Source organism: Symphodus melops (assembly GCF_947650265.1).
Source record: "Symphodus melops genome assembly, chromosome: 2".
Classification (NCBI taxonomy): Eukaryota; Metazoa; Chordata; class Actinopteri; order Labriformes; family Labridae; genus Symphodus; species Symphodus melops.
The window spans coordinates 15,319,122-15,391,210 of NC_136692.1; the positions used below are offsets into that span (position 1 = coordinate 15,319,122).

The 72,089-nt window shown below is 38.4% G+C and overlaps 3 protein-coding genes across 5 annotated transcripts; all 3 read left to right on the forward strand.

The window, feature by feature from the left end:
* Window positions 1-5,035: 5,035 nt before the first annotated feature.
* On the forward strand, window positions 5,036-7,522 carry LOC306819833 (uncharacterized protein). The gene is made up of 4 exons (XM_079337410.1): window positions 5,036-5,170; window positions 5,471-5,564; window positions 5,666-5,744; window positions 6,476-7,522. Exons 3-4 carry the CDS (start codon window positions 5,673-5,675, stop codon window positions 7,436-7,438), a joined length of 1,035 nt encoding a protein of 344 aa, XP_079193536.1. The 5' UTR covers window positions 5,036-5,170; window positions 5,471-5,564; window positions 5,666-5,672; the 3' UTR covers window positions 7,439-7,522.
* Window positions 7,523-13,460: 5,938 nt separating this feature from the next.
* On the forward strand, window positions 13,461-30,669 carry tmprss6 (transmembrane serine protease 6; the record flags this gene model as incomplete). Its single annotated transcript, XM_079337402.1, has 18 exons — window positions 13,461-13,535; window positions 14,825-14,975; window positions 16,305-16,447; window positions 17,062-17,129; window positions 17,978-18,165; window positions 18,282-18,323; window positions 18,528-18,732; window positions 18,846-18,982; window positions 19,490-19,602; window positions 20,263-20,372; window positions 21,210-21,352; window positions 21,451-21,549; window positions 21,743-21,856; window positions 22,163-22,279; window positions 22,548-22,716; window positions 23,120-23,382; window positions 25,056-25,192; window positions 30,283-30,669. 18 exons carry the CDS (start codon window positions 13,461-13,463, stop codon window positions 30,445-30,447), a joined length of 2,439 nt encoding a protein of 812 aa, XP_079193528.1. The 3' UTR covers window positions 30,448-30,669.
* Window positions 30,670-39,944: 9,275 nt separating this feature from the next.
* On the forward strand, window positions 39,945-53,890 carry c1qtnf6b (C1q and TNF related 6b). 3 transcript variants are annotated; one of them, XM_079338201.1, is made up of 3 exons: window positions 39,945-39,977; window positions 49,288-49,480; window positions 52,899-53,890. In XM_079338201.1, exons 2-3 carry the CDS (start codon window positions 49,300-49,302, stop codon window positions 53,444-53,446), a joined length of 729 nt encoding a protein of 242 aa, XP_079194327.1. In that variant the 5' UTR covers window positions 39,945-39,977; window positions 49,288-49,299; the 3' UTR covers window positions 53,447-53,890. The 3 variants fall into 3 exon arrangements, with proteins under 3 accessions (XP_079194327.1, XP_079194326.1, XP_079194328.1); XM_079338200.1 differs by lacking the exon at window positions 39,945-39,977 and adding an exon at window positions 45,924-45,997; XM_079338202.1 differs by lacking the exon at window positions 39,945-39,977 and adding an exon at window positions 46,452-46,574.
* Window positions 53,891-72,089: the final 18,199 nt, after the last annotated feature.

The window sequence follows — 72,089 nt, forward strand, 5'->3', positions numbered from 1 at the left end:
CTCTCTAATACAAAAAAAGTATTATCTTGACTTTAAATAGCAACATAGCATCAGTGAAAATGACGTTATTGTGTGGTGACATCGCCTTGCGGGTGAGGTTGTTGGTACATCAAATTTGCATCCACTTTGCAGGTTTTGTTTTGACTGTTTTCTTCAGGGACGGGAGTGTTGTGGTTCACTTCTGGATAATAATGTCAGTGCCAGGCAGCCATGTTGAGAGGATCACACTGGGAATGGTCACCAATAGCCTAGAGACGGGCTTGAAGTGGTACAGAGGGTCAAAGGAGGAGGACACAGCCAGATGTGATGGATACCTCCTCCACCTTCCTTCACTGTCTGTCAGTGGTGAGAGCAGTGTGTTGGTGTTACAAAGAAATGAAATGAAAAATTAACGAGCATCTGAAAAGTGTTTCAATTATTTTATTTTTTTCTCTTGTTTTTTTGTTTTGCTCTCTACAGAAACCGACTCCAGAGTTATTGATCTTTTAAAAGCTTGGATTCTTATGGCTTATGGTGATAGGTTTCTTTAAGTGTAACACCATACACCTAGTACAGGCACAAAAATGATACTTTCCCAGGTCAGGTAGATCTTTTTGAGACATTTTATAAGAATGATCTTTTTCATGCAGGTCGTCTAATAATATAACATACTTTAGAATATAAATACAATATTTATTGCAACACAACAACTGAAATCAATCAATAGCAACCTGCTCTGTTGTTTTAATATTGGGTTGAAATCTGTTAAACGCTTAACCCCTTATTATTAAAGATCATATTTAAGCGCCTCAGTTTTATCGCTGGTTTTCTAGTTTAATTTAATAACTCCTTTAAGTCGAGTGTGTTTGTCTGAATTTGTTTTACTCTCATTTAGATTCTCAGAAATAAAACCTCTGACCTTTATATAATAAAACCACAGAAACAGGTGACCCAGCTACAGCAAGATTGTTTGCACTCCCCTGAAAACAGAAATGGAAAAATAGATTGTCAGCACAGAGACTCTAACGTTACACAAGAAGTTTGGTGTTTTCAATTTTTACGTTTAATTTTAAACTGCTACTAATATCCTGAAGACTATCACATGTCATGTTTAAATGTGAAGTGGTTGAAGTGATGGCTAGGGAAATTTAGGAAAAAGAGAAGAAGAATTTGAGGTTTATATTACTATAATCTACTTGTTGATATGTAACATTGTGGGCTAAAGTAAAATAGATTTAAAAATAAACTTTTAGAAGGGATACAAATTATAGAATAAATAGTTAATAACCAGTATCAAACTGAGTCTTAGACTTGTTTAAATTGTTGTTTTAAATTCCTGTAACGGGTCTACAAAAAGTATCAACATTAGAATAAGTCCATTTTTCATTGCGTAAAAATACAACAGAAAACCCCCCTTTATCAGCACCATCACACAAGCAAAAAAAAATACACACGCACCCAAAAACTTGGTGTGCAGGTAGGTTCATACTGAGAGAAGCAAGCAAAAAACCAAACGCACGCACACATGTACACACACACACACACACACACACACACACACACACACACACACACACACACACACACACACACACACACACACACACACACACACACACATGCACACTCAAACAAGTGAGGGTGGGTTCATACTGACAGACGGTCTTACTGTTGATTTAAGATTATACCTCTAGAAGAAGTATAAATAGTGGCAGCTTAATCTTCTGTCATTCCTCTCTTGGAGGTTGATTATTTGCAGCTTTCTTTATGATATAATTAATTTTCTGATGTTCCTGTTTAGGAAGATGATATGAGCTCTACATCCTAGGCAGCAGAACAAACAGGTAGGACATTTATCTCTGAAATGAGTTTATGTTAAAGTTTATGATTACAACGTTAGAGCGGGCACAAAAGTAATCTGATCAGTTATTGGATAGAAAAATTAAACAAAGCAAAATTTGATTAGATCAGGTAACCAGGTATTTACAGTACCATTGGGGTTGTGGAATACAAATGCTCAGACCCTATTACACCAAATTTCTGTTAATATCAAACTTGAAATATATAATTTAATGACTGATTGAAACATTTTACTTTGGCACCCCCCTGTGGCAAAGTATGTACTACGAAGTCCTATTTAAAACATGGGGATCTTTATATTTACAGTTTATTTTCTTAACGTATAATCTCTATAGAGGGTCAGGATTTTTATCATGAAAAGTGTTCTGGTTTGTGTTTGCTGCGTTCCTCTACTATAACAACCCGCTCCCTGTACATTATCCCGTAAAGAATACTGGATAGCTACCACTTGTTGCTGAATAAATCTTGCATATATATGCATAAATATGTAAATTATTATACACCTACACAATATTCAAAATTCAAGATTACTTTATTTAGTCCCGAAGGAAATTTACCTAGGATGTACAGGCTGCTGCATTATGACCGATTAATTTTAAATGGATGCTACTGCAATGACATATGATTTGAGTATTTTCATATCTGGGAAAAATCGGGCAGGTTAAAAATTAAGTAGCAGACAGTATCTTGTCATCTTTACAGAATGAAGAGAAGAACGAAGCAGTCACTTTGAGCCTGAATCAAGACCTATCCACCTATTATCAAGCTTTGGGAACCAATAAACAGAAGGTTGACGATTAGCTACACTAAATGGAGAGAAAGAAGGACACCACCCTTTTTCTTTTTCTTGCCATGCTTTATGTCTGCACTTCCAAAGAAAATGATTGTTCCCGCTATCCTGTTACAAGTAAGTTAAGTTTTAATATCTTTTTTTTTTCACTATCTTGCATAACAGGTTTCACCCATTCACTATCGTCTTCTCTCCATTATTTCTTACAGATCTCCTCTGCTACAATAACGACTATAATACCATCACTTGTGAGTGGAACAGCACACAACAGTCTGACACTGTGTGCACAATATACGCCAAAAAGATCAACAGGTATATGCCACAGACACAAAATCAAATTCATATTTGGAGTAAATGCAAATGAATATTGACTGTGTAATATTTGCTGTGCAATATTTAGGTTTTAAAAGAAATAAATATAATGGCTGAACCAAGCTGATCTTTTCAGTGCCAGTACAATTCAAGCGCTTGATTAAAACAGAGCTTAAAATACCAGATATAAATTTAACAATCATGCTAAAAAAGGCTTTAAAATTAAATGAATAAATCCTGTGTTATAAATGCAGCAACCCATTTGTCACAAACAGAACGTTCTAGTGCAAATTTTTTATGATAACACACTGTCTTGATATACTGCACCACTGAAGCAAATTAAAGGTTAAAGATGCACTCAGTTTTGGTAGAGAAATGTGAAAGGTGGAGAGCTGTACGGATTATGTGATACACAAACTGTCCTCACAGGGACATTTGGTCCCTGGAAAACTGTTTGAAGAAAAAATGCTGTGAAAGAAGTTGTAGTTGGGGGCCTGCAACCCTGAAAACCTGGATCAGTGCATTTCTAGACAACTAAAATGTTTGGGGGTTTTTTTCCAGTAGAAGTAAAGGCAACGACTCTTGTGAGCTGAAATCTGTTGATGTCTCGAGACCAGCACTGAAGAAATGCTCAATGATCTTCGAAAAGAAGAGAATTGTGAGTGAAAACCCTTTAACCTAAAATGATTGTTACAATTGCTGCTAAAACCAGACAGGATCCTTTGCAAAGCAAATGCCTAGAATTTAATATAATAAGTGTAATATATTTATACGTTTTTTACAGGATCACATGGCTATATTCGATAACTGTGTGCATAATATACACAGACAGTCTGTATACAAGATATAAAACTTGAAGTAAAATAACATCTAGTTATGATTCTTTCTGTCTGACAAAATGATTGGATATCTTTAAATACTTTGATTATGGCCTGTTGTTTTGAAAAGTTCAATCCTGCCAGTTGTATAACTCTGCAGGAAATATAATGAGTAATTTACAAACTATTATAGTAAAGTAAGAACTATCACAGGTATACAGCAGGTCTACTTCAATTACACATAAGTTGAAATGTTTTAAGAAATGGCTGAAGAGACAGGCTGTTGTTTGATACATTAATTAATAGATGAGCGATATTGATTTGCTCGTCTAACAGTTGACAAGAAAGATAAAAAGCTTTTAAAACGTTTGAACTTGAATTTTAAGCTTCAACATAATCTGTTTTTATTTACACTATGTTATCTGCTTATTGAGCAAATGTATGTATGTGATCTAAAGTGTCCTCTTATCTCATCATATATTTCTTAGTTTCAGAGCTCCACTGTGTTCTCCATTGACCTGATCTGTGATCCTGCGAAGCAGATTCTCACCAACATTACCTACAAGTCATCTTGTCACAGTGAGTGCAATATCTAATACCGTGCCTCCTTGCAATTACATGTTGAGCTATTTCATATGACTTTCAACAAGTCATGTGTGTATATGCGTGTGTCACTGCAGTTAAGTTGGACCCTCCACAAAAACCAGACATCAACTTTACCACTGTGTCCTGGATTTCACGTGAACTTTCACATCTTGATCTTCATCTTCAGTGGAAACATGAAGACCAGTCATGGAAGGTGTGTTTGCATTTTTTGGCTAGTTAGTACTTTTAATGTGAGATGTCTTCAAATAGAATTTAAAATGCATGCACTTGAACATTTTTCTACCACCTCATTTCTTGTACATAGAGAAAGAATCAATGAATTTAAAAAATCCCCAATTTTTTTTACGGGAAAATACACTTGAACATACTCAGAATTATAATGCTGGCAAACATTTTATAGTACAATCATTAAAACTTGGGGGAAATGAAATTAAGATCATGTTGAACATTGATAACCAATGGTGTCATTACCACTGACCCTGAGGGCTCACATTATTGTAACATGTTACAGAAAATACAATAAAGACTGTTCGTAAGTATGGTCATTAATTTGACCCTGTAGAACAATAAACCATATTTTTCCTTTCTTAGGAGGCTTCAGAGCAGAGAACACAATATCACGAAAAGGGATGTCTTAATATATGCTCCTATAAGCTTGACCAGGATTTGCTGATACCAGACAAGAGGTACGAGGTGCGTGTTCGAATAAAGAGCGTTGACGATGATGTCTACCGTTCAGTTTGGAGTGACTGGAGCCCTTCTGCATCATGGGTGTCACCTAGCAGACCAACAAATCCACCATCAGGTAAAGTCGCCAATACAAAAGCATCTATCTAAATGAAAATGTGTTTTAATTTCTCAAATGGCGATTTTGCTTCATTGTAATTTGTAATAAGACCTGTCAGTTTTTGACATTTCCAGTCTATCCCATCTTATACTGCAGAGCTAGTGCATATATGTCTTATGTTAATTTTATGTTGACATAATGAAATTATTGTCACATATACTTTTTTTTATTTTTTTATCTTATCTCTATCTTTATTTGGGGTTTATACCTTGTGTCTACCTGTTTACTGATTTAAGATGCTCTGTACTTTGTTTATAGATGGCTCTGGGGTTATCATTAGCATTGTTGCATGCTCAGTAGTGACTGCTTTGCTCCTGGCTGTCATATATTTGAAACGTAACAAAACCATCTGGTGAGCAGAATTTGTGTCACACGTGATGACAAATATTACATTTGAGGCCAAATATTTTCATTTCACTGACTTTTCTGAAACTCTATGTATTTTTCTTACAGGATCTATATGGTCACAAAAATCAAAGGTCAGCCCATACCAAACCCAGAGAAATCCTTCCTAAAAGATGTACATTTTCAAGTAAGTCCATTAAGTCTTCTTTTTTTGATGTTTAAAGTCTTAAGAGTGGAATGGTTGATTGCAGAATTTTAATTGTTGCCCCCACATAAACATCACAAAACTCAAGTCTGCGAGAGCAAACTCAAAACACATGAGCTATTTTGACTCAGCAAACATTGAGAATACTTTCATACTTAAACATCGTACTCATGTCCAGACAGGAGACATCAGAGCATCAGTACCTCATCTATTAGGTCCCTTTCAGGTTATCAAGCCTATATGTCTGCTTTAGCTACAGTAGTCATCTTTCTGATTCAGAGAGTTTTTTTAGTGAACTTTTCAAAGACAACATCAGAATGTCAGTGCAAAACCATAGAGCAAGATTTATACCTTTTGTAGGCTGGGTAATTACTTACAAGAAAACATGTTCATTATTCAAAAGATTTACCATCTCTGAACTCCTCAAACTCAACCTACCAGCATAATTGTTTTATTGAGTTATACATTCTGCAGGCATCCTCTTGTCACTTGATATTTTCATGCATTCATATATTTCTATGTTTTATGTACTGGTGTCTGTATGCCTGCATTGTGTTTGTTTTTTAAGCAAGAGAGGAACAAAGAACAAAAAAACTTGGGTTGATGTGCAGTTTATGTAGTTTTCACGATCCTCTATGGCAGATTTAATTTTGTGTGTTATTTTAACCTTTTCAATCATTTCTGTCTCTCCCTCCCCTTCGACTCTCCAACAGAATCATCTGAGCACTCACGTCCCCATCTTCTTTAATCCCCTGAAAATCGCAACTTTAGAGATCACCTCCCCTGTTAATGTTGTCGCACACTGCAGGCCAGAGGTGGAACTTCCTGAGAAAAGGAGCAGCAAAAGTAGCAATGAGTTATCCAGTTCCAATTTCTCCAACCCGAGTTATGCCCATTTGTGTCCTCCTTCTGCTCCTTCTGCCTCCTTGCTTACTACTGGGAATCTGGAGCCCTGTGCTGCTGATACACCTTATGGGCCAGTTTGTAGCAAAAATGAGGTCAAAGACACAGAACGGGAAAAGGTGAACAAGGTGGCGATCTTAGAATTGCTCTCAAAAGGTAGCAACGAAAAAGGTCTTGTGCCGGTAATGTCTGACTACGAGAAAATAGAGAAACTCCAGGTTGAGCGCTCAAGGTTACAGAGCCTAGATTCAGGTGTGTGCAGCAGCGAGGAGGTCAGTCAGGAAAGCCTTGAAGCAGATAGTATCAATGTGACTGAAAATAATGATGGACAAGTACAGAGGGAGACGGGAAAAGCAAAGGAACATATTTTTCAGGAGCTGTTTGGAGGAGCTGGAGATATTTTTAGAAAAGGCTCCATTCAGGTTTGTTCTGATTATGAGCCTGCTCAAAATCTACAACTTGCCAGCCCTGAGCTCCAAAGCCTTGATCTGGGTGTTAGCGAGGGCGATGGGCAGTTTAGTCATGGAGAGAGCTTCGAGAATGCTGACAAACCCACTGAATCAACCAACCTCTTGTTTCCGCTTTCGTCTAGTATCTTATCATGCGACTCATCCATCACGCCTCTGTCATTGAACTCGGCTGGACAAGCTTTGAGTCCTGCCCTGCAACCTCTGCAATGCAATATACTTCAGAGACTTGCTTTAATGTCAACCAGCAGGTCTGCAGAGCCCTCTGGTGATGGATACAGGCCAGTAGGACAAGAACAGAGCTAAAAATGAATAATGGGTAGGTCTTTCTCCCTGAGGAAGCTTTCTCGTGAATGTTAGATTATTATATGTTATGTGAACTCATGATTGCTGGACAGTCAAAGGGATAGATCAGCCGTTAGCATTAAGCTTTGTATTATTAGAAACCTGGTTGTTCCTCCCAACTTGAAAGGGAATGATCCTTTACCCAAAGGACTGGACTCCACTCAAACGTTTCTGTTTAGTTCCTTTATTTTGAAGTTTAGTCTAGCCTTCAGCCACTTCAATTCAGGCTCAATTTAGGTTTGGTTTTGGTGAAAACCTTGGAAACAAAAGAAAATACAAACAAATGTTTGTATGACATTAAACGAACACAACTTCCACATTTCAAATGAAGCACATGCTAGACTAATTTGAACAGTTTAATATTCTATTTATCAGTTTTTATCACACCTGTGCAAAGTAAAGGAAACCTCTTTATTAACGTCACCCGTGACAACAATATCAAATCATTAATCAATCAGTTAACTTAGTCCGTCATTTACCCTGCATGCTTCAGCAACAGTTTACAAACAGCGCTTTCTAAATGAAATTGATATCACAGTAAAGCATAAACAAACTGTCTTTCAAAGCGCTTATCGTCTTCCTCTTTGGTATCTTTCATCACAATTTTTTAAACGGACAAAACTCCAATTTGAATTGCCACTGGTTGTGGGTTTGAGTGGTCATGCATCCTGCCCTCATTTTCCCCAGAGACAGGAAAGCGCTGTAATTCTTTTCTAACAAGGAGCCTCCGGTGACGCAAAAGTCATCATTTTGCATCATCGGAGGCAGCTTTGATTAGAGAGGGTGTAACCATATTGCTAGTTCCTCATGATTTGGACTTGCTGTTGCTACAGATCCATTCCTGCAAAAATCAAAAAGAAAAGTCTGCCGTCTTTCTCGGAAGCTATGCTAACAGGCTCTGTATACAAAGCTGAAAGCAACGGACAATGGCGAAAAATGTATGTTTCAACTTCAAACTGAAATGGTTGAAGGGGATTTTGAAGGTCTTGTCCTCGAATCGGATGTTTGTGGCTATCTTTACGAGCCGCAATATAGTGGGGAGCAGAGGTGTATTGAGGACAAGGAGGCAGTTACTGCAGACAGCAGGTCTTGTGCCTGCAGCATCCAAGGCACATGTCGGTGTTCTGTTTGCTGAATTTGTGAGATGCTGGTTCCTTCTGAAATTTCGGAATCAGTAGAGTAAACGGCCATATGTGTTGTTGAAATAGGGTCTTTTTCAAACCAGCCACCAAACCCTCTCCCTACCCACTAACCCTCTGTTTGCATCCACATGGAAAGCCCGCCGTATTAAGTCTGTCCCAAACCAATTAGCCGGGGGTGGTAGTGGGTTATAAAACCCTCTACCAGTGAATCTGCACCAATGGCAACTCCCCCCCCCCCCCCCCCCCCCTTTCAGCTACAACGCCTATTATGTCCATATAAGAAGCAACCTATACAAATGTAAGTTCTGTGCAAGCGCCTGTACAAAGACTGCTCCGACTAAGATTACATTTTATATTGCCATACAGATGTTAACAACTTCAAATGTATATTGTATTGAGGACCAAATATAGGCTTACTCTTCTTTCTTCCTTGAGCTGAGGTGGTTTTTTATTGAAAAGTGTTTTAACAGGGACAACAGGTTGCAAAAACAAAAGAATTTATATATCTATACAATACATTATGTTGCAGACAACTTGTCACCGTTAATATTTATTTCTCATTTTTCTACCTTTTATGTCTTTGTAAAATCTATCAAGAAGGCACCAACTTCAAGATTTATTTCACATTTATACTATGTATTGGTCACAATTTCAATACAGATTCATGTTCCAATGGGTGAACTCCCTTCAAATCTTCTTATTGTGAGATAGCATAGACAAAGCTTGTGTAAGTCTCATACTTATATAAGAGAGAAGTCTTAAAGTGAACAATTCTTTGGTTTATAAGCTGAAGTTAAAATGTATTTTTACAAGTTATTTCAGTTTGTGTGTTTTTTAAAAATGTTTTTATATTTCAACAATGTCAGAATGTTGTAGTAAAAGCCTTGACAATTATTCATTTAGTTCATTTGTTTTCCCTAGTTTATTCCATTTTTTTCATGTGGGTTTGTATTGTTATTGTCGCTTTACCTTCACTCTTGATGTGAGAGTTGAGCAGAGGTAATACTTTGAATATTACCAACAATCGTCCCTTTATTTTTATGTTTGTTCTGTACAGCACTTTGACCTGAAAGCGCTTTAAAAAATAAATGTATTATTATTATTTAGGGGGTGCTAATGTAAAAATAAAATAAGTCTATTTCAAAATGCTGATGTAATAATGTAATAAATAGCTTCCTCCACATTCTGAAATACTTGCTTTTGGTTCTTATTGCTTCACACTTTGGCTGTTTTTTTTTTTTTAGAGAAATTATATAGTATACTTTAAAAACAGGGCCTCTTAACAAGGATGTACCAACGAACAGATTATTGCGTACAGGTACTATCTTTTGTTACTGCTTGGAGGTGGAAAAAGCTACACTACCAAATCTTGGCCTATTATTTTTAGGCAGATATATATTAAACTATTGTAAACATGTAAAATCCATCATGTTAAATCAAGAACTATGTGGATGACCCATGTAAAAATGTAAACAAACAGGAGCAACTTCTAGTTAGACAATTAGAGACTAGAAAATGTCTTGTCGTGACTGTGTTCTTTGGTATGGTGGTGTTATTGCAGGTTAAAGACTAAACTTAACTAATCATAGGAAAATACGTTAACAATACTGTTTTTAAAGAAATTCATAAATTAATAACCCACAGGGTCTCCTGGAGACGTTTTCGCACGTCTTTGCTTTTTACTTCCGCATTCGGCTGTGACGTAACATAAAGGAGTCCCGCTGAATCCCCGTCTGTTTAACATAGAAAATCATGGATCCGAGTGTCACTCCCGTCAATAAAGAGGAAGAAAATATGTATTCCTTTACATATAATGGTCCACTGGCTTATTATTCTGAACTTGTTAGATGTGATAGAGAGCAGAAACAGGCAGGATTAGAGGAATAACGGCCTCAGGAGAGAAGAGAAGTTGTGGTGTGAGGAGAGATCCGGAGCAGGCGTCCTGCTGAGTGACAGGTGTCAGCTAGCGATATATGGGCGAGTGCTGTGTTCACATCAGCAGATGTAAAGTTTGTAATCACATTCAATCAATTAAAAAACTATTTGTAGAAGGTGCAAGTGCCGATCATTCACCTTTACACTGTATGGGAGTTGCTCGTAAAAACGGCAAATCTGTACAACGTATTACGGTGCCGCGCTGTGTTAAACACCCAGAGATTTAAATCATTAATAAGGAAACGCTTTTGTGTCTGATGCCGAAATATTCAACGTGTCTGTTCATCGTTTCTGAGGTTGTGGTAATAATTGACCAAAAAACACTTTGAACAATCAAGCCACTTACACTATGCACCCGAATGTGCGCCGCGCAAATTACAAACTATGGCAGGGAGGCATCCTGTCTATTCTCACTCACTACCACGTATCATTACACCTCTTTAATCATGTTTTAGCCTGTTTTTTTGTGCTTTAATTCTTTTATGCTGCCTTCTAAATGTTTGTTTGTAAAGTGTTTCATGCTCTCGGTGCAATAAAAGTTCCCCCAGGGGCAATAAAGGCTTCATTCATTCATTCATACACATACGCATAAAGCCGATCAAAGCAGAGTGACAGAAGACGACTTCCTTATGTTACGTCATATGACGCGTTTTTGGAAAAAAAGGCAGTTCTAAACAGCTATGCTAAAACAGCCACTTTCTCCTCTAAATTAGAGCACTTATGTTTTTAAGAATATACAGAAAATTGATGTACTTATTCTACAGCCCTTATCTGACAACATGAAGTGTTAATCTCAACTTTTTAACCTGCAATATGCTCTTTAATAAACTATTAATAAACCATGTATAGACATTTATAGACATTTAATACACTTTTCAGTAACTATTAATAAACCATTTATAAACCAATAAGTAACCATTAATAATCCATTAATAAACCATTAAGTAACATTAATAAACCACTAAGTAACTTTAAAACCATTAAGTAACCATTAATAATCTATTAATAAACCATTAAGTAACATTAATAAACCACTAAGTAACTTTAAAACCATTAAGTAACCATTAATAATCTATTAATAAACCATTAAGTAACCATTAATAAACTATTAATAATCTAATAGACCATTTATAAACCATTAATAAACCATTAATAATCTATAGACCATTTATAGACCATTTATAAACCATTAATAAACCATAAATTAACATTAATAAACTATTAATAAACCATTTATAAATCATTTATAAACCATTAATAAGCCAATACTAAACTATTAATAAACTATTTATAGACCATTTATATACCATTTATAAACCATTAATAAACCATTTATAGACCATTCATAAGCCATTAATAAACCATTTATAAGCCATTAATAAACCATTAACACTCGGCCTACCAGAATTCTGCAACTACTAGAACTACCATAGCAGTTATTTTGACTGCTCGAACATAACATGTATATAATTGGGATTGTCAATAAAAAGGTCTAAGAATTCATTGGTGGAATAGGCAAATATACATCAGGACATTAAATGAAAACTGTAATGATTGAGTGTTTTATGTATTTTATTCATTTACACCAAGAGACATCACTCTCTGAACCTGCTCCTCCGTCTGAATCTTCCTCATCAAGGCTCTGAAGCAAGGCTAAGGCCTCCTTAGCTGTCATTGTATTTCAACTTGTAATTTGTGTCTCTCTTGGGGTTAGAGTAAAACTATAACTAGGTTTTAGCATCACAGAGCATAAAGAACAAACACAACAACAGATCAGGAAAAAGGGGAGGAAAATGTAGCAAATTACACCCCTTGTAAAAAGCATGCAGTCAATTTGATTACTAATGGTAGTTCAAGGTAGTTTTACTCATATCTCATTTGTGTTTTAAAATTGTAATGACAAAAAATGTTAGAATGAAATAAACACACATTTAGGAAAAGTCAGGGTCCTATTGGTACATAGGTTTTTTTTTAAAACCAAGTTATGACGTTTCAAATTTTGAAAACAGTCAAAATGACTGCCTTGGTAGTTAAAGTGTTAAATAATAAATCCAGAGAATCAAAAAAAAAAAAAAAAAAGTAAATCCAGAGAGCCAAGTGAGACAAACAATGGGCTAGGACTAGACTAGACATGACAATGAAACAAACTACGACAAACAGTAAACTACAATGACCTGAAACAGAGGGTAATAAAGACAGAGACAAAACACTGAAATACAACATAAATGAAACCAAACCATGACAAAAATCAATTAATGTGTCTTTTTAAAACATAGAGAGAGAGAGATCAATCTAAATAGAGGCAGAGAAATATTGAATTTTTGGTGTGATTTTTCCCCATGCAGGGAAAACAAGTCATTGTCTCCTCAGGAGTTCTCTTTGTGCTGCAGACTCCCTTCATGGCCGACTGGGATTTGTTGTTTGCATGGAAAGTGAAAGGCAAACATAGATAGCCTCGCCCTGTTTAGTTCCCATCAGATTCACCTGGTGGGGGTTGTTGCCAGGCAATGATTGAAGATATCAGTGTTCCTGTATCTACCTGAGTCATTGTAGCTCCCTTTAGAAGAGATATGCTCTGTGATATGATTAGATAGTTATGATATAGCCATCAGTTATAAGTTCAAATTTCTTTTGCTTTTAAGCCTCCCGAAGAGAAAACTCGATCCACAGCTAATCATTGTGCAGATACAAAACCAGCTTTGGATATTATTGATTTTTTTTTTTTTTTTTTTTTATTTTTTTTTACCTTTGGACTAACAAACAGAAGGACCTGATCTCTGTCTGTCAGAGAAACTTGTCTAGTTCTGTTTTCTCTCTCAACGAAAGCTGCTGAATTGTAAAATCCAGAAATCCAAAACAACAGAGTGAAATGATTTCTAAAGCAACGATGGAAGTAGAATGAGGAGATGGCGCTTGGGCAAGGCTCTAAGAAATCTATTTCATGTGACCAGGGGGTCATTCCTGCTTCTCCAAATGATAGGGTCAGTATTTCTAATATTAAATAGCTTGATGAATGCATGTTTAGCATGTAGGTATTTAAGAGCAAAATAGCTTTTGGTAGAATTCTGCATATGTGGTTTATTTTCAATTATAGGCACAGAGACTCTTGTGATGGATGTGATGTTTGATCTTAAATCTGCACAAGATGAAAACACTATCACAGACTGAAAGAGCATAGTCTTTTCCAACCTTAGTTGGAGGTGTTATGGTGAAGCTGAAAGAGCATGGCTTGTATTTTTTCTTCACTTTTTAACCACTTCCTATTATGTTTCTCAGTGGTTGAGCCGTATTTCCTTTGAATGATTCACCATGAACTTTACACCATAAGAGCTGTGGAAGGGAAACTCCAACAACACATGAAAGTCTATACAGGTCTTGGGGAGCCGAAAAAGCATTTATGAGCTCCAAAGGAGACTTTTTGAAACAAAATACATGTCTTAAAGTGATGACCTGCTGTGGCTGAAGATAACATTTTGAAAATGAGAAACTCTGGTTATGTGGAGTTTGAACAAAATAGGTTCAACAGACCTCTGTAGATCAGAGGTTACATTTCATTTCCAGGTTTTGAAATTTGAAATGTATCTACCAACTTTTAAGCACTGTAATGTGTTGAATACTTCATCTTTCAATATGCACAACAAACTTGTAGGTCTTTCGTCTATTTTCAGTAAACTTATTACCAATTCATGATGGTGTTGTGCTTTCCAAATGTACTTTTCAGGAAAAAAATTTGATTAAAATTAATTTGCACATTTACCAACATAATGTTGTGGTGCCAAAGATTAGTTTGTGTCAAAGATTAAAAAGTTAAAAAATTTAACTCATCAATGAAACATTCATTCACAGAAAAAAAATATTTCATGAGGATATTCTGATTTTCATCTCTGAGGTTGCTTGGAAGATACAAAGAAATGTGAAAAACTAATTTACCCTGTGTAGTATTACAGCATAAATACACCTTCATGATCAGTGTAGGTAATTGGGTTCTTAAATCTCTCAAACGTGTATGTTTTTGCAAATATTAAACTTGGATGGTTCCTCATTCATCAAAGCTATTTATGATTAAGTGACTAAGTTGAAAGCGATTGATTCTTTAAAACAATATGAAGTAAAATATGCTGTTCAGAGTATTGTGTTAGGATAGAGAAACTAACAACACACATAACAACTTTGTGGCTAATGTTAATTGGGACTGTAATGTGCCTCTTGTGTCCTCATTTGAATTGTGCTTGCAAGGAATTCTGACTGGATTTTATGTTTCATCCCAAAGAGTCAAGGAAATGTTTCTTCTATAAAGGTTGGAGAAGGGGTAATATCTGTGGCTCCACAATCCCAGAGGACTCTGTGCTGCAAGTGTCTCCTGGCCTTTCTCCTCATCATCCTCATAGTAGCAGGAGCCATACTAACCTGGTACTTCCTAGGTAGAGAGATTTCTCATTTTTGTATTGATACATTTTTAGTCAAACTTGTGATACGCAGTAAGAATAAGGCATTTGATTTACTTGGTGCTTTTCAGGGACTCAAAGACACTGTACATTACATATAAAACAGAGCATAGGACAACAACTTATGTATACAGCTATTCATGTTCCTCCAGACCTTAGTGCTCCCCTGATTTTTTCTCAAGTAAGCAAACAGACATTCTAAACTTCTAAACAAGAAATAGCAAGAAAATATAAAGATCAAATTAAATCTGGGTAAGATAATGATGGTTCCCATAGAATAAATCTAGAAGCCCTTTTTACATTTCTATTCTGCTATATATGGTAGCAAAACTGTGCAATAAAAAGGCCTTCGTAATTTTTCATTGATCCAACCGCAACCTATATGTTAACAAGGTTGCCAATATGTGAGAGACACAATGTGTAAAAACCACTAGATTCACATTAACACACACACACACACACACACACAGAGCTCACTGTGGTACATGATCTGCTACTTCACTAGCAAGGACCACACCACAACCATAGATGTTTAAGGTATTTAATGACTGATGAGACAAATGAATGTATGCTATTATGATGGAGGAGGATGTTGTCAGCTGGTCTGGAAGGATGAACTGACTACAGGGCAGAGTGAGACTCTGAGTGGGGGAACAATCTAAGGCGTAGTTCTCCCAGAGCTGATCACAGCCCCAGACTGTACCTAGTATTACACAAACGAGAAAGAGGGATGACGAAGGAGGTGGAATGGATGAGAAGAAGGGAAGGGAGGGTGGGTCGTCGAAGAACTGAGACAAACAGTGTATAAGTAGGCTTGTCAAGTAAGTGGAGGTGGGGTCTTGCTCCCTAACCTAAGTTAATATACAGTACATTCACTCCCAGGTCCCATATTATGCTTTTTCTGGTTTTATATGCTCTTTAGTGTGTTTTACAGGTGTCTTGTGAATGTTTATTCTGCACATCCATTTGCAAAAATTCAAAGTCCACCTTAACACGGCTTCTCCTCTTTTACACCCCACACCCTCATGAAATGCTTGGTCCCTATAGCGCCCCTCGTTGAAAATGGGTTGATGACATCACAAACCCATGATGTCACTGATCCATAATGTGGGACCTTAAAATAAAACCCAACCTTGTCTGTGTAAGAACAATTATCTCTTGCACTAGGAAAGTATAAGCATGCTGACGTCAGCTTTCAGCCCAAAACACTGTTCTGCTAGGTCCCATTACTGCTAACACAGCTTTAGTCCCCTTTATACTTGGTCATTTATTCTGTGTCTTGTCATCACACCTTCTCTGCAACAGAATACAGGGTTTGGGTTTTAGAGCCTCGGGTCCAGAAGCAGTACACGGCCCACCTGTCCATCCTCAACAGAAACTTCTCTGCTGATTTGTCATTACACAATAGCCCTACGTTTAAGAAAGAGGCCAAGGCAGTACAGAAAATGGTGAGTGCAGTCAAAGATTTCATCTGATACTGATGTGATGTTGAAAAACTTTGTTCATGTTCCTTTGGATCTAAAATTCTTTTTTTTCTTCATATGTCTATGGTCTAAAATGCAATTAGATGAACTGGCCAAGAAAAAAAGACCAGTAGTATTGTGTTCTTGTGGTATGATATGGCGTTAAAAGAACAATGCAGAAATGGTTTCTGCCACAAAGTTATACAAGAATCTGTTCCTCTTTCGACTGTATGCACCTGAGGGATCTATACTGTTCTCTCAGTAAGTTCAATGTGTGCTTCCTTTAGTGACATCATTACTGCAGCCTTTCCAGACGATCCCTACAGGCCTACTGTATGCACGGATTCTGGTTGCAAACTTGCAATATGTCAGCACCTGAAATATTGTAGCTTCATCTTGTTCAACCCCAGAGGCTGAAGCATGATGTAAATTTGGATAATGTTTTTGATACAGCACAGTATAAGTAATAAAAAGCGAAACAATTCTCAATTAGCATCAAGAAGGTAAAACATTAGAGGTGATGGACATTCTGGATTAAGCCTACAGCTACTTGCATACATTGTCACTTTTAAGCACATGATGTTTTCCTTATTTTTTAGGTAGAGAAGATAATGAAGGCCTCGACTCTTTCTCGATACTTCAACTACACAACTGTGTTTGCCTTTGGGTAAGCTGAGTTTAACTTGTAAAATAGCTTTTAACCAGTGTTTAAAATGACAATCACTTCCATAGTATGCCATAATACTGCAGTGGCTTAAATTAACGCACTGCAGCGAGAGGGTTTTTTTTTTGTTTAACAAGTCAATCTTGAAGATCACCACCGCATGGTTGGTTCAGTGTTTGCGCCAAACTAGTCGAGTCATTTTGAGAAAAAAATAAAATAAAACAGGGTCTGAGATTTTGCTACTTTATGGTGTACCTACACAATTTCATTCTCATGCTCGTCTGCACATTGGAGTTTGCAGTGGTGAGCTGACCAACACAAACATACACTAATGCATACATGCAGACACATTGCAGCCCTTTTTATTATACGGGACATCATCTAACCCACTCTAACCAGTCTGCTACTAGCTAGCACAGGCCATTGGCTAACTAGATAAGAAAGTAGAATACATATTTGATCCATAAGGTACTTTTAATTGCATTTTTTGTGGGCTCAAGGCCTCATGACTTGTATTCAGGCTTACATTCTTCAACTTGGATTTATTCCTAACCGCTTGATAACAGCATGCAAAGAGGGTATATAATAAAAGCATCATATAATGGCAGTAGCCAAGATATTGCTGTCATATGAACAAAACATACTTGCAGTGTTCATTCCTCCCAGTGCCCGCAGGTCTACACATTTTTCTCTCTCTAATACAAAAAAAGTAATATAATCTTGACTTTAAATAGCAACATAGCATCAGTAAAAATGACTTTGTTGTGTGGTGACATCGCATTGCGGGTGAGGTTGTTGGTACATCAAATTTGCATCCACTTTGCAGGTTTTGTTTTGACTGTTTTCTTCAGGGACGGGAGTGTTGTGGTTCACTTCTGGATAATAATGTCAGTGCCAGGCAGCCATGTTGAGAGGATCACACTGGGAATGGTCACCAATAGCCTAGAGACGGGCTTGAAGTGGTACAGAGGGTCAAAGGAGGAGGACACAGCCAGATGTGATGGATACCTCCTCTACCTTCCTTCACTGTCTGTCAGTGGTGAGAGCAGTGTGTTGGTGTTACAAAGAAATGAAATGTTTGGAAATAAACGAGCATCTGAAAAGTGTTTCAATTATTTTCTTTTTTTTCTCGTTTTTTTGTTTTGCTCTCTACAGAAACCGACTCCAGAGTTATTGATCTTTTAAAAGCTTCATTTGGTATCACACATTATTTTTGTGTTTTCCATTTCATCCATCCAGTTTTCAATTTCTTATGAAAAAGCTATTAATTATGTGGTTTAATTTGCAGCATTGTCGTGATTTTTTAATTAAAAGATAAGAAATTGCTAAAGACATGCTTTTTATCGAATATTTGCTAATTATGTTGATACAATGCTAACTTTGTCCCACCCTTTCCTCAAGACTGTTATCGCTACCACAAGGTGGTTTCTAGTAGTCCTGTGGCTCTCCGTGGCCCCAACACACAACTTTCCTCTTGCCTGTGGCACCTCCAGGCTGCCCCTGGCTTCCAGCTGGAGCTACACATAGAGTGGCTGCTGCCGGAGTGCCGGGACAGGCTGGTGGTGTACAACTCCCTGACCCCCATCGATACTCATCTCATCACTTCGTGAGTTTTTTTCATTAAAAGTTAGACACATTTATGCAGACTTTACGCCTCCTTAAAACTGTAAGTTTATTTGTATGATATTAAATATTTATTCTTTTAACCCTTTGTCCTAGTGTGTATGGCTGCAGCAGACATGAGCGTGTAGTAGGCGTCCTGTCTTCAGGCGAATGGTTAACTGTGGTTTGGAAACAGGGTCTGTACAACTACAAGGACCCCTTCTCACTGTCTGCACAAGCCTGGGACCACCAGGGTAAGACATCATGAAAGCATTAACACTCTTTTACTCCAACTATTCCAAATTATGAATAGCCACTCCACTAGCCAGCAGAGAGAAAAAACCCACTAAAATCTTGATCTTCTACTGCCCGTACACGAGGCCTGACAAGATATACATTTTGGCTTATGGTGATAGGTTTCTTTATTTACAAGTGTAACACCATACACCTAGTACAGGCACAAAAATAATACTTTCCCAGGTCAGGTAGATCTTTTTGAGACTTCTAATAATATATCATACTTTAGAATATAAATGCAATCTTTGTTGCAACACAACAACTGCAATCAATCAATAGCAACCTGCTCTGTTGTTTTAATATTGGGTTGAAATCTGTTAAGCGCTTAACCCCTTATTATTAAAGATCATATTTAAGCGTCTCAGTTTCATCGCTGGTTTTCTAGTTTAACTTAATAACTCCTTTAAGTCGAGTGTGTTTGTCTGAATTTGTTTTACTCTCTTCTCTACATTTCTCTTTCTCAGATTGTAACTCCACTGTAGAGCTGAAGTCAGTATCAGGTGTCCAGGGAACCCTAAGGACACCTTTTTTTCCGAGCTACTACCCCCCTGACATTAACTGTACCTGGAACTTCATTGTAAGACACTCCTTCTCCAAATGGGTTTGAAGATGTAATAATGTTAACGTTACAGGTCATAGACGTACAGAATCTTCTTTGTTAATTTTAACCTCTTTCCATCCCTGAGTTACTCAAGAGACAACAGATAAAAACATCTTGAAGGACATTACGCCATTTTTTAAAGTAAAAACAACATACCTGATAACCTTATAGCAAACATAGGTTACAGCTTATATTTTTCAAACACTTCATTGGTGTGGTAAGGGAACCTTTTTGATATATTTCACACTGTTCCTTATGTATCCTGTAACACTGTTAAACTATAATGTTCGTTGTTAAATGTTAGTTAAATGCTCACGCTAGCTGTTTTCGAATGGTAGCTTAATTTTACAGTGAAATATAACACAAAGTCCCTCCAGATTTTCCTGTCTGATTGATAATACTCTAAGCACTTATTTTATTTCTACTGTTTCATTTTTACTGTTTAGTTGTTGAGTGATTGAGAAGCTGTTATAAGATAACTTTTTGTCAGATCCCCTATATTTTAAGACTTGGAGGATTAAAAGCCTGAAGGAAATTATCAAAGAAATTTCTTGAGTGTTAAACCCAAGAAAATGTGTTGTTGTGTAAATGTCCTGCAATGTATCTAGTTGTTTATCAAAATCTATGTGATTGCAGATGCCCAGTTTGGGGTTGGGTTTGTCTTTAGAATTTGAAGGCTATGATCTGAGCAGAGCCGTCTACAACCAGGTCTGCACACAGGGTCAGTGGATTATCCAGAACCGCAGGTAAGCTGTGCTACAGTCAGTCCAGGTAGAGAGTTTGCCAGTAATGTCTTCAGGTAAGGACAACAAGACTAACAAGCAGGTTGACATACTATAAATCAGGTTTGAGTAAATGTGTTTAATTCCATGTCATTTTGTTCTTAAATATATAATTAAATGGACATGTTAAACTATTTTTAGGAGTAGGTTGTGCAAATGTCAGATAGAGAGGAAGTGAAAAATTTGCACCAAAACAAAACCAAACCAAACACAGATGGCAGCAATAAATAAATACAGTTTTAATTTAGAGACAGAATACACCTGTTACAAGTAATGCATACGGATCAGAAAAGTTTCATCTTACCCTTACATTTAGGTTATATCTATTGTTAACTTACACCTGTGTGTGGTTTGATGTCTGACAGGAAGCATCTGTGTATTTTAAAATTTTCCAAACAGGCTATGACGTGCAGACTCACTCAGTTTCAGTGGTTTTAAATAAACAGAACAAATGGATGAAAGTATGCAGATACAGTAAATATCTATGAAGACTTTTTTTTTAATTGAACAACTGGAGGCAGCATCTTCTTATATTATATTTAAGTGCTTGCTATATGTCTTATTTCCCCTGTTAACTGTGTTTTAGCACCAATACACGAAGGCAAGTTCCTTGTTTATGTAAATGTACTTGGCAATAGAAAATTCACATTCACATTCACTTCCTGTTTTGTGACCATGTAATCTTCTGTGTAAGGCATTTTTTACAGTTTTAGTAAGGATAAGGATAGGATCGTCTCCTACACCATATTTTTCACGATACCTCTTAAAGATTGATTTTCAGCATCCTTGTCCTTCTTTCAGGCATTGTGGTGTCAGGAGCCTGCAGTCATACAGTGAACGTCTCTTCCTGCTCTCTCCGATAGCCACTGTTGTGATGACATCAGAGGTATCACTCACTGGGCCGGGCCTTCAGCTGCACTACAGTGTCTTCAACCTGTCAGATCGTAAGTATTGGAAGCAGGAGAGTCAGACAACAAACTCACTACTGATTCATGTTTAACACTAGATTGTTGAAGAACAGGGTTTTGTTTGTGTTTTATAGCTTGTCCAGGCCAGTTTCTGTGCACTGTGAATGGCCTGTGTGTTCCTGCCTGTGATGGAATCAAAGACTGTCCAAATGGCCTTGATGAAAGGAACTGTGGTATTTAGTTATCTTCATTCATTCCTTGTTGTACATTTTGTTGGATCCATGGAAACAGAAAAGAATCAGATGTGCTTAAAGAGTTTTAAAAAATGGTTATCACCACCATGCTCAGTGCATTCAGACATTGATGACTCTGCTCTTTATTAAATGATGACATTCAATACCTTACGTCTGTCTGTGTATGTTCCAGTGTGTGCGGGACAGTTCCAGTGCCCAGAGGACAGTCAGTGTGTTGATTACTACAAGTTGTGTGACCAACACCCAGACTGCCCTGAAGCAACAGATGAGATGAACTGTACAGATGGTAACACACTCAAATCATATCATATACAGAATCAGACACACACCCGCACGATACCAGACTGCCTCTTACAAAAAACCCAGCCCCTTTACATTATTTAAATATCATTATTGAGTAATATATTAACCTAAAGAATCTTCTATTCTCAAGAAATCGTCCTGTTCAAAAGAATCAACAAATAATTTAACCAAGCCTCAGTCATGAAACGTATTTTGCAGGGGCTTTAAAAAAAATAAATTCAATATATATGTGTGTGTCTATTTGTGTGTGTGTGTGTGTGTGTGTGTGTGTGTGTGTGTGTCTATCTAGGTGTGCAATGTACAGATATGACCTATGTTTGTGATGATGGAACATGTTTGAAGAAGCCTAACCCAAAGTGTGACTTTGTCACAGACTGCCCTGACGCGTCAGATGAGAAACAATGTGGTATTTATTTATTTTTTATATTGCTTCCATTTTTATTGCATTTGACCTGTTTTGCAAGTGGACACACACTTAAGCTCCTTAAGTTAAGCAAAAAAAAAAAGAACGGAAAAAGATACTGAGTTTGATTACTCTTCGTAAATGTTCTTCTTGATCAGTCAGATGAATGTTGTTTAAATTCTTCAATAAAACTTTGTTCTATTTCAAGTGTAAATAGAAAGCTCTTTTTTTACATCCAGGCTTTGTAATACTACTGTTTTCTTGTATTCAGACTGTGGTCTGAGGCAGTTCTCCAGCCGAATCATTGGGGGTACCAACGCCTCAGAGGGGGAGTGGCCGTGGCAGGTCAGCCTACAGGTTCGAGGTAGCCACATCTGTGGGGGCGCTCTAATTTCCAGTCAGTGGGTGGTGTCTGCAGCTCACTGTTTTTATGATGACAGGTGAGTGCAGGAAGAGGTGGGAGGAGAGGAAGTGGTGAGGTGATTGAGCTGTGAAAATGTTCTCAAAACAGAAACAGTTTAAGTTAAGAGTAAACAAACGTAGCCATTTTCTCTTATTCTACAATACAGGTGTTTACTCATGTTATATGATGGAGCACTTCAGTATAGTGATTTATTTCATATAAATGATGTGCCTTGAAAAAAGAAGAAACGTTCATTCATTAGTTATTTCCAAAGACTGGGGTATTTTAAGACAGTTAAGCATCTCTTAACAATAAATAACTAAACTTACAATTGTAAAGACAAATGATATCAAAATTATTAAAAATGTCATTGTAGCAACAAAATGCTCACTTAGTTGCTGTTGCACCTGCTAACTGTTTTCCTCCTCCTCCTCGAGCAGTCTCTACTCACCGTCAATGTGGACGGTCTACCTGGGTAAACTGCTGCTCGACCGCAGCAGTCCCACTGAAGAGGTGGCTCGAGTTCAGAGGATCCATCTTCACCAATACTACGATGACGAGTCCCATGACTTCGATCTGGCCCTGCTGAAGCTGGACCGGGTGGCAGTATATGCGCGACCTGCTTGCTTGCCTCCATCAACCCATCAGCTGGAGCCAGACCTGCTCTGCTGGGTCACTGGCTGGGGGTCTCTGCGTGAAGGAGGTGAGAAAGGAAAGAGGGAAGAGAAGCAATTTAATAGTAAATTGCTTAAAGCTTAGTATATAAAATGGGATCCCTTTAAGTTTACAGGTGGATTTTATCAGTGTGTAGTGGCTGATCGCTTGGTGTTGTCCTTGGTGCTGGTATGACGCAAGACTCCCTGAACCCTTACTCTTTACCAAAAAGCTTCTCGATATTCGACTCAGAAACACTAGTATGGAGTTGTTATTCTCACTCTTTGTTAGTTCATTTCCAACTCCACATGTCACAAACAAATGTATGTTATCTCGAGAACCCACACTGCACATCACAGTGGTCCCCAGGGAAACAGAACTAAAAAGCAGAACGCAACTAAAAAAAAAAAAAAACAACAGTTAGCAGTGCTGAAGCGTAGATAATGCTGCCTCCCATATATCAAATTGTACAAATTGAGCAGAATTTTTCCGTCTCGCCTACGATAAAGTTTCCATTTGAAGTGTGAGGGGAAGTTTATGTGTAACTGACACAGCAGGAAATACTCAGAAATGAACATTCAGTGAGTGGGCAAGTGGGAAGACATTCATATTACATGTGATCAACTGGTGAGTGACTTTTGGGATCCAATGTGCAAGTAATGATGCTGCTGCATCCTCTTCTATGCTTGTGAGTATGTTCTTACCACTCATCAGTGGATTCTGGGAATGCATTCAATGACACACATCATCATAACATCAAACTCTGTCATCCATTTCAGCATCATCTATTTTAAGACGTGCCCTGCCTCCTTCCTGTTTGACAGCGTTAGCCTCCCACTCAGAGATTCATATGTAAAAAATGACAGGTTTATATTTTAAGTGCTTTTTGAAATTGTGGTTCTGTTCTAAAGGTTAATCTTTTACCAGATTAGCAATAAACAGTTTTCCTCAGGCTTATATTTCATGTAGCATAATGAAATGTTTTCATTTAAAGAGATTTGTGCAACTCTGAAATAAAACAAATATTTTGTGGCACTCACAGCATGTTGAAGGAAGTCTCCATGGACAATCTTTAGTTTTCTATGTTGTTAAGAAAGCAGATTAAACTGAAACCAAACTTCTTAGAATGCAGGACGACTGACACCGTTTTGGTTGATAGAGTGTTAGTTGTGGTTTCTAAACAAGAATTCGCTCAAGCATTCTGAGAAGGAGTCGGAAGGCAAGTGGTTTTCACTGACATTGACAACATTGGGGTCGCCGGTGGCGCAGCGGCAGTGCGCGCGACCCCATGTATTGAGGCTCAGTCCTCACGCGCGGGCGGCCTGGGTTCGCGTCCGGCCTGTGGCCCATCTCCCGCAAGTCTCTCCCCACTCTCTCTCCCCGATTTCCGACTCTATCCGCTGTCCTCCCTCCATAATGAAGGCATAAAAGCCAAAAACAAATCTTTAAAAAAAGAAATTGACAACATTTATGTGGCTTTGTAACTTTCAAACGGAATTTTGTAGTGTATGGTTACAAGACTACATTTCCGCGTGTAATGAAAACTGCACAGTTAGAACTTCAGGTTCAGTTTCTCTGGAGACCAAAAAAGTATTTTCAACTATTTCACTATTTAATGTGTGAGTCTTGTCTTGATCTTGAACATAAACATGGCACATTGCCTCTCATCACACAAGGAAAAAAAGGATGCATTTTTCACTTTTTTTAAAATCTACTCTTCAGGCAGTGCCAGTGTTGTGCTTCAGAAGGTGGATGTTCGCCTGGTCAGTGAGGAAGCCTGTGTTCGATCCTATGGTCACCTGGTCACCCCCAGAATGCTTTGTGCTGGTTACCGCACAGGAGAGAAAGATGCTTGTCAGGTACAAAAAAAAAAAAAAAAATGCAGTAAATACTACATACGAAAATATTAGTTTTATTTTCAAGGGTGGAATAAAATATTTTCACATCAGCAAAGGGTGAAAACAACAAATCAATAAAAGGTGAAATAGGTTTTTCCTTATTTCCACAGTTGTCATTGAATCTCAGGAAGTTCTAAGATCATGCTGACACCGGGCATTAAAAGGTTTCATGAGCGATCTACACAAATAGACAGCTTCAAGTTCAGGTGTGAACACACCAAGACAAGTAAAGATAATATGATAATGATAATTTAATATAGGCCACATGTGCAGCACACCCCACGGCAGAATTAGCTTTATTGGCCAGGTACGTTTAACACACAAGGAATTTAACTTCGGTAGACTGTGCTCTCTGTACAATGACAATTAGGTCATTCTAAGCAAGTCATAACAAAGTGTATGTGTTAGGGTGAGCTTTAAAGAAGGACATTGTGTCCCATAGTGTTTAATTAAAGGACAATGTATTTACTTCTCAATAATATTCAATAATAATCCCCTGGAACACAAATTAAAGAAGTTAAACCATTTTCATGAATGTGACAGTACACAAGTTTCATATAGGAGGTGAGTGAATGTCACACAATGTTTGTCACACTAAAAGAGACTTCAGTCTGCAATGTAGGTCGTACTTTTTACTGTCAAACCACACAACTGTGGAGTAACATTGCAGTATGTAAAATTTCTGTCAGGTATTTTACTGCTTCAGTTTTCTGTTTTCATAATGACATTTATGTGGGCTGAGTGTTATTTTACATCTATAAAGTGGGTTAGTGGGAACTCAAGTGATCACTGGAGATGTATTATGGACAGGTTTGAACAGAAATACTAAGGCCAACTAGACAATTCCAGCAGAAATTGTGAGGGTGGTTGCCGTGTGTGCGTGAGAGTCTGTGTGTGCGTGCATGTGTGGGACAGCAGTAAGAATGGTGCCATCTAACAGCTGAGACAGAACTCTGTCACACTGAAACAATGATGTCATCACTCTTAACTCTGAACACCTGCTGCTCACTTGACATTCAGCTTTGATCTGCCAGAACATTCCATCAATGTATTTGAATGGGCGTACCACTGCTCGCAAAACCTCAAATATCTTGAAAATTAAACATGGTATCACCAATCCGTTTGGACTGTGAGCGACATAACAAATAGGCGCACGTTTTGATGTATTGTATTTTCATCTAGCATTCAGACTGTGATCACAGTGGCAATTTCAAAACATGAGTGAATACTGGGAAATTCTGGACATCCGCTAGAGTGAGAGCCCAATGTGTGTGTATGTGGTGCGTGACTGTCAAACAAATGTCTCTCCTGGGAGACTGGAACATTTTATGTTTTTATTTTTTGCTTTATGAGTGAGAGGACACTCAGAGCTTTCTTTTGATGTATTTTGTTTATATATGCGAGCAACAATGACTTCAGGATGGCGATTTACAAATATGTTTCCAAAACTGAAGTTTTTGGCCGTTACACTCTAGGATTTCAAATTTTGCCATCTGCTTTGAATGGGGCAAATTTTGGCCAATTTTTTGTCACTTAAACTTGATTTGTGTCCAAACCGTGTGCCCGGGGTTTCCACAAAGTAATAGCACACTTTTTGGGGCCGAGCCGGTCGTTTTGATACCTTTCTTGTGTGTGTGGCGCAAACGCTGTGGGAGGAGTAGCGCGGCCCGTTTTGAGGATATAATAAGCGGAATAATAACTAGAAAATTTGCATTTCCCTGCGGAAAATGCGTGTGAATGCTTCCTGCTGAAATGTTGCGGAAACACTGCTGAATGAAGAAAAATCAGCAGAAAAAGAGGAAAATTAGCAGAAGATGAAGAAAAAGTGGAACAAGTAGAAGAAGAGGAAATAGCAGAAGAAAAGTGGAAGAAGAGGAAATAGCAGAAGAAAAGTGGAAGAAGAGGAAATAGCAGAAGAAAAGTGGAAGAAGAGGAAATAGCAGAAGAAAAGGGGAAGAAGAGGAAATAGCAGAAGAAAAGTGGAAGAAGAAAAACAGTAGTAAAAGGAGAAAAGGAAGTAGAAGAAAGTGAAAGTATCTGTACAAGAACAAGAAATAGTGATAGAAGAAAATGTAGTAAAAGAAGTGGAAGCAGAAAAAGAAGTAAAAGCAGAAGAACAAGCAGTAGAAGAAGAGGAAATAGCAGAAAAACAGTAGTAAAAGGAGAAAAGGAAGTGAAAGTGTCTGTACAAGAACAAGAAATAGTGATAAAAGAAAATGTAGTAAAAGTAGGAATCGTAAAAGTAGAACAAGTAAAATAAGAAAGCAAAAGTGTCTGTACAAGAACAAGAAATAGTGATAGAATAAGAACATGTAGTAAAAGAAGTGGAAGCAGAAAAAGAAGTAAAAGCAGAAGAACAAGCAGTAGAAGAAGAGGAAATAGCAGAAAAACAGTAGTAAAAGGAGAAAAGGAAGTGAAAGTATCTGTACAAGAACAGGACACATCGGACATGTTGCTCACAGGAGCTGGGGATCGATCCCTCAACCTTCTGATTGAAGGGCGACGACTCTACCAACTGAGCCACAGCCGCCAAACATGAAATAAAGCATTTACAGTATAAAGTTCAATGCATGTGTGTGCGTGTGTGGAGGGGAGGGTGTTTGTGTGTGTAAGTGCAATCAAGAGCAACTGCATTCAGCTGGCAGCTTCGACTAGGAAAATGGGGGAACATCTCCCAATTCAGTGCTCATTTTAAGGGGTTAAATTAAGAGTTGGTGGCTGAATGATGATTTTATGAGCAAGAGGAGAGGTAGCTGAACGCGTTGATGTAATTTTTATGTCTGGGATCCAAGAAATGTGGGAACCACAGCGATGTAAAAACTTGGTCAAGAGAGATCTGTTTCCAAATGAATCGGAGAATCTTAACATTATCGCAGATGGAGAGTTTTTTGGACCACCTGCCGCTTTGAAGCTCACAGTGTCCAAACCGTTGCTCCGTTTGTCCTGAAATCCTAATGTGAGCGAGAGGACAAGTTTTCCTACGTTTTGAGGGTAAATTTAGTCATGTGGTGTGAAAATTGTGGTCGCTAGAGCAATTTGTTCGGGAGATTTTGAACCCATCTCCCAACTCTGCCACACTCTAACGATGATGTCACGCACTCTAGCTCTGAACATTCCACCACATAGACACCCATTCAAAAACGGGGAAGACAGCAAAAAGCATCACAAAACAGTTGGAGGTATAGTTTAAAAAGTATAAAAGATAGCAAAACAATGTAAATGTAGTAAAAGTAGTGGAAAAACGTGTGAACGTTTTAACGTAAAAATTAAGTCTCTACGTGGAACACAGCAAAAGTTATAAGGCTGAGAAGAAGGTGAAACAGTGGAAAAAAATCCCATTCATTTCAATGGGGAAAAAAATTGTGAAAATTTGTGGAAAAAGTGAAATAACTTAAAAAGTAAAAGTAGTAAAAACGTGAAAAGATATAGCACACCTGTCCAGAACAAGCAGAACAGTATGAAAGTTGAACGGTGAAAGTAGCACAAACGGTTGAAGAGTAGAAGCGAAGCAAAAAACGTACGGAAGTAGAATAATAATAATAATAAAGATTTGGATAACAATAGTGTGAATGCTTGAGCATTCACACTAATAATATTAACAATTGTAGTAGTGTGGTTTGCCTTTCAGGCAACCACCCTAACTAGGGTTTGCTGTGTAAACACAAAAACATGGCATCTTTATAAAATGTTAATGCGGTTTGGAGCTCTTTTTTTTTGGAGTTTCATTGCCCTCAAGTGGCCAAAAACAGTAGTTTATGCATTTATGAGGCTCTAATTGCAGTTTGTAACTAGACAATTCCAGCAGAAATTGTGAGGGTGGTTGCCGTGTGTGCGTGAGAGTCTGTGTGTGCGTGCATGTGTGGGACAGCAGTAAGAACGGTGCCATCTAACAGCTGAGACAGAACTCTGTCACACTGAAACAATGATGTCATCACTCTTAACTCTGAACACCTGCTGCTCACTTGACATTCAGCTTTGATCTGCCAGAACATTCCATCAATGTATTTGAATGGGCGTACCACTGCTCGCAAAACCTCAAATATCTTGAAAACTAAACATGGTATCACCAATCCGTTTGGACTGTGAGCGACATAACAAATAGGCGCACGTTTTGATGTATTGTATTTTCATCTAGCATTCAGACTGTGATCACAGTGGCAATTTCAAAACATGAGTGAATACTGGGAAATTCTGGACATCCGCTAGAGTGAGAGCCCAATGTGTGTGTATGTGGTGCGTGACTGTCAAACAAATGTCTCTCCTGGGAGACTGGAACATTTTATGTTTTTATTTTTGGCTTTATGAGTGAGAGGACACTCAGAGCTTTCTTTTGATGTATTTTGTTTATATATGCGAGCAACAATGACTTCAGGATGGCGATTTACAAATATGTTTCCAAAACTGAAGTTTTTGGCCGTTACACTCTAGGATTTCAAATTTTGCCATCTGCTTTGAATGGGGCAAATTTTGGCCAATTTTTTGTCACTTAAACTTGATTTGTGTCCAAACCGTGTGCCCGGGGTTTCCACAAAGTAATAGCACACTTTTTGGGGCCGAGCCGGTCGTTTTGATACCTTTCTTGTGTGTGTGGCGCAAACGCTGTGGGAGGAGTAGCGCGGCCCGTTTTGAGGATATAATAAGCGGAATAATAATAATATTAACAATTGTAGTAGTGTGGTTTGCCTTTCAGGCAACCACCCTAATTAAGATAATAACTTTAGCTTGATTCACAAAAAACAGTAGTGAAAGAGCAGACAAATATTGGATTTGTTTATTTTAAAATGACAGACTATTTTGTTTTTTTCCCCCCATTATATACAGCCCAACTATCCATTCCTATGGACATGTTTAAAGTGAGGTTTAGAATAGTGGAGCTTATTAAATAACAAAAAAAAAAAAGCAATTTGTGTTACACATTTCCTTAAAGCCAGACATCTAGCCATTGGGGGATATCATAGTGGGGTCATCAGTAATTAACCACATCTCTCTTCTTATCCCATATCTCTGAACTATTGTTGTTCTACCTGCCTATATAACTTCACATCTTCCAGGGAGACTCTGGAGGTCCCTTGGTTTGCCAGGAGCCGTCTGGACGCTGGTTCCTGGCCGGTGTTGTGAGTTGGGGCAGAGGCTGCGGACGTCCAGACTACTATGGCGTCTACACCCGCATCACCAGGCTTACTGACTGGATCAAACAGATCATCAGCAGCCCCTGATTCATCGGTTGTCTTCATCATGTTAAATCACTATCTAATATCCTGAAACTGGGGACTGATAAAACATTACCCATGCAAGGGGAAGGGGGAACTGGTAGACAAACGTTAGATTGCCTCTCAAAAGATGGTACTGTATGTGAAATGCTTTTAGTAACAGTCAAATGATATGTTGGTAAAGAGTGGAGATGAGGTTTAATAAAATATTTGTAAAATACTGTATAACCCTTTGTTGGATTATCCAACAAACCAATTGTCTGTATTGAACTACAGCCGTTTCTTTATTGTAAAATGTCCTTTCATTGTCTCTTAAGTTTGGTAGTGGGGAAATTCAGTTTTACACTGTTATATTGAACATGCTTCATACACATGCCCAAACAGGATCCTCTGTACATGCATTAATGGAGAGATGTCAGGCGAGCGCTCCTAAGCTGGTGGGGGGTTAAGTGCCTTGCTCAAGGGCACATTGGCAGTGCTCTGGAAGTGAACTGGCTGGCCAGACTCACTGGCCAGACTCAGCGATCCTCCGGTTCCCCACCCAAGTCCTTAAAACAGCCACAAGGTTTCAGCAGGGAGTAAAAAAGAAGAAGATCCTTCTGTGGAAAGAACATGTTTTGAAGTAGGTATTATAATAATTATTATTATCATTATTCTTTTTTAAGTTTCAACAGTTTATTGAGGAGTGTACAGAGCTGCAAGGGCGCAGACTGGGATTGTTTAAAGCTCAGTCTCTTCATTTGTTTGGATAAGTATTATTGTTAGTTGTATCTTGCCTGTTGGTTGACTTTTGTTTAAGATTGGATTGGCTTCTCTTTTGAGGTGTTTTTTGGAACAAGAGATATCTATGTATTCTACAAAATATACAAATACACACTACCAAACTGAAAATCAATGAAAGGACATTTTCCAAGAGGGAAATGGCTGTAGTTCAATACTTATAAATAAAGAAGATTGGTATATTGGATTATCCAACAAAGTGTTGCACAGTATTTTACAAAAAGAAGAGTTCCTAATTATTTTTGTTAAAGCAACATGATCATGTTATATAAACTACAGTACACATTTTAGACACAAGGTGTCAGAGTTACTTACTTATCCTTGAAACTGTACTTAAATTTAAGAAAACAATAACTCGCCTAGTTAGGTTACATGATTGCACAACCCATGCAGCCTTAAACAGTGCTGTAGAGTTTGATCGACATGAAAAAAGTAATTTGTAATATCAACTATGTCCTCCAAATGTCCTGGGTCCAGATTCAACTTTGTAGGCCAAGTATGTAAACGCCCAAAGTGGTGTTACAGTTGTCAGAATTTCCTAACTCTATGACCTCAACCACTGACAATGTAAGTTTCATTTACTAAAGAACAACTGTTTCTAAGTCTTCTGACTAAATTACAGACTTTCAGTGTTTGCAGGGAAAAATTAAATTAAATCAGATTGTTTTTCAACATTAATGTATCTGTAAATTAACTGCTTCAGCTGTTTTACACCTTTAGCTTACAATTGATATAAAAGCAAAAGGACTAAAGAGAAAATCAAAAGTCACTGAAGTTATATCAGTTTCTTAGTCCAGCTGCGTGCACTGCTTACAATTTAACTCTACTGTTATGTTTCACTAAAGGAGTGGACCCAGACGCACCGACTAGTGCCGTCTGACATCTACAGCTTCACTGACTGAAACAGGATTCATGATCTCCTATGTATATATGACCTTTGAAAAAAAATTCCACTCCTCTGTATGCAAATTCTATTTTTCTGATTTCAGCATAAAGTAATACACAATAATTTAGAAAAAAAAAATCTCATATTTCAAATAACCATATTAAAAATCTGGGGTGTCTTTACCAGATTTCATGTGGGGCCCAGACACCCCCTGGTTCCACCCCATCCACCAAGTTAAAATTACCATTCAGTTCATCGCAGAGGTAAATTTACACAAAATCATGGATGTAAACACAGGACTTAAAGTCAGCCTGCTTGAAGTAGGCTGAGTGACTGTCTTTTTTGGGTGACGCTTGATGCAAAATCATTGCATGCCTTTACTGATAACAGTTCAGCAGGAACTGATGTTGAGGGGTTGGTCAGTCCATCCACGACAGTAAACAAGGTCCGTGCATTGTTGCTGTGCTTATAGATCATCTCATAGAAGAAGAACTGTCTGGCCCCTTTATAGTTCTAAGTTATACAAGCGGAGCGTCTCTTTAAAGATGTCATAATGAACCGGGAGTTCACTTTTTTGCAAACTCTCGCTCAGCCTGTCTGCAATCTTTTTTCTTTGTTGTTACAAGTCTCCCATTCCTCCAATGGGTCTTTGTTTTTACACAGACAACTTTGGCCTTAATTAAGGCAACAGAATCAATAATATTTGGATCTTTATTGCTGAAAATGTCTTGAGGGTCTTTGACTGGGGCTGAGTGCAGAGCTGGTGTGTTAGTGACTGCCTCAGTGAAGAGTGTGCATCTGTTGTTATCAATGTAATGTTTTCTGATCAGCTCTGTTTTAGTTCCTCTGCAGTAAGATGAGATGGAGGCTTTAAATAAACACAATAGTGATCAGAGATGGCAACATCATTTACCACAACATAAATTCCAGACTGTGTCCCTTGTTATGTGTTGGATTTGTTACATGCTGGGAAAGTTCGAAATTTTCCAAGATGTTCAGAAGTTCCTTCACACTGTTATCTCTTGGATTGTCCAATGAATGTTGAAATCACCCATTATAACAACACAGTCATAATCAATACACACAGCAGTTTGTTGAGGCCACAAAAGAAGTTTGCATTATACTTTGGTGGCCTGTAGATAGTGACTAATACTGCACAACAGGACAAGCTCAGCTGGAGTGCAATGTATTGAAAAGAGCAAAATTTCCCATATGACAACTGTTTGCATTGGTACTTGTTATCGTACAGAGAAGCTACTCCACCTCCTTTCCTCAACTCTCTAACTTCACTGATAAGTGTGGAGGAGCTGATTCAATAAGTGCTGCTGCACTGTTGCTCTCATTTAACCAAGTTTCAGTTAAAAACATAAAATCTAAATTCTCTTCAATAATAAGATCATTAATTAAAAGTGACTGGTGACTGGTTAAAAGTGACTTGTAGGGCAAATTGTAACATGCTATGATCATTGTTAGATTCAGACTGTGGCTGAGACACAACTGGTATCAAGTTAGATAGAGTGACCATACGTTTTAATCTACTGATGTACTCTGCGCCATGCCACCAGCTTTTTGAGATAACTGGTATGTTAAAGACTTCCGGCACAAAGGGCCCTGGCTTTTTCTTGGAGGAGTCAAGCGTAACATTTGCCTTTAAAATCTGAACCCAGAACACATCAGTACACACACTCTTTTAGGCTCTTTTTGGGAGACCGGTGTAGGTTCAGATCTAGCCTTAGCTTTGGAGGTACAGATGGTGCTGGTTGGTGTTAAGGTGATAGAGGGTGGCTGGGGGGTTGTAGGGAAACTAGGGGGGACAGGGTCCAAGTTCGGCAGGGAGTGAGTCTGATGCCAGTGCTGACAAGTTTGTTCTTTTGGTCAGTAAGGAGGTGAGGGGATGCAGTGAAGATGATGAACTGGAAAATGTTACACTTAACCTTTCCAGATGATGACGGTTAAAAGTCCTGTAAGAAAAAACTTTTACTCATTTTAGTAATCCAAACAACTACGTCAAAGACAATTATAGATCAGTGACTAATAGTCTAATGGAAAAAAACATTTGTCATCAGCCCAGCAAAAAAGTGGTTCAATTCATGGAACATAAACAACCTTGCGAGCCCTATCAGACACAATCGAGAGAGAGAAAAAATACCAGCACACAGGATGTAACCTGCATTTCCTCTTTCAGCTGTTGACTTCACATTGTGAATTTAAATGTGAAATGTGTATTTTTATCACAATCTTTAAAACATTTTTTTTTTAAAGTACACACAACTATAAGTAAAATGGACAGTTGAAGTAAGTCTAACAGTTTTGAATTCATGAAACTTTTAGGTGTTGCTATATCAAAACTGCTTTCAACTCACAGCTGTGGCGTTGCACTGTGGTGCGATGATGACATAACCAGTCAAGTAGATTTGCTTTTTTAAAAAAGGCTGTTTCCTCTGGGGTTTTTTTCTGTTTGCTCCCATTTCTTCATGCCTCCATTGCTCCCTTGGGCTCCTCTCCATCTTGCTCCACACAATGATGGGTTAAACAGCTGAAGGCTGTGTTTTCACTGTGGTCGAGATCTATCTCGAGAGTAGTGGTTAGACTGGGAAAGGAAGAGGCCGTGGGAGGAGGGTTTCTGGTGTGTGCAGAGGTCCAGCAGGAAAAACAGAGAGAAAAGAATGACTATGAACAGACACAGGGATAAGACAAGAGGAGGGATTTGAAGCACACTGTTTCCACATGTACAATGTATATCCTAAAGAAGCAAAGTTGTGCCCTCTTTTCTTCTTCTCCTGCAACAACTTAATGTGACTCAGTTAATGTTTATAAATAGTTCTAGTGTCAGTCTTTCTGCAAAGCCAACATATTGTACAGTAGCCTACTTCAGGAAATATTGAGGATTTGAGACGAAATTGTATATGCTGTTGTAGATCATAGACACCCCATCAAAGTACTCCTGTATGCGCTTTAGAGCTATAGAGATGCAGCAGGAAAAAGTAACTCCTTTCACAAGGAACTCCTTTAAATCTGATCTTACTACAACCTCAGGGTCCAGTTGTTAAATGTTAAATGTAATCAACAGGATAAGAGCTATTGCTTGGCATAAAATCTTCAAATGAGTAGTATCAAAAGACAAAGGAATTTGTAATTGGATGAGATCAGGTAAAACCACTCGGGTGTTGTCAAGATAATATCTCCAGTTTGTGTTGTTCAAAGGATAAGGATTATTTGGATCCTTATAAAATTAGGATCATCCTGATCCCAGCAAAGGTGCTAGATTTAGATTATAATGTATAAGTGAGACAATCTGATCTGTGGGGAGGGGAATATTATTTTTTCAGATATTAGTAATTCTGCAAAGCCATCATCTTACACCAGAAACTATGAAATGCACTGAACCCTCTACTCAACATCCAAACTGATCAAATGCTCTAGTTTGAGGACTCCCTAGAAACCCTGAGTTGATTTTTTGAGAATGATGATAACCAGCTTCATACTCCCTGAGTATGTTGTTTTACGCTCCATGTCTTTCATTCTGTTTTGCCTGTTTGCTTGTGTGGGATCCTCATGATACTTGACAAAATACGACATTGTCATTGTTAAGGGAAAAGTTTAAGAAAAAGAATTCAGAGGAAAAGTCCTTTTTAGAAATGCATGCAGCAATCATCAATAATAATAAAAAAGGGTGGTTACAAAAAGGTGGAGTAGTTAAGAGTCAAATGTCAAACAAATTGGAAGGGATGCTTTGCATGTTAGCCTTAAAATTGTTTTTTTTTTTTCCGGCCAGTCATAGCTAAGAAATGACAAACAGACACATAATCAAATACGTAACCACAAATGTTCAAGGAAAAATCCCAATCTATCACAGCATATCACAACCACATGCACACACAAACATGGATGAGTCACCAAAAAAAAGTTTTCTGTAGTTTGGTTTGTGTGAAAAATGAACAGAAATATGTGGGAACAACTTTTGAAACATTGAGCGATAATGAAAATGAGTTGAAGATAGAGACACAACATTATATAACTGTGAGTGAATGCATGAAGTGCACTGATAAGGCTGACCCACATTCACTCGATCTTACACAAGCTACGCCTGCAGTTTATCTTTGTGAAGTGGAAGGAAACACAGTGGTAAAAAGGTCGTTCACCACTTAACAATGTTTTTTTTATTTGAAATAAAAAATAAATTACCTGTTACCATAGGCTTATTTTAGTCCAAAGTGGTAGTTCACCACCCCATAAGGTGATGAAGCCTTATATTAGGAGAATTTGATGTAGAATTTCAAAATAAAAGCTATCTAAACTATTTAGAAAAATACTATTTCAGACTTATTTGATATTTAAAAATAAGTTACACGTTATAGTCATTCATTTTAGTTCAGATTGGTAGTTCACCACCTCATAAGTGCAAAATTATAAATGGGTTTCAGACAATGCAATGTACAGTATTTATACTTTGTCACAGAAAAATAACAGATTTTTTTTCTTGGTTTTTGTTGATGTTCTTGTCTCATAATTTAATGCACAGCTAAAAACATATCAGAAGAACAACAAGGAGATAGACTAGTAAATATAATATAAGTATAATAGTATAATAAGCATGGTATACTGCAGTGCATCTGCAAACCCTGACCTGTTGTTTTGGTGCAGTTCAAAACAGCATGGCGGGATGGGTGAGATTGGCCAAAAAATAGAATGAAATGAAAATCTGGGAAACTGTGGACACGGTTGGCAAGCCAGAGGAGAATAATTAATGTTCCTGTAAAAAAGGGGATAATAATCTTGAATTGAAAGGGGAATATGGGAATAAAGCAGACAAAAAATGACCCAAAGCTAGATGGAAAACTCCCTTAATGTAAGCTCCAATCAGACAGCATGACCAGGACATGAATAGAATTAAATGATCAGAGGGAGTCAGGGTGCAGAGCAGAGAGGACAAGAGATGGCAGGAGGATGGAGGAGGAAGAAATGAAAAGTGAAGACGATATTACAGTGAAAAAGAGATGAAGGAAAGAGTGGTAGGTGCAGATCTGGAGATGGATGAAGCGGGACAGCGTTACACTTATATTTCAGAAAAGTCTAGATCAGGAAAGTTCAGGTAGTATTTTCTTTATGCAACTCTGCCTTATAGTCTGGTTTTTGTTAACAGTGATTGAACAATAACTTATATTAGCAGATAAATAGAGAAAAACAGTATGCTAACAGGCAGATTCCACAGGATTGCTTGCACAGTCTTCCATGGTTTTGGTCCGTCTGATGCCATGCATCTTTACCCTCCTGGTTCTGTTTCTGTAAGCATAAAGGGGCATCGCCATGAGCAGCAGGATTTGCAGGTTTACAAGATCTCAGGAGAACCTCCAAAATGGGATATCAGCCGCCTTTATACTCTGTTTTATTTCAAAATTTCGAAATTTTATTCAGATACTCTATGTGGTACCTTGTCTGACTTTCTGGGATGATCTATTAATATATTTGGAATGGAGCATGGCACATGAAGTGGAAACTTGAGAGGGTGGGATCAGCTCTGAAGTGTGTGGCACGGAACAAAACACAGCGCACATCGATCCTGTGGAATCTGCCCAAACTAAAACATGCAATGATTGCTGCCAAACAATAAAAAAAGTACTTATGCATGTATTCTCTCACAGGCATTGTGTTCTTATCTAGTTTTTTAAAATGATCCCACCAAGAGTCAATAAGAATGTAATCCCCCTATTCCAAATGTGGTTAAGTAAGACCCTAAGAAGAGAGGTCCACAGAGGGTTTTAGTGCCTGACTCATAAAAGCAGAGTTATTGGAGACAAGAGAGCTACAAACACTTCCCTTTTCACAGAACATGTTAGATGAAATGGAAACTGGCAGCGTGACGAGGTTATGTGAAAGGCATCTTCTTAGACAGAAATCTTAGACGTGTGCTGACAGAGGCAAAGTGAGTAGCATGGTGTAACTTTTGAGTTTTGAGGGAAGAAGTTCTTGCATATACCCCAGGCGTTGATACAACAGGTTATTCATGCAGTCCTTTTAGTCTTGTACCTGTTTGATACGGCTAGCCAAAATGACAGATGATGAACAATAAAGCTTTCTTTGCACAGTATGTCATTGTCTTAATGTTTTTCAACTTGAGGCTTTTTTGTTTAGGAAAATACAAATGTGAGATCATGTCAGTTGAACAGACAGAAACCAGAAACTTCGGACTAAGTTGAATTATAAGTAATGAGAACAGAAATATGGAGTAAATTCAACGAAAGCAAACTCAGAATTAGAATTCGGGTCAGAAGCCTCTGTGGCCGTAAATCTGAACTATTTAATGGATCCGACTTATATCATCAATGTAGCTGTAAAATAGTTCCTTAACGAAGAAGTGCACAGTATAGTATAGAGACTTGTTTTACAAGGTCTGGATGAATATTGTCACACATAATCTTGTATTGTGCTATTGTGATTCTTTTATCTAATTGTTGAATGACAATCATATCCAGTTTAGGTGAAGTGAATTCATTTTAAAATTAAATTAACTATGGTTGTGAAGTATGATTGGCAACTATAAAGCAAACATTTCCTGAGAATGTCCCTGGACTAGGAGCTGTGTATGTGTGAATGCAAATGGCCTAATCTCTTTACTCCAACTTTATGCAGAGTTGGAGACTTTTCTTGCCATTCAAAAGTCTGGAAGCCCATAAGTAATTGGGCAAGGTTATGTTGTTTATGAAATCTTCTTAGGTTTTAGTGGTGCTCAACCTGTAATCCTCCTCTTCCTCACCTGATTTATTTTTTGTTTTGTTATGAAATCACATCTGACAATCTCTTGCTGTGTAGTACTCGTGTGAAAGGTGATTGTAAAATGGGGATGAACAGCACATACTCGAGTCCCCTCCAAAGAGCACCAATAAACACACCCGACATACACTTCATACTCCACTGGTCTCTGCCATTCATCTTGCCTTATTCTCTGATGGGACCCAAATATGTCACCAAGAGCTGAGAGATGATAGACACTGGAAAATAAAAAATTGAAGAGACGTTGAGAGAGACACACACAACAAAAAACAATGTGACAAAAAGAAAAGCATGGTTAGGAAAGTTATATATTCATGGAACAAGGTACAAGACATGAGTACTTTGACACGTGTAGTCACCCTGAAAAACACGCAGCCTTACTTAAATCTGAAATATTTTATGATGCTTGCTGTGACAATTTCTTGAAGATTTTTTACTCACAGTTGTGAGCTCCAGGAGTTTATTGTTTAATACAACCCAGTCGCACAGTTTGCGTACAAATAACACAACATTGTAATGTCGTGCAATGCATAAGCCAAATTGCAATTTTGCGTGCACATGATAAGCCTTGCAACACATACTGACTGGTTAAGGTTAGGAAACGGGATTGGGAAAGGTTAGAATAGTGTATATGGGTAACCTCTTGACTCCTCCGGACGAAAGTTATGGATTTCCGTATCATGTGCACGCAAAATTGCAATTTGGTGGATGCATTGCACGACTGTCGTGTTATTTATATACAAAACTGCGAGACTGGGCTGGTTTATTGATATTTAATGTTTACATTTGGACAAAGAGAGCACAGTCTACCGAAGTTAAATTCCTTGTTTGTTAAACATACCTGGCCAATAAAGCTGATTCTGATGATTATAAGGTTTCTTTAAGAATAACAATTTGAGGGTCTCTGATTTTTTTGGCAAAGTAAATCAGAAGTGCTATTTAGTTTCAGTAGTTCCCTTTTTTGAAGAACTGCTTTGATCAGCTCATGATCAATCTTCAGCGACTGATTAAAGGCATAAAATGCAAATCTGGAGAGGCTTTGTTGATCATCTACTGAACAGTCAAACTAATACCACTCTCACTTCAGAAGCTCTGCCCTGTAAGTTTTGCTTTCCTAGTATTTTGAGGATGCACGATACCAGGAAAGCAATAAAGAGCTAATGTACAACACGCATTGTGGTAGTATCTATGAACGTTTGTCCATACGGATAAGCAAGTTGCCAAGGACCACCCTCTCCCAGATAAATTTTAGCTCCTCCTGAGGATCCCACAGCGCTCCGAGTCTGTATGGGATATGTAATCCCTCCAGCAAGCTCTGAGTCTTCCCCTGGGTCTCAACCAACAATAGAGTCTGATTTGAGCTCTTCTGATTTATAATATAGAACGGAAAGTGACCAAAAAAGACACAAGGGCGAGAACTACAAAATAAAACAGGAAATGAAATCAAAACCTATCAAGAACAAATCAAGATGAGTACCCAAGGTTTCAAGTAAAATATGATCAAGAATCCAAATGCATCAGGTTCAACCAAACATGTTGTGAAAAATTTGGAAATCTTAGATGCTGTTTTTTTTTTTCCCAATCAAACCTTGTTTATTCAAATTCACTGATTCATTCTTCAGAAATGTGAAAGTCAACTAAATAAAAATATGAAAGGGACATATGGCCATATAGTAAAAAACAACATTTTAGATACAGTCAGACAGTGAAAGCAAACTTCTGAGGGTCTAAGCTAGGACGTGAATGAAAGCTTATTTTAATGTATGGTAGTGATGGTCAATACAAAAGGACAGTGCATACATTTCTGAAACAACATACTAACTGGACTTTATTGCTTACATTTATCTTATCATCTTACTTTCGAGCTAATGACACATTACCTGCTGAATGCTAAGTTGTCTGCTGTCTTAAGTGAGTTTACAGCTTATCAAATATGTTTTATTTAGCATATGGTCTGATGTGTCTTCCAAAAATACCGATCGTATTTTACAGTTCCAGATGAGGGGGGAAGCTCTAAACTAGTATTTTGTTAGACATCATATTTTAAGGACTTACAACAGCAGTGTTAGTATGAATTTTCATGAATTCGTTCATCTTGGTAACTTTGTGAATATACCATTCATTCACCATACCATTTAAATCTGTCTACCATTTAAAAGTAACTATTCTAGGTTTAAGTAGCTGTAACCATATATAGGTAAAATATCTCAGCAGAGTTATATTTAGATAACAGAGAGCCAACTGTCTATTGGAAGAAAAGATTTGCTAAGAATAAAATGTATGTCTGACATTTACAAGTCAAGGTGATGTCTTCTTTCTAACCTTATAGAGATGTACCCAAATAGCAAAGAATGTGTGGGCTGTACCTTCTAGCAGATTATAAGCAAGTTTGTTAACAGAGAAACTTTGTCAGTTAGCAGTTTTCAATGACCGTGTTTACTATTGCAGTGTTGTCTGACCTTGGCAAAAATAAATTGTAAAATAACCCACTCTCTGTTCCACAATGTGTCAGAAAAATAGCTGCCCTGTTTATTTGTTCAATTAGCACCATATAAGGTTTAGGCTGGAAATACTAACGCATATCAAATTTAAATTACAATAACACTTTGCCATTAGTAAATCACTGAAAAAAATGTTGGTCCTCATGACTGAAGAAAAATCTAAAATAAACTTGGATGCTTTTCATACGTTTCTGAACTGTTTGGACCTTTGATCTTTACTGTAAACATATGCTCCTAACCCCCTCATCATGTTTTTGTTCCTTCCACCTCTGTTGCATCTGGTTGACAAAGGAGGTCTTGTTGATGGAGAGCCAGACAGAGAACAGACTTTGAAAGTAGGGTAAAGACAGATCATGCCAAACTTTGAGGACTAACTAAAAAGATATTTATGCTAAAAAATTAGGCACTTTTGCAACTATGTCTATTGAAAAAGGTCAGAAACCAGTTAGTGTTGTCATCCCAGCAGCTGGACTTAATAGTCTGCTGTGTGACGGGGACTTGGAGAAAGTGTTTTCAGGATGCTGGCCCTATACTAAAGCCTGCTGCAGGAATTCACAGAGGATTACACAGTGTTTATCAAACACAAATGGTAACATGTTCTGTGCATGCCACATAAATTGTTGTTTTTTCCCACACAACCATCCCTTCATTTAATTTTAACCAATCGCAGTGCTAAGAATAATAGGACACGTCTAGGCCTCTATAGGGAGCCACAGGAATGAGTCCAAAACCCCAAAGTTAGCATTTAATGGGGTTTATCCTCTAAAAGTCAATGGGGATTTTAAATGAGTTTGTATTGTTGTGGAATTTTTCCCATTACCAAAGAGTGAAAATAAAGAGTGAGAAGATCTATTCAGAAAAGAACCCCAAGATCGATCTGGTCTCAATGAACATTTATTCGAAGGCAAGATAAGCGTGAGGAGAGAAAGAGGCCCAGAGAAAAGGCAAACATGAAAACTTATACATTTCCATCACGCCACATAGAGCCACTGCCCACCTGGCAGGGCACAATCTATCCCCTTGTGTGAGAAAAGAGACTGTCTACCATCTCCCAAGGCTGAGAAGGAGATGGAGTCCAGTGAGAAAGAGTCTGGGTGACTCTTCCCACATGTACAGAGTGTGAGAAACAGAATAAAGGGAACGAAATGATGGGAAACAAAACACCCAATAGGCTGTGCATTTCAGACATTTCAGATACATTTTATATGACAGATTCTGTGAGACCTTTGTACAACGCATATAGTACACGTGGAGTAAAATTTTCCATAACAGTGTTTAGACGCCTGAAAGAAGGTCTGTGGTTTACACAAGATTAAGAGATGTTGGCGTTTTGTTAGATGACATAAACTGTGTCAGGTAATACCCCAACTTGTGAACTCTCTCAATAGTCTGCTTTAAAGCCTCTAATGTCATTATTCTTCTGTTGACTGCATTAACGCTTCAAACAACGTAAAAATTGTGTTCTTTGTAAAGATTATCCTGCTGAAAAAAACAGCTATGCATCAGTTTGCCAGAGAGCTCATTTTCTGCAATGATCAAAAATCCTATAGGTGAATTCTCAATAGCCCCAGTGGCGATGCTACTTCTGGGTTGGCCTACAAAAACACATCATTTGGTTTGTTCTCTATTAAGGAGTGAGAGAGAAAGAGAATACTCACACTTGCTTACCAAATAGATCTCCCCCTCAGTTGATCTTATGTTGTGATGAACTGGTAGATAGATAGATAGATAGATAGATAGATAGATAGATAGATAGATAGATAGATAGATAGATAGATAGATAGATAGATAGATAGATAGATAGATAGATAGATAGATAGATAGATAGATAGATAGATAGATAGATAGATAGATAGATAGATAGATAGATAGATACTTTATTGATCCCGAGGGAAATTCAGGGCATCCAGTAGCAGTGTACAGACAGGCAGGACACAAGACACAAGACATTGGTTACAGTACAAAACATCGGTTACAATGCAATACACACCCGCTGTCCCCCCTCCCCTCTCTATACAATAATCCCCCAGACAAGATTTAGCAGCCTAAGAGTAAAGAGTAAAGGTTAAACCTGTGCAGTTGGCGTTAGCATTAGATATTTGGAGGTTTTAAGATATCCTCAGTTTAGCTCCTAAGAAGCGTTAACCTAAGAAGTTTTTTATTTTAACATGCTTCTCCCAAGGAATAACTGCACAATGTTGTTGTTGCCAGCTTGATGTAATAAACATGAGATGTTTGTCATTTTGTTTCAACATTTTCTTTTGTAAAATGACGTCCATTTTGATCATTATTTGGAGCTTCCACTACACAATAGGCCATGCAGGCTGGGCCTCTGGACATGATGTCCCAGATGTTTGATCCCACAATGTGTGCTAGATGAACTAGAGGCACTGCAAGGACATCTGGAAAAGCGAGTATTCAGTAAGGAAAAAGTTGAGGAAGTGCTTCATATTCAGTTTGATGCCCCTAAAACAGACCACAGTGACTGCAATCATTGTGGACAATTGCCCCAAATCAAAGTACATTCACTAAAAATGATTGCATTTACCATAGACAAGCTTGTTGTTTTATAATGGTTCATTAGATAATAATGTGTTGGCTTTTTAATTGACCATTTAAAAAAGGAAAAGAACCCCAACCAACAACACTCTTTCTGTGCGCAACTCTCATGTACTGCAAGGAAAAATAACTGTTTTTGTTCATGGTGCCTTTAAAAAAAGATATTTAAGAGCTGAACTAATAATAAAACCGATTATAAACCAAAAACATTCATCTTTGGCACCTCTACTTATTTGCAGTAGGAATCTAAAATATCAGAAAACCCCGTTTAATACAATGAGTGAACCATTTTATTCATATTACATGACCAGCACAAATTATATAAATTATACAAATTTTCTTGTCATATAGTCAAATCATCTTGACACTCTAACACAAAGCTATCAAGACTCAGATGAAAAATGTCAAGTTTATGTTCATGTCTGTCATAATAAAAGTTTCAGCCTGATTCAAGAACTGCAGTAGAAGTTTATGAGAAGTGATAAAATGCAAGTTACTTCTGGTACTAAAGGAAAATAAGTTGTTACTGACAGAAACTGAGACATGGCCAAAGAATTGTACAATGTGGACGAGAGCGAGATCGAGGAAGAGAGAGAGTTGACCTGAATTTCAGTTTGGGTGGTGACAATTCCCTCATGCAGCTGCATAAGTTGGGGAGTGGTGAAACTTCATGTCAGGATAGAGTTTACCAATGTTTTTTGCAACAGCTTGCAGTTTGTGAATATTTTCACATTTCAAGTATTTGAATAACTGGTTGGCCATTTGAGCCAACTGAAATAACAAGACTGGGCCGTTTTTTTCACCCTTAACTGTTTAAGCATTTGTGGAAATATGCAGATTTTTTTCTTTTTCAAATGTCTTGAATCTGGAATCTTAAAAACACACTTAAATATTTTTGGAAGTCACTTTGTCAGACTCAAAAGTATTGATTTAAGTATCTGGGGTTTTGCATGTTGTTTAAGATATATGGCTAACTGAGAAAGTCTACTTTTTGCAACAGTTTAACCCAGACTCTTGTTTTTGGAAAGCTTTCTTTGTCATCAAATTCTTATTTTGATGTTTGTTCTTGTATGGCATGTGAACCATATAAAACCTTTGCAATAAACTAAATTGACCATTTCTCTTTGACATTGTGGTCAGGATGGGAAGAATAAATGCAGTTAAATTTCCAACTTCTTACATTCAAGGTTGAAGGAAAAACGTCAATCATACACATATTTAACATTTCAACACTATTTATCAGATACTGAATATACAATGAACAGTGAAAACCTGTAAGGACACTGGGTCACATGAAATCAAACAGCATAACAATCAATAAGCTACAATGAGATAAAATACTTTTAACCACTTCCTTGCAAGCACAGGTTGTCATTTGCAAATTACTAAGCTATAGCCTTCAGCCACTTGTAAAATAATGGAGGGGCTCAATTCTACCTTTAAAAAATGTCATAAGACATATAGAGGGATTATTATTTACATAATTAGTAATAATTTCACATTACTTATACATTGACTTGAGGGAAAAATATACATTTATATTCTTTACTTGACAAACTTGAGTTCTTCCAAGAGAGGATTTAGCATTAGCATTCCTCCAGTGAGAACTTCGTTGACTTTTACTTTGGACTGGGAAGTACAGGAGATGACCACAGGAGCAGAAAGAAGGAAGAGGGTAATTCACAGAATTCTGACGTTTCTTGGTCTATTTATTATGGCTTTCTGTGTTTTGATTTATGGATTATTATTCAACATCATATTGACCTTTTTTTTTTTTTACCCCACTTGATTACACTGTGCATGTGTGTGTTGATTGTTTTGCTTCCATAAGGTGTGAACGCATTGATGCTTTTAAATAAATGTAGTTCCTAACAGGCAAATGAATTTATTTGATAGAAAAGTGTGTGTGTGTGTGTGTTCATCCTGTGTGAATGCCGGGAGAGAGAGGGAAAGAGGGAGGGAGAGATGTTTCTGTTCAGTTGGGCAGTACCTCCTCTCTGTCTGACACCAGCAGTCTGTTATTTTCTTCTCCCTGGCTGAAGTGAAACTCAAGCAGCAGGTAAGAAAAGCGACCAGACACTCTGACACGATGTGACATCGCCTCTATGACAATCCATCTAGCAGCCGACTCTGCATGTTAATCCTTTTAAAGCATTGTTGTTGTTTTTTAAAGTAGGCTAAGTAGAACAATAAGAAACCCGGCAGCGCGTCTGTGTGCTTGCAGAGACGTGCAGGCATGAATTGAAAAAGTTTATTCTCAAGTCGCCAACTCAGCAGCTATTTTATCCTTCTAGAAAAGTTATCCCTTTTACATCACCGCGCGCGTCTCCTGCACGCAGGCTCGCTGACGTTCCCTGATGTGCACGGTGTTCGTGCGTGTGCATGCATGCGACGTGTTGGTGTTTGTACGTGTGTGTGTGTGTGTGTTGCTTTTTGAGTAGTAGCTGTGTGTTTGTGTGGTTTATCCGTACTGCAGTCGCATGCCAAACTGATGCTCTGGCTTTGTAGACGTGGCTCCTTCAACGAATTGGTTCCTAGTGCTTTGTGGTTGGTTTAAAGGAGTTGTGTTTTCGCTTCATTAGAAGTAACGCGTTGGCAGTCATGATCATGGTCCAGATTGTGCACACAGCTCCGGGGTGTGTGTGTGTGTGTGTGTGTGTGTGTGGTGGTGGGGGGGGGGGGGGGGGGGGGGGGGGGCACACACAACATGATGGTGGGTGTGGAAGGTTGTCAGTTTATGGGGTAACATGAGGTTAAAGTAGATTGTCGGAGCTGGTTATGGCACGTGTAGCTCCTGTTTTGCTGTGGTTTCAGGGAATAAGGTCAACTGAAGGGGAAATATCTGAAGGTTTATAAAATACAATGAATTTTCATTTTGGATCAGTCTTGAACGAGTGTGTTTATATTTTACTGTCAGTGGTCAAATACTAGTATGTGGCAGAGCTCCAAGCTGTTTTATTTTTCTCACAGTCAGGCTACATCCGCTATTATGCATCCAGTTAACAGTCATTTGTACTGTAAAAGCTCTTGGGAAATCCCTCAGTTTTCTCTCTCATTTGTCACTCCTATGTTTATGTTTTCTAGTTTTCTCTCTTATCCATCATTTTTGTTTTTTGTTTGCCCTTTTCAATCCTTCTTTCCAGAGGATTTGTGATACACGTGTGGATTTCTGAGGCTCAATGTTGAGACTGATGGCAAGAAGACGGTGGTGGTGGTGATTGGGGGGAGGGGGGGTGAGACTGAAAGTGGGAAACTGAGAAATGGGAGACAACGAAACAAGGGTTTACTTAAGCTCATTGTTTTGATCGCTGAATGCCATTTTCATCAACTTTCCCACAACAATCAGACGCTGTTTTTGCAAATAAGCTCTGATAAACTTGTTCTCGTCTCTCAAACAGCAGATGGATAGAGACTAGCTGGAGTGCAAAGTGAAGCCAAGATAAAACGACTAACATTTTTCTCAGGAGTTGGTGAAGACTAAAACAGAGCCCCACCTCCATTTCATAATTCATTTTAACCAAACATTGTAATTTAAAAATGTTAGATCTACATATTTTTTTTAACCATTTGGGTTTATTTCACATCAGGATATTGAGTTCAATATTCCAGGTTTAGGAGGTTCCAGGCCTCTGGGATAATCCTAGAAACATATGTACTCAGTTTACCATAAGGAATTCTGGGTAACGGCATCAAACAAGGGCCATATGTTCTTTGTTTCACGATGTAAGATACACAACTACTCTAAATGCCTTTGAAATGCCGATTTACTGTCTTATTTGGATCATTTCCAGCTTAAGTCTTCATTACACTGTAATTAGTCAAGTCATTTTATTTCTTCACGCTTCTTGTTTGTTATGTTGCAGAAATGTGGGTTAAAAAAACACTATTTGTGCGTGTCCATTTGGATTATAGGGGAAGTGTGAAAAGGGTAAAAGATTTAGTGGCATGTATTGTCCTTTGGAAATGGTTGTGAAAGCAAGATTGCTTTTATCATATGCTGTGAATCTAATCATGGCTGATGTTTTCTCATCAAATTGAGTCCATGTGTGCATGTGTGTGCGTATGCAAGGCTACATAACTCCCTCCGTCTTATTTTTCAAATCCATAGCTTCTCTCTTGGACTCATATTTCTCCATCCAAGTGCTCAAAATCCTATATGAGAACTTCAAGGTCAGAAGACGATCGTTCATCTGCAGCTCATACCTTCACACGGCTCATTCTTTGTTCTTAGAAGTGTCAAGGGAAATTATTTGTCGTGTTGATACATCAGCTTTCACCCTGTCTTGTATCATTAGTAGTTTCCTATTTTTCCTGTATGCCTTTCAACAACAGCTGCACCGTTTACAAAAAGGGTCTCTTCTTTAATTTAACATAGGACTTCTTGTTTAATTGTTCACTTGTGAATCCAGAAAGGCTATTTTGCTTGTTGATTCTGAAGTGCTGCCAACAAAGCCACGTGATTGATTACTGTATGTAATTCTACTCCTGAGAAGAAAGCCCTCCAACTTTTCACAAAAATGTCTTGAAAGTGGGACAGTTATCTACAGTAATTTGGGAAGTAAAACACCAGTTAAAACCTAAATTTTCAGTTTTGGTTTGTTCTTTCAGTGTTTAGCTGAACTTGTTTGACTCCATAGAAGTTCCTCTGGACGGGGGGCTAGCAGAAGCCTCAATATAAAACAGTATGTAGCCTATCCTAAATGGGATTAAAAACTACAATGAACCCTAAGTCTCATAACTTTACAAGGGATGTTTCATGTGACGAATTTAGCTGTTGGTTTTATCAAAATATTAATACAGAGTAGTTGACTGGTCTGCGGAAAAACCATGTTCGGTTTGCAAAGTATGATTTTCTTATTACCACCAGCCTCTGGTCCTCCTTGCAGGTTGACATGCAGTATATTAGTGTGCTGGTTTTACATTGCTCTGGTCATGTGGGTACACCAGTGTTGAAACCTGACAAGCCTTTATGCAATATTGTCTTCATTTTCAAGATAAAATTTCTTCCAAACCGTCCAATCCTCTGTGCTGATTTTCATCCTATCAGTAGAGCATAAAGTAGCCATTAACTGGGGCTACTGCTGTGTTACAGCTTACAAACAACCTGCTTACAAAGCATTGCACGGTCTTAATTAATACAAATATAAATGATTAGTTTAACCGACAAGTAATTCTGATACTGTCTAGCGAGGATGACAGTGTTTAGTTGTTTAGCCACCTTGCACAAATCCTTAAACCATATATTTTCAACTTTAATATAAAAAAAATATTGGAAAAACATTTCAGTTACTAAATTAAAATGTTTTTCTTCTCTCTTACCTTATATTGTCTTTTTATTTTGACCCTCAGGTTGTGACAGCCATGTTGGCCGTGTGTTTAAGGCTGCTTCTGCTCCTCCCCCTGGTCAGCACTGTACCCTCCCCTTCCAGACCTCCATCCAGACTCTGCAGACGATGCTGCGACCACCATGAGCCACCGGCAGCTTCTACCCAATATCAGATGCCTGAGGTCCGCACTGTCATCAATATGACCATCCTCAAAGGTACCACAGCATGAAAAGCTTGGTACTTGGATGTTTGGCAGTTCCACCATCTTTAGTTTTTCTAGCTTAATATACTGTTCTTCTCTTGTTCTTCTGTGTTTGTGGATTTTTGTTGAATTGATGCAACGTCTAAATGTGTGTGAAAGCCTGAGGGAAAGAGTGTTGGGAAAACATGACGAGAAAAAAGTGACTAAATACAAGGATTTTCCAGTATCTACATAGTCATAGCTAGAGAAGGATTTGTCCGAACATGTGTGTCTAATATCGGAGCCTTGGCGGCAAACTCAGCCAGATCAATCCAAATGATATGTCATCACTCTTCTGTTTTATCTGCTGGCTGTATGATAACTGGACATGCCAAGTCTGTTCTGACCCATAATCAACCCTCAACCCATTCCAACTGCTAAAACAGAAAAAATAAAAAATAAATCTCATCTCTCTCACACCCAACTGGGAACACTAACCACATTTTTTTTGTACAGCAGAACCCTTTTACTTTTCTATAGAAGAAATTCAAACAACATTCTTCGATGCTTGAACCAGCCGAATGTGTTCAATGTTCACCTCAGTAGCTTTCTCTTGGCATTTTTCAACCTCTAAAAAACTCTTTGTCAGAGGCCAGTACTTTTCAAATGTAGAGGACTTTTCACATTGGCACATGCAACACTGAAAATGGACTGTTATTTTTTTGTGGACACTTCTTACAGAGACAAGACAAATATGTTGGCTTCTTAATAAGTAGTTCCTGCAACTAATAGTTAAAGCAGGCTAGAATATACTTTGTATAGTTTTGCAAAAAAAAGGCAGAAATCTGAATCTTGACCGGTGAGTGCAATATATGCCATTTAAAAACACAAGGTAAAACACTAAACCATCAAACATTCCCAGTAAACACATTAGGGGTTTAAGATAATCAGTTGTATAATAATGAAGGACTTCAGAAGCCGTACTTTCCATTAGGACTGTATAATTAGTGGACAGTATCTAAAAAACACTGATTGACATTTAGATGTATAAGTTGAATCAGGGACTTAACACTTAAACTATATGTACATTTACATGAAGCACAAAATGAATCAAAACCAAAGATGGTTTCCAAAAAGGTGCCCTCTGCTTTGGTCCCATTTATCACTGGTGGGAAATCCCTATGGGATCTCATTTTATCTGCAAGTGAAAAAGCTGTGTTCAAGATCTTGTATCTTTGATGAAAATCAATTAATAACTGTTTTTAAGTGCTGTCTACAACTTAAGATGAGTAGTTGCATTTAATGCCAGATTTTTGCTCTTTTGTTCAAATGAGACAAGACAACAGAACACAGTGACACTGAATTCCAGCTTGGTAATGAGGGAGGTCTCGTCACGTGCATTTAACATGGCACTGAACTTGCTTATGTGACAAAAAATAGACAGACACAGTCTTCAGTGTTTCTCTGATTCGCTGACAGCTGACATGTCAGTTAGATAACAGCTCAACAGAAGATGGAAAACAGCACGGTGCAAACAGATGAATCTGATCCTACATTTTTCATTTTTTAAACCAGACTAAACTGTTAATTTCTGCCATAAAAATTGCATGTTACATTTGGTGCTTCTGCAGCCAGCCTCAAGTTGACACATGCAGGTTTTTGCATGTGTTTTTTGCTCGATTAAATGCACTAGGTTCATTGAGTCTCTGAGGGAAACTCCGAAGAGTAACACACAGTATTCAATCTCTATGCACAGACTTCAAAGTAAATTCTCTGTCAGTGTTTTGATGGCTGAAAAAGGAGATTTTTAAAAAAAAAAATTAAAAAAGACAGAAGGCTCAGAACATCACTTGGACATGAGGTTTGCCTTGATGTTAAGATAAAGAATTAGTCCCACATAAGGTCATCTAGAGGTGTTGCTAAGCTGCTGCTTGTGGAAACTGCTGTAACTATGTAGAGCTCTTTGTGTGGACACTGGTGACAGACTGAGTGGATCATGAACAGACAGAGCATCTGTGTAGACTAGAGGATCACTGGTATTTACCTCAGGTCTGCTGGAAGTGTTGGTCATGCTGTGCGAGGGCAGCACTGCAGCTTCTTCCTGTGTGGTTAAACCAACCCAGAGGTGTTTAACTCAGGACTGCATTTGGACCTACTGAGAGGTATCATGCAACAAAAAAAGACATCCTAAAAACAGACAGCTTTTCAAATAACCATTTTACGATGTTAGGTTTTCAATGAGCAGCAACAGGAGGACATTCAGAAGCACATTAACCATTTTAAAAGCTTATTATTAAGTCACATGGAGTTTTACAATCCAGACAGTGGTGGGTTGTTATGCGAGCATATACACAATGTGAGAAAGAAGGATACAAACAGGAATGAAGACACTGAGGAGTAACATCCAAATAGTAATTTTACCAATATAACGTAGAAACGATATACACAATTGGCAAGTTTACTTGTTTAAAAAAAGCTAAAAGGTTAATTACTAGTTAGTTTTAACTCTGCATTAAATATTCCCCCTCCCCCCCACACACACACACACACACGCTCTGCCTACACATTCCTGTTAGAACATTTTGTCTTGCATTGTGAAGGAGCAAAGCATGAATGCATAAGCAATGGTTTAACTAAATCGCTATAGATTTATTTGAAGGTAAAAGGTTTTAGAATGGCTGATGTGAAAAGCATGTGTGAAATTTATGTCCATGTCTGGATTTGCAACTGGTATGAAAGAAGAAGGAAAAAAGCCTAATGGCATTGTGTGCATGTCAAGCCTAAAGGTCTGTGTCTGAGCAAAAGCTGTACTCACATCTTGTACTAATTTGTTTTAATTCGGTACAAGCTGAACTTGAGTAAATGGAAAGTTCACCTCAATAAATCAGGAGCACTCTGTGTGTTTTTTAAACTTTTCTTGTAGGTAAAAATCATATTACCTGAAACAGCTTGACTATTAATTGTGACCCATTTCTTTTGCATATTACTTGTTTGTTTAATCGAGCATACCTTGAATAGTCCTTACACGCTCACATTATGGTGATCCTTGCAGTGCTTAACATTTTGAATTAGTCATCAGTGGTTCAGCAGTGGCTTTTTCACATACCGACTAATTTGCTTAATCTACATTGGCACTATTTCTTGGGCAAAAAATTCACATAACCTTTTAACCGTACCTGATGAGAAGCTCTGTGTGTTTGGAACTTTTTTATTCAAACTGTAGTTTTCTGTTAATCTCAAGTGAAATGTATTATAAATAGGAAGAAGTACAAAGTGTTCAGCACTTGAGTACCTTTAGTATTTTAGTGTAGATACTCAGTAACTGCTTGAGTGTGCTTTTATGTGCTTTCCTGTAAATGTTTGATAGTATAGTGATTTATGCTCTCTGTTTAGGGTAAATTTCCTTAGGGGCAATAATTTAATTCATTATCTTTTCTTTCTTTTTCACTCAGGTGATAAAGGAGACAAAGGTGACAAGGGTACACCTGGCAAGCCAGGTATAGAAGGACATCCAGGCATTCGAGGCCCCATGGGCCCTACTGGCAGCAAAGGCCAGGCGGGCGTTCCTGGAGATGCCTGCAAGATCCCTCACTCCTCATTTTCGGTGGGCCGTCGCAAGTCCCTGCACAGCGTGGACTACTATCAGGCACTGGTGTTCGACACTGTGTTCGTCAACATCCATGAGCACTTCAACATGTTCAAGGGAAAGTTCTACTGCTATGTTCCTGGGATCTACTTTTTCAATGTCAACATCCACACCTGGAACTTTAAGGAGACCTACCTCCATCTCATGCACAACAACAAGGAGCAGGTCATTCTGTACGCTCAGCCCAGCGAGAGGTCCATCATGCAGAGCCAGAGTGTCATGCTCAATCTGGCTCTGAATGATGAGGTCTGGGTTCGACTCTACAAGAGGGAGAGGGAAAATGCTGTTTACAGTGACGATGTGGATGTTTATATCACCTTCAACGGATACCTGGTGGCGCCTGGCATCCAGTAAAATGGAAGAAATAGAATGACAGCGAGAGTAACATAATCGCTGGTATTTTCTGAACTTTTTGCCATGGATACTGCTTAATGCAAAGAAATGAGAGCCAAAAAGAGGACATTACAAGTTTGGTGCTTATCAAATATCCCTTTCAGACTTGAAAGGAACAAACTATGTTTTTTTTAAATGAGGCTTTTAGAATATAACAGAACAGCTAAGAAGAGAAAGGTAGCACAGCATGAATAAGGAATGTTGAATTACTTTCTGAAAAACTAAGTACAGGCATATTTCCATTCTTGTGCTATTTTTTCTTCTTGGATCACTTTTTTTCAGGGACTTTGTGTATGAACGCAAGTTGTATCAGGAATCTTAACTCTGTGCAATCAGTTGTGTATTTGTGCCATGGTGCTTATTGGAGAAAACTTTCTGTTTCATTAAAATAAAATGTTCACTTTTGACACGTTTTCTTTGTGCCTCTCAAAAGAACAGCAGAAGTCAGTTGTGGGGGTAATGCAACAACATGATAGATGCTAAATGCCGTTTAACGAGGAGAAGAAGTTAATGCCGAGCCCTAAATGTTCCTGCTCAAGTAGTCTTAAAGATATTAACATCTCAAAATTGTTGTGCCTTATCCAATGATGTTACATGTACTTTTTTCGACTGCAACAACTGTGCATCTGGCATGTCATTTAGTTGTAAGACGACAAAGTCGCTAAATTGGTAACAATTTAAATTTAAAAATCTCACATTTTCTTCTCTAGCTTGCAAATCATCAGAGTACCTAATTTCAGTGTCTATTTACGAATCAGATCCTCGCTCTATTTGTAAACTACTCTCACACTTGAATCTACTCATCAAATACATGCTTGCAATCACTGAGGGCATGTTAACGCCTGACTTATTTGGACTTTAGGTCTGTTTTTAGTGTTTTTGGGGTCAGAAGAATGTTGGGGCAGCACCGATTTCAAACAATAAATTTAGATTCATGATGCAATCTCCTGTTGTGTAGGGGATACCTAGTAGACAGCAGAGCAACTACCCCTGTCCAAAAATTGGAAAGTGGGCTGACTGAAGAAGGAAGCACATCTGTTTCTTTCCTCCAGCTTGGCTTTAACAGGCACTGTGTATGCAGTCTCCAGGATTACATCATTAGTTTGACTTTTTTCTTTGGTTGTTGGTGAATGGAATCAGTGTGTGGAGTGCTGTTTTGGTCAGTTGGTCTCCTCCACACACTTTAGGCATGAAACTCTTAACTCAATCATTGTCTCTGTCATGTGTGGGGTCCCTCACATATTAGCAATCTGTTCAAATGTAAATCTCTCTTTATTTTATTGTGCTTTAAAATAACAAGTAAACAAATCGAATGTACAAAGAGCAATAAAAATGCAAACCATGGCCATTGTTAGGTGTGAAAAGGACATAAATGATTCAACATTAGAGATAAATGTTTGATTTGTTTATGTTATGTCTAAAAAGTCACGTTGAAAAAGTTTAATCACGAATACCTCCAGAAACAGTAGTACTATTACTTGAGTTAACAGGGATGTATGTTTATTTCATTTCAATGGGATTGCTTTTTACTAGAGAACACTTCCAGGGAAAAAATGAGCAGAGTGGAACCTTAAAAGTCTCTTAAGAAGCTACTTTGACGAGGTTTTTGTTGGCTATGAAATTGACTTTTTTGGCTATGAAATGTCTCTTGAACCTAAAAATGACACCATCAAAACCAAGATTTAAGGTTATTTTTCATGCCAAACCACTACCACAGGATAGATTTTAAAAACCTAAAAAAACCCCACAAAGGTCTGTGTTTTCCCTGCCCTGGAAAAACACCTTCCTTTGGTCTACAGTATATGATATGGCTAAGATCCTCAATTACTGTAATGATACATTTGATTGTTAAAAAAAAGATGGAAACTAACCAAGCCACTTTTTCTTTTGTATTTCTGAACAACCAAAAATGTGGCATTTCAATGATCTGTTGGGTTCCAGGGCAAACATTCACTGGGGGCCCCTCCAACCAGCATTCATTATTATTTTCACAACAATAATGCATGCGACACTTAGCAGGGCATCAAGAGTGAGTGTTGTCAGATGGGGGCCCATCAGGAAGGTTTCCTACTGTTATTGCAAAATGTGTACATTTTGAGGTAATGCTGTGGTTTAAGTTTGTTAGTGGTTAAGGGGCCCCCTACTGGCCTGCGGCCCCAAGCAGTTGCCTGCCTTGCAGCACCTCTGGACAAATGGATATTCTATCATGAAAATGAAACATTTTCCAAAATTTCACGTAAAAAAATCAGCCTGTTTATTTCCTTATACACAAACAAATCATCATACTGTATTTCTAAAGGAAATTCTAATTCATTACAAATAACACCATCCAGCTTAAGACTTGGCGTGCAATTAATCCATTTAGCCTTACGAGGGAAATTGTATTTCAGAATTTAGTCCAAAAGTTGGCTAACTCTCCAAAGCCAATAAATAAACAAAAACCCATCCCAGACTCACAGAGACAGGGACTAATCCAGCAGCAGGCCAGCTACATCTGTTCAGCCATATCCCCCCCATTAGCTGTAATGCTGTCCTCAGGGAGAACTTTGCCAGAGGAAAGCAGACTGCAGCGTTGTAAATACTTTAAGCCTTGAGTGGGGATGTAAAAAGCTCTGTTGAGAAAAAAAAGCAAGACATCTGAACAGTTTAGTGGATCGTTGGCTTGGAGTACTTACACTATTCCAACATGCAGCCCAGGTTGTGTTTATTTATTTTTTTGTACTTTATTTTTCCAAATGTGAAGCACCATTGTGACATCAAGACAACAGTCAAGATTTATGTCATGACTATGTTGTCCACCTCTTCAAATCACAACAATAGTATACAAATAAGCAACAAAGAATAAGCACAAATGATTTATAATTCAGTTTGTTCCACATAACAGAATACTCACTAGTGTAATGAAGGAGTTAAGTATTTACTAAATTGAAAAATCTTTAAAATGAAAGATATCAATTTCAAAAGCAATTTTTGTGATAGAAAATGATTGGTTGTTGGACAAACAATAACAACCTACGAAGCCCCCAAAGTCAAGATATTAATTTTAGGTAATAACTCGTAATCAGAACATAAATTGTAAATAATTATATTGTGCGCACAAGCTATCATCTAACTTGTGGGTGCAGGTTAAACACTTGTGCTCACAAGCTGAAGATGTTATAAGCGAAAGGAGCCAGTTTTATTTTTATTTTTTAAATTGTTTACCGTTAATGCATTGACATAGACTTGAACTTCAATAGCAGTAAAACCAATAACCAGTATTATTAACAATAGAACAATGGAAAGTTTTTTTGCAATGCCAATATATTTGATTTCTTTAGCGGCCATGATAACTTACGGTTATTCCATTTTGATTATGTCAAGCCTGAGTTATTTAGAGTGTACTTTGGCATAATCAGGGGCACTGCTGAGTCTACTGACAAGTGGGCACGTTTTAGCACATCTTAGCTGAATCTCTTTGTTAATAGTAGCATTTTCAATATGGTGCCGCCATTGTTTGGCAACATAAGGCATCTTTAGAAACAAGCAACTCATTTTCCTTTAACAGTAAAGAGCTGGCAGCAGAGACACCAGCTCTTGTCAATTTACAGTATGAATACTGTAAAAATGACTTTACTGTAGTTGGTTGTAAACAGGAAATACAACACTTCTGTCTACAATAGACAGTAAAGGGCTAGCAGCAGAGACACCATCATCAAAATGTGTGACTTTTTGATCCAGTAAATGAAAAGGTCACCCCCTTGAGCACCAGCATTAAAACAAAACAAACAGCTGTTTGATGCCACCTCCACTATTCTGAAACCTAATCTCCTCCAGCAACACTTCCAAACCCCTATCCACTCACGTTCACACAAAGGAGTTATCAATTAGAACACACATTAAGCACCAATTAGAGCAAGTGGCGAACATAATTGTCCTTTGATCAAGCAGCAAAGTGCCATGGTCTGCATTGTTGTGTTAGCAGGCCATTGTTAGCACACTTTTAACTGATAACTTCACATTGAAAAAGGAAATCTTTGAGTAGATGGTGAAGAGGAAAGGCCGCAAAATTGCTGGTGATCCAAATTATGATCTTTCCAGTGAATAGGAGTTGTTGCCTTCAAGAAAAAAGTATCGGGTGCCAAACTGTAAGTTAAATAGATATAAACTGTCTTCTGTAACCTAACTCCATTAACTTTTTAAATTTTGAATGAGCTAGTAGTTTTACTGGTTTTACATTTAAACTGGTACTATTACTCATATTTAAGTACAATTGATTAAAGTAACAGTACTTTTACTTATGTAGAATATTTTAGTACTCTTACACCTCTGGGTAAAATAATTCAAGAGTATTTGTTATTTAATTCTGTACATATTTAACAAAGTCTGGAGATTACTGATGCCAAAGTATCCCTTCGGGAAGTGCCATTAAAAGTTACTTCTTACCAGGGCAACAGTTAAAAACCCAATTGTAGTTGCAACAGATCAGAATGATTTTATGGTATTCACTGGGCCGGTATAGGCTCTCCTTTGTTCCTTCAACTTTTCCAAACAAAAGAAGAGACTGAACTCCAAACAATCCCAGTCTGGGGCCTTGAAGGTCTGTACATTCTTTGAAGAAGTGTTGAAACTCACTAGCACTGTGCCACTCCAATGCCAACCTCCAACTACCCAAAAGGCTTTCAAGCTTTCTCTTATATTCTCTACAAACAACACATAATAACTGCAATAAGGCTAAAATCATCTCAAAATACATTTCACGTAAGTACTTAAACAAACTTCTTAAATAACAATTGTAATCTCAACAGCCTAAACATCCATCCAACAGGACAAATGCCATGAACAGTATAAGGATGTTTTAAAATACAGGACACTGCAGTAATTTTTTTTTTTAAAAAGATGGTGTTGGCTGAAGAACTTTGAGCGTGGTCAGTCGTGTGGTACGTTAGGCAAGGCTTTTTTCCATAGCTAGTTTCCTTATTAAAATACCCAAAGCCATCAGCTCCTGAATGGAGAATCTTTGGAGGATCATTTAAATAGCAGTTTTCAGAGCAGGACACTATGGAGGACATGTGCTACACATAAAAGAGACCTGCTTCATCAACATGTATCAGATTTTCAAACTACAAATTAGATGGTAGGTCTTATTGAAGCGACCAATCCATGTCCAAAGTTCCTATTTGTGCATGTGTGTGATTCGGGCCAGTGTGTGTGAGAAGAGTTAAAATCGAAGAGTGTAAACCTGAATTTCCCTCAGGGATATGTAAAGTATTTAAATAAAAAAACAAAAACAAAACAAGCACATGTTAATGTTAACTTAGTATGACTAGCAACGAGTACTTTGTGTGAATAATTTATGATTCATTTTAAGAATAATTCATTGATAAATTACAACCAAAAAGAAAACACACTGACTAGTTTTACATTAAAACATTTTATTTATTGTTACACATCAATTATATCTTTTTAGTCAGCAATTGCTCACAGTGTGGGTAGTGAGATTATACTGAGATTATGGCTGTGTTTTTACAGTCTATTCTGATTACCTAAAACATACAGATATGTTTGAAAGCATTGTTTTACTTAGATAACCATTATTTTCAGAAGTATTAAACAAGTCTAAAGTTTAAAATTTGGCCTAATTTCACTGCATTTTTAGCCATATTTGACCAAAAGCATGAATAAGTTTTAAAGGATTATTACTCTACTGCAGGACATGTTTATTTGGAGGCCATTCATTTAATGAACTTCACTCAAGATTTTGAAGTCCTTCAATGTTTTTACAGACTGTAAGTGCAGCACTCTCGGCACCAACTAAACTTAGTGGAAAACAAGCAACGCGGCTGAACCCTGCAGACAAATTTCACCTGGTGAACATGAGCCACCTGTAAAGCAATAAAGCACTGAAAAACAGGCTACATAATTGTAGTTGTAGTAAAAAAAAAAGGGGGGGGGGGGGGGGGGTGAAAGGGCAACCTCTGACCTTTTGAGAAAACAACCAACATTAACTTACCTATTTCTTTCTTCCATTAAAAATAAAACAGTTGCTGTACATGTGTTGATAATGTTACGCAGTAAAGTATCTATAGAATTATGCATAATAGCACTCGGAGGCCTTTAGACTTCAGCAGTTATGTAACTGATCAGGCAGGAAGCTGATGTGGTGAGGGGAAGGATTTGATAAATGTTATGAGACAGGGAAGACAAGTCAAAGACAGTTTTATTTAGCTTTGTGAGTTTGAAGGCTATGCCCCACAGCTAACAGCTGTTTTCAGGGCTGACTCAACTGAAACCTGTTTTCTCATAGATTAGAAACAGGATGCAGGCAGATTGCAGAGGCAGCCCTCTCCTAATTACAACCACATGACCTCTGACAATACTCATCTGTTAGATGGAGGCAGAGGAGGGTGGATGAAACAAGACAAGGGTAAGGAATATGAAAACAGCTAGGAAAAAATTATCAACTAGAAGAGGTAATGTAAAAAAGTCAAATTAAAATGTTGGACAGATCGAAAGACACAACACAGTTACATTGAAACATTACAACTCCTGCAAACAGAAAATCCAAGCATACAAACCATAACAATCTACAATCTGGTGCTTAGAGAGAGACAGCTAACCTTTAAAACACTCTCCAATGAAAGCCACATCATTTTCGAGGGCCACTTGCTTTTTGTTTCTTAGAAAGCATGAACTCCCCCGTGAGTTACCGTGTCTGTATGTGTGGTACTTAATAAAGATGTATTGAGGTCATTTGGAGTTTCATGTTGCTACAAGTCTGCAGATGTATTTTTTCTTTCTACTTTTTCTTTTCAATAAATTTGACAGCTAGAAATTAATGATTTCTTGGCATGTTGAAGTGAACGATTTACCCAAGATGGGAGAGTCGTCTCTCAACCGAGGAGTCGAGGGTTTGATGTGTCCTTGAGCAAGACGCTTAACCCCACATTGCTCCTGCTGCTTTGGTGGCACTGTATGAATGGATTAGTTACTTCTAATGGATGATAAAACCCAGCAAACACATAAAGTTGGGGCCCATATGGGCCTCACTTGGGCTGGTTGGGCTTTGGGTGGGCATGGGCTTAGAGTGGGCTTTGGGTGGGCATGGGCTTAGAGTGGGCTTTGTTGTTGGGCCCCACATGGGCAGTAGGTGGGCGGTAGACCCTGTCAACACACCCATGCGGGGCCCATGTAGGTCAGATATGGGCTGGTGAATGGGCCCCATCTGGGCGGCCCTACTGGGTCCCGGTTAATTTTGGGCTCATTACATAGGCCCTAGCTTAGACCCACATGCAACCCAGGTTTCCCCCATCTGGGGCCCAGCTAGTTTGGGCCCCAGAAATCCAAAAGCAGTGCTGTGTGTAGGACCGAGGACACGGCCACGAGACCACACTATCCCCTGTCTGTCTGCTCCTCCTGTGTCTCCTCCCCCGGTCTGGAGTTACAGCAGGTGTGGTTTCCAGGTGCAACTCATCATCAATCAGCGTCCGCATATAAACCGACTCTCTCCTCCTCGTGTTTTCTCCCTGCATCAGCTCCCTGCAAGACCTCACCTGCTCCTCCGTCTGCCTGTCGACCTGTCGTCTCATCTGTGTTCACCGCACACGTTCAGGATTTTGGATTTCACCAGGACCGTCACGAGGTTTTACATTGCTGCACCGTTCACGGACAAACTTGGACTTTTTCACATTCATTCCACTCGTGTCACTTCATCGTGTTCATTAAAATTATTGTTAAAACTGATTAAGCTGTCTCTGAGTCGTGCGTCTGGGTCCAAACATTCAGTGAATCGTGTCACAGGCAACACCTGAACAAGGACTTTTAAGTGGAAAATGACTAATTCAAGGTCTCATCTTTGTTTGTTGTGAAATAAAAATAAAGTAATTAATTGTAATACTACTATTTGTTATATTTATATAGCATTGAACACAATAACTGTATTGCATGAGTGTGTAAAAAGAACCTTTGTTTGCCCATAATAATAATGGTTACTACCCTTATGGGTACCATCAGGGACTCATAATAAGCCCACATGGGGCCCAGCTAGTTTGGGCCCCATGTGGGAGAAACCTGGGTTGCCCATGTGGGTCTAAGCTAGGGCCCATGTAATGCCCACTTTGAGCCCATCTGGGCTTGCCCACAAGGGGCCACCATGGAACCCCCGGACAAAATTAACCGGGACCCAGCTATGCCGCCCAGATGGGGCCCATTCACCAGCCCATATCTGACCCACATGGGCCCCGCATGGGTGTGTTGACAGGGTACATTGCAAACATGCAAATGGTGTATGAGAGGGTATGAATGGGTAGGTGTGATGTGCATGCAGTGAAAAGGAACATTGAGTAGTCAGAAGACTAGTAAAGCTCTATATAAGCTCAAATCCATTTATCTTCTAAAACTGCAATCACCATGTGTAAAAAATGAGGGCGTGATAAAGGATTTCAACACAGTTAAAAAGTGTTTGCTGCTACTTACTAGTTAAGTGTTGTCGCAGTGGACAATTTAAAAGAGGTATCTATGCCTATTACTTTTATGATGCCCAATCCCAGAAGTAATTTCCCTATAAGTTCAGTATTTACTTGTAGGGGTTTAAAGGTTTAACTTTAGGGGTCTAGTCCATATCTCTGTAAGTGGCTTAATCCTTTAAAAAGTGGCTGTTGATATTTGGAAACAACTGCTGCTTCAAAGTGTCCTTTTAATATTTTCCATTGAGGTGTGTCTTTGTCCTTTCCACATCACTTACTGTTCTCTATTTCCCACATAAATGTCTCTTTGTCTAATAATTTATAGAGCCGACTGCCAGACTTCTGCTAGGTTAGTCTAAAATGAGTGGAGTGGAGGAGGTACATGGCCCTGACAGACACAGCTCCATGCTCTGTTGGTTTTATTTTATTTTGCGATGAAGGGCATGAGTTGAGCAAAGAGGAGCAGATTCTGGTCTGAGGTAAAATCTTGTTCTGAGTCAGCAGAGCAGGTAGGTCAATGGAGGACAGAGGCAGCAAGAGCTGCTCAGAACATCACTAAAGTTGATACTCTTAAAGGGATGTGTTGTGCTTTATCACAACAGAGAATTGAAAACTTTGGTCTGTCCTAAGGGTTATACACTTGTTGCACACTTTTTTTTTACACAAAGAGCCAGGCGTGCGTGGGGTTTTTAATTATTCTTTTACTTTGGTCTGAAACACAGAGGCACAAACACATCAACTCAGTGTGGCTGTACACTCTTGGACATCTGGGTCGACTGAGCTACGCGTGGCATCAAAGACCCCTGAACTGCCCTAAAAGTGCCTGTGTGATACTTCTTTGATTTGATCCACAAATGTACCAACTAAAATAATAATAATAATAATTTACACTTTATTAATCCCACGAGGGGAAATTCAGTTTTTTACACTCTGTCTAACACACACATAGGCCGAGATACACACTCATGCACAAACAGGGTTCTAGTGACATGCATTAATGGAGAGGTCTCAGAGTGAGGGGGCTGCCCATAGGGAGCGCTCCAGAGCAGTTTTGGGGTTCGGTGCCTTGCTCAGGGGCACCTCGGCAGTGCTCAGGAAATGGACTGGCACCTCTCCAGTTACCAGACCAGTTTCCGGACTTGGTCCGTGCCGGGACTTGAACCGGTGACCCTCCGGTTCCCAACCCAAGTCCCTACAGACTGAGCTACTGCCGCCAATATCACAGTGCCTTTGTGTAGGAATATCTAACAGTATGATTGAACAAGATGATAAAATAAAATGTCAAAATAACATGTGAGACTGGGGGCTGCCTAGTGTCCATGGATGTGCCTGATTCAGGCCTCACAAATAGCAAGGGAGAAAGAGTGGGATTTATTGTATTTATGAGAGAATATATTGAATTACATAAATATCACTTTTTGTATCTTATTGAGCATCTTAGGAAATCTAATAAGGTTGACCTGTCAATATTTGGAAGTACATCAAAATCCTTGTAAAAAGACGCTGCTTTGCCAGTGAAAGCTAATGTAGTGATATTCAGGTTGGTGCCCCATGTGGACAAAACATTGAATTATTTTAAAAGTGGAACACAGCTTTCACCATTATGAAAACAAAGGTTGTTTCAGTAAAGTGCTTTAAATCAAGTTGTCTGAAACCTAAGAAATATAATCAAGGAGGGGCAGGAGGTTTGCGTTAGCAGACCTGAGAGTGCGAGTGGCAGTGTGACGGTGGAGGAGCTCAAACAGGTAGTGGGAAGCAAAAGATGTATGAAAGACAAACCTCCTCACACTACCTTATCTCCATATCAGAGGCTAATTTAGTTGTTTGGTCTTCTGAGCCAGAGAAAGCAGCTGACGGGCAATCTTCCAGCAGACTGAAAAGGTTCTCCTCTGATCCAGGCCCTGATCTGCCCCGCTGTTCCCTCAGGGCCAAAGAACAAAATGCACATGCCTCAGGTATGAAACCCTTTTTGCAGCGTGCAGTGTTTGGTGCTGAGCTGGGGAAAAGTGAGCTGATTCTCTTGATCAAACCTGAAGACATTTTCATTTTCAGAGTCTGCCAGAGTTTTACAGTATATATGGGTCAAATGACGATATTTATGCTTGAACAAACTTTGAGTCTAATTTTTGAACAGCAAAAGATTTTTTTGCGTCGTATGGTTTTGCTGTGTGTCCTCATTTGCATACATTTTAAAGGTCATTTTGGTTCCTGTTAGAACCTGTCATGTCTTGATTCTGCAAAGCGGAGCATAAATATCCAGCTGCAGATTCAGAAAATTGTGATTTGTGGGATGGTTCGTTTTCAGAAGAGTCACAATCTGTTTAATAAAAATATGGATATTTCAGCCATGTCCTGTCTTTATATTTGATATTATTAACCTCTTAAATGGTTATTATACAACTTTCAAGTAATGCTATTTACGCTTTACACCTGTAAGGAGTTTTGACCATGTTTACTGTTATCGTTTTCCTCAGTGAATAAGGATAACATGCAAACAATAAACTAGAGCCTCTTCACTGTCAGAACGTCCTGCTGAGGCTTTCACACCCCCAGCACTACACAGTTGTACACAGTTGTACACAGACACACAAGCCTGCAGGTAAACCCTTTCCCCATGCACACACTAAATGACGCACTGTCTACCTTTTTTTGGTTACAAATTACAGAGTGGTTTGCCCTAGTTAGCCTGACCCTGCCGTTGCCTTTTTGGGACGCTGTTTAAGTCACGCACACACTCAAACACACAAACCGAAATAGAGAGTGAGAGAGCGAGAGAGAGCGTCATGCAGTACAGGAGCAATACATCCATACTTGCTGAGGCTGTCTGTAATGTTTGCCATTCAGTTCTGCAGGGTTTTCAACCTGCAGGTTTATTTGAGTTATGATCATCAAAGCTGCTTCTATCTTGTTTGCTTGATTTTATTGTGTTTTGTCGTGAGATTGAAAAATGAGGCTATGAAGTCCACCTGAAATACCCCTATCTGCATTAAGAACACAACAGATTTACTGCTGACAAAGTCCTCAAATATTGTAGGCTTTTTAAAGCCCCCTATGTTTGATACAGATGCATATGGTACTGTTCAGTGTCTGCATTAGACAAGAGCATACAATAAAAAATATGTAAATCTAACTGCAGTTATATTGGACTCTCACAGCAACAGTTCTGGGTGATATAAAGAGATCAATAAATTTGGCATGAAGTGGCAGGGGAAGGCAAATTTGTCAGACAACAAAGGGACAAAAGGGATTAAATTCTAAATAAAACTAATATAGTTTTGGTAGTTGTTTCAAAATAACAACGTTTTCTCTGATCTTACTCATGAAACTTCAGTCCCTAAATATACTCAACAGACAACTTCAGCATGATGCATTGGAAGAAAACAGATGATGCCCTTGGGTTCTGAATTAGAGGCCAAGTCTGGGATAAACCATGGGGATTTGTATGTGCACTGCCGCAATGGACTGGTACAGCCAGCGATTCTGACTGGGCATAAAAGACAGAGATCAGTAAACCTTTTCTTCCTGTTGTTGCCTGCTGTATTTCAACTTGTGGCACTTCCAGCTGCAGAATCAGGAGTAAAACGTTTTATTTTACAACAATAGCCTATGTGAAATTCACTTTTCTGAATTCATTCATAGTTGAGAAAAATGTTATCAATTACACTTCATGTGTGACCCATTGATATGAGTATTTGTCCCATGTTGCATCTTAATTATAGGTAAAACCCAATATTTTATTAAAAGAAGTGAGACATAACTTGAATTTAAAAAATTGTCGCGTTTACTCAGATCCATCACCAGACCTTAATCTTAGGGGGGGCATATGAAATGCATCAGCCAGTACGCATATTTTAATAATCCTATACTGTATTCGCGCAGCACGCAAACATCACGTTAAACATAACCAACACCAGTATGACCCGGTACACTAATAAATGATTCTGTAGTCATGGACATTTAACTTAATATAGCTGATAATGTTATGTTAGGGTTTTTTTTTGTGCTTTTCCACGTGTGTTTCTTTTGTTTTCCCTGTCTACTCCCTCTGTGTCTCCCTTTCCCCCTTAATTAGTGATTGGTTTCAGGTTGGCTCACAGGTGTCTCCACTCTAATCAGCACGCTATTTAAGCCGGCTCCTTCCATGCAGTTGGCGCCAGATTATTGTTCTTCCCTCATGGGTTTGTACTCTCCGTGTCAGCTCTTGTTCGCTCGTGATTTTGGCTGCTCATTTTGATTGTTGTGATTTTTAACCTGTCGTGTTTTTCTCCTCTCGTTAGTTACCCACTCCAGTCCCTCCTGCAACCTCGTCTTCCCCCGTTGTCTTGTTCGTCTACTTCTGGCTCAACTTCACGCGTGTTTTGGACTTGGGATTTTGGGATCACCTACTAGTCACGGCTTCGTGTCGCACCTCTTGTCGCTCGTTGTTAAATAAATTATTGTTTGTATAACATTCAATCTCTGAGTCGTGCGCTTGGTTCCAAAAACATTCTGAGCCGTAAGAAGATAAAATGCATTCAATACAAATAAATGAATCCAACTCTATAGAATTAGCCAGTTTTTAGTTGACGAGCACTTGATGTTATTTTGCGCCTTTTTTCTGCTTTTGAATTCAGCAGCTATCATCTGGTCACAAGACATAAAGAGTGTGAATAATTTAACTGAACAATTTCATTTGCTTGACAAAGGAGAGTTTTGTCTTTGAGTACCAATAAGGTACTATACCCCGACTTTGAGCCGCTCTCCCAGATTTTCATAGAGTGGAGACACGTTTGTGAAGAAATCTATTGGTAAGGAATTTATTCCCAGATTTTTTGCAATATTCCCTTACTATGACTTATTTAACTTAAGTGTTGCTAGTTTATTTTTTATAGGTTTATTTTTGGCCTTTATGCCTTTATTGATAGTGAAGGACAGTGGATAGAGTCGGAAGCAGGGAGGGAGTGGGGAGAGACATGCGGGAGGGTGGCCACAGGCCGGACGCGAACCCGGGCCGCCCGCGCGAGGAGCAAAGCCTCGCTACATGGGGCGCGCGCACTGCCGCTGCGCTATCGGTGCCCCTAGTTTATTTTTTTTAGGACTATATAAGATACACTTTCTGTAATTAGTTTTCTATGACTGTCTATACTTATTTCTGTTGATTATGGGCTGTAGTTCAAGGCAATCAGTTTCCTCAAACAGTTTAGGTTGAACTAACTTGACAGGTTAAAGGAGTCGTAAAACAGGTGATTTCTGACCCCAAACTGAAAGATCACTGGAGAAGCACAACCTTGGTGGAAGAAGAAAAAAAGTCTCTTTTGGTGGAGGGCCTGCTGTATCATTTAAACTAAAGCTCCTTGGCCAAATCATAGATCCAAGGCCTGTCCTTCATTAGCACCCTCTGTAACACTGACTTTTCCCATTTGCTAATCCTCACACTTTTTTTTGTTGTTTTAATTACAACTAGTTTATTCATTTAGCAATAACTAAGCCCTTTCATCTCTCATCTTAATAAGTGTAAGGCTATAATTACAAATGAAATCCATGTAGTGTAGTGCTATTAATTTCTTCCAAGAGACACTTAGACCCAGTCTAATGTTTCCGTTGTCAGCGTTCATTTTACGCAGCTCCAATAACTGATGCTCCTCGTCTGTCTGTCGGTGAAATGAGCTGTCCTCATTCCCCAGCCATCATGCAGATTCTGCTCAGACTAACATTAATATCAACCCATTAACTCTTCATCCTCAGAACAGCCCACATTCTGGCTCACCGTTATGCCGTCGTCAATGCAAAGCAAATTCAGACACTTTGCTCCAGATTCGGATTTGTATCCATCATCAGTCTCACCATCTTACCGTTTCAGCCACCACATTCAGGTAACTCCTCAGATGCAACCTCTCGAGTTCTTCGAATCATTCTTAACAGTCTCACACCCAGTACATCGCCTGCCTATCTAACTGGCGGGAAAAGCTTAAAACACATTTCTCTGTCTGCAGACCCACCTTTATTTTTTTCTCTGGACTCGCCTCCAACTGCAACTTCACGACCCCTGCTCAGCCCATCCATCAATCTGGTCCTCCATTATCTGGCTTGCATAGCCGAAATTAACTTCTTCATCCAAATCAGTTACTGTAACGCAACATATTCTGTCTTTCATTCCTACATAACCATGTTCATCCAAGGTGTAAAAAACAGGAACCTGCTGCTGCTGTCAAGCACCTTCAATTCATCTCTGACCTTCATAGACTCTGCACTCACACGTTACGTTCAGGCTACTCATCCTCTGACATCACCATCCACACTTCAGATTTTCTCATATTCACACTCTGTCAAAGTAAAACAGATCAGCTGGGAACCTTTTTCACCTCTACTAATGTATAAGCCCATACAAGCCTCTCACAAATATATCAACACTAGGCTTGCAGCTCAGGCCTTAACCTCACAAACAACTTTCACTCACTGAGACAGGAAAACAGCAAGCCCCTCTGTTCCAGAAACAATTTCACAAAGTCCTGCACTTCTCAGGCACACCTCTGAACTCTATTTTCTCCCTTCATCCTCATCAGCAAAGCGCACAAAGAAGCCAGACTCAACTTCTCGACCAAGTCCTCAGACCCTATCTCAGGCATCGTAACGATACCGATATGCATCAGTCTGACACTTAGCTCAGGTATATTTAAATCTGACTTTTTTGGGGGCAATGATCAACTCGGGCAGAACTATGCCTGAGATGGAACCCCCACCCTGAGTCTCACTCTGCCCTGCTGTCAGTTCATCCTTTCAGACCAGCCAACCAACAACATCTTCCTCCATAATAATAATTACCTTAGCATATATTCATCTGTCTCATCATTCATATGATCTATCATAAATATTGTATCTTAAACGTCTATGGTTGTTCCGTGGTCATTGCTAGCGTCAAATTTGCAATTTGCAAAGTGCCTACAACAATGTGCAAACTTCCCCTTCTCCTGTTTCCTCCCTGAAACGTATCCTTGTTTTCCCATTTTGACTTTTCCTTGAACCTTAATTGACACCTGGACATTTACAGCAGAAGTCTATGTTTTGCCTTTTTTACGGCTGTTTTTTGACAGCCTGTGAAACGTGGCATATTTGTAAGGACATTTGAAAATGTTATTTGAAATGAAACCAAATTATTTGAAATTTTAATCAAGCTATAAAAGAATACAAGTTGTGTTTTTAATGCTACACATGTTTGTGATGCTGAAAGTATGCCTTGTAATATTAAAAAGAATGTTTTAACTTTTTTCTTTGTATACTGAAGTGTCATAATTATGAATAATGTGTGCTGTAGTGCTGCCCTCTAGTGACACAAAAGACAGATTATGCAAATTACTGCATTTAAATCACACTGTAAAAACACATACGAACACACAAATATCACAGCTGATGTAATAAAGAAAAACACCTTAAGCTGTATTAAAATTTTCAAATTAATTTATTATATGTCTTTGTCATAGAACTCATTACTTTTTGTTCATGGTTAACATACAGCCATTCATATAGAGAACAAATGAGTTTTTTATTCGTCATTTTCAATTAACTTAGAAATGTACACACTTCTTTGTGACCCCGCAGAGGAGAAAAATATCCTTTTTTCAAAAGTATCTTTTCTCAGTTTTGTTTTTCCCCTGAGGGAAAAGGCCCTCTGCCGCCTCCTCCTCCCTTTATCTCTTTCTTTTTTATTCGGATGAGCGGGTGCAGAGGCAAGGGAACATCTGAACACACTGGCACAATGATGAAGACGAGCAAAGGGCTGTTGTGCATTAGGAGCTGAACACCGAGCCACAAAATCAGACACAAACAACCTTCCTGTATTTTCTCAATCTCACACACATTTAGTAAGCCGCGCTCCATACACACTCCTCGTGCAAACACACTCTTCCACAAAGAAGTTATTCAGACTCATCAAACTATTTAAAATAAAAGCACAAAATAACAAAAGATCCCAGAAACAATGAAGCCCGAACAATAATATAAAAAAATAAAACTATGCCACCATTTACAATCATTATCAGTGCATGGGGACAGAGGGAGGCAGGGGGTACAGGTTGTGGTCTTACACAATGTCTCAGAAATAAGATATACTCATGTAGCTTTGGCGCCAAAATAAAAAGCAACATTTTCCTTTTTTGTCCTCTCCCATCAGCTTCAACAAACGTGTTTAAAATGCTTTAAAAACAGACTTTTTTTATGTCAGGTGTTTGCACAAGTAGCTAAAGATAGATCAGATCATTTAGGTCAACAGAAAAAAAAAAACATACTCAAACCCGGACTTGTAAACGTTTCAGTACAACAAAAGGCAGTGTAAAAAAGAGGGCCAAATCTGGCAACATGGCAGGAGGGAGGAGAGGATTAGATGGATATGGACCTGGCAACCGGCCCGGTTGGTTAATTGGCTGCAGACAACACTCTGCCCTGGGGATATGAGACTGGGTGGCAGCACCATGCCCGATGCCAGTCATCTGTCAAGGTTGTACTATTGTGTGTGTGTGTAAAAAAATGCATGTGCTATGCAACAAGGTCTTTCTGTCAGTTAGTTATTTGTCCTTTTTCAAGGACAAGATGGACGGAAGGCAACATCAGTGTTTGTGTATTTGTTTTCAGGTTATGGAATAACTAGGATGCCCCCTAGTGGTCACTGTGTGAGCAAAGGCCAGTGTGTGTGAAATAAGCTCCATTATGCAGCAAGAAAAGAGAGATTGTTAACCACACCAAACATGTTTCTGATTCAAGCCTTCAAAACACGTTGTTTTCATTCAGGGCTTCTTGAAAGACAAATGTAAAGAACAACTACTTTAAGGGAGATCTGATCAAATATTGGGATTATATGATACTTTCTAATAATGTTTTAACCTCAGAAGTTGTAGTTTTATGCAGAAATGTTATTTTGCATGTTCGCCAGTATGAGGCTACATTTCAGAAGTTGCTTAATGAAGCCGTCCCACACAAACACCAGTGAAGAATCAATTATGAAGACAACAGACATTAAAAAGCAAAATCATAACCCTGTTTGAAGACACAATACAATGGCTAACTCATGAACAGTTACATATGTTATCACAAGTGACAATAATTCAATACATCCCTCATTATTAGATATTGTTATGTATGCATAAAAAAACTCCATTAAGGTGCAATTCATAGTTTTGCAGGCAGAATGTTTCAGTTTTTAAGCTGCAACAAAAAAACCTTTATGTCTTAAACAGTGGATATTAATAGTAAAGCGTGAGTAAAAGATGGGGAATAACCAAAGAAATTAATCAAACCAGCATCAGTTTGCTGAAAAATATAAAACAAAAGATAATTGTATAAATAACAGTTTTTTCAATGTTTCTCTCGGGCTCTGGCCCAGACCGGTTCTAAGTGGTTGAGTACCGACAAAAATGTTTTTGGTGGCACAATGGCTAGCTTTCATAGCGATCATATAACAGTGAGGGCACAAACAGAGCGGCTACAGTAGTGTGACTGTGTGACGAGAGGACACAATCGGAGCACAGTAATAAAAAGAGGCTGTACTGTGTGTGTGCATGTGTTTGTGTGTGTGTGTGTGTGTGTGTGTGTGTGTGTGTGTGTGTGTGTGTGTGTGTGTGTGTGTGTGTTTTGTAGGTTTCAGTGAGTGTAATCTGCGCATCTGTGTGTGAAGGTAATCAAAATCATCAAATCCCTTCAAACATTTCAAACAAGGATCAATGTTGAACAAGTGGTGATGGGATGCTGAAAAAGTCCCAAGGAAACCATGATGTCATCTGAACAACAAACAGAGAGAAAACAAACATGGCCACCACAACATAAAGTCCTCTTGTTCATGTCTTTGAAGGAGGTAAGAGATGTGTGAGGTGGAGTGGAAGTCTTTTCTAACAGTAGGCTGAGACAGTGCTTACGAGCCCACACATATAAACATTCAGTCACAAACACTGCCTTAAAAAGACATTAAATATCAAGCTGCCAAGTGGACGAAGTTAAAGAAAAAGGAGAAAAACAAAGTTAAACAGAGAAGAACAAAAAACACCCTAGTCCCCCTTCATGTTTCTCAGTCTTGCACCAATATTAAAACTTCAAAAAAAAGAAAAAAAAAAAAGGAAAGATACATTGATTGACTTCACAAAAAAAGCAAGTGCAAAACAGAGGGTGATGTCTGTGATTGTAAGATCAGTCAAATT

What these genes read in the sequence shown, in the direction of transcription:
- LOC306819833 (XM_079337410.1), top strand. Translation starts at nt 5,673, where the DNA reads ATGGTCACAAAAATCAAAGGTCAGCCCATACCAAACCCAGAGAAATCC. An exon ending in TAAAAGATGTACATTTTCAA is followed by an intron (nt 5,745 to 6,475) that starts GTAAGTCCATTA and finishes ACTCTCCAACAG; the next exon opens with AATCATCTGAGCACTCACGT.
- c1qtnf6b (XM_079338201.1), top strand. Translation starts at nt 49,300, where the DNA reads ATGTTGGCCGTGTGTTTAAGGCTGCTTCTGCTCCTCCCCCTGGTCAGC. An exon ending in CAATATGACCATCCTCAAAG is followed by an intron (nt 49,481 to 52,898) that starts GTACCACAGCAT and finishes TTTTTCACTCAG; the next exon opens with GTGATAAAGGAGACAAAGGT.